Consider the following 72089-nt stretch of genomic DNA (forward strand, 5'->3'; position numbering starts at 1 on the left):
CTACAATACAATCAGTAATGTTTAATATCATCGCATAGTTGCATATTCATCATTTCTTAGAACATTTGCATCGATTTAGAAAAATAAAAAGACAACAGAAAAAGAAATAAAATGATAATAGAGAAAAAAAAATTATACATACCATACCCCTTACCCCTCACTTTCATTTACCACTAGCATTTCAAACTGAATTTATTTAAACATTTGTTCCCCCTATTATTTATTTTTATTCCATATGTTCTACTCTTCTGTTGATATAGTAGATAAAAGGAGCATCAGAAACAAGGTTTTCACATTCACAGAGTCTCGTGAAAGCTATATTATTGTTCAATCATCATCAAGAAACATGGCTACTGGAACACAGTTCTACATTTTCAGGCAGTTCCCTCCAGCCTCTCCGCTACATCTTGAACAACAAGGTGATATCTACTTAATGCATAAGAATAACCTCCAGGATAACCTCTCGGCTCTGTTTGGAATCTCTCAGCCATTGACACTTAGTCTCATTTCACTCTTCCCCCTTTGGTCGAGAAGGTTCTCTCAATCCCTTGATGTTAATTCTCAGCTCATTCTATGGTTTTTCTCAGTCCCTTGATGCTGAGTCTCAGCTCATTCCAGGATCTCTGTCCCACGTTGCCAGGAAGGTCCACACCCCTGGGAGTCATGTCCCATGCAGAGAAGGGGAGGGTGGTGAGACTGCTCATCATGTTGGCTGGAGAGAGAGGCCACATCTGAGCAACAAAAGAGGCTCTCTTGGGGGAGGGTGTTCTTCTTTTTCTGGTGACTTTGTGGAGTATTTTCTATAAGTTTGCCATCTATTTCATGGTTCTTGTTTCACCTTTGGTTCTCATCCTCTTAATCAGAGCTATGGTTAGAACTTCCATTATCAATTGTTGAAGCCACCAGACCTGACAGATGTGAATGTAATTCCTCTCCCTAGAAAACATTTAAAATTTTAATAAACGCAAGTATTATCATAAATCACTGTATTGGTTTCTATTGAATTGTCTTGCATTATACTTTCAAAACAAGGAAGAGTAAATATGCTTTTGTTTTTTTGGGGGGGGCTGCAGGTTTAATAAACCTTGCTTTCTGAAGAAAATGCTTGCCTGATCCTTATTTGGAATGTCTTGATTTAAAATATATAAGCAAAGTTAGAGAATTTTTTTGAGAATCATCTTTAAGACATTTAAGATAGATGAAATGGAAAGGAACAGTTTTTAAAAAACAGCGTATAGAATATGATACAAATATATAAAATAATATATGAGCTCAGGTTCTGGGCGAGTCATTCTGAATTTGAACCCCAGTTTTGGCACTTCCAAGCCATGGGGCTTGGACAAATTCTCTCATCTCTCTAAACTCCAGATACACGTTTGCAAACTGATGGTAATATCTCCTACTTAATTGTGTTAATAAAAGTATTAGACAAAATAACATAGCTAAAGTGCTAAACACAATGCTGGGACTTTCTTCACTGATTTAGAGCAGGGGTCAGCAAACTTTGCTGTAAAGGGCCAGATAACAAAGATTTCAGGCTTTACAGGCCATATGTACAGTCTCTGTCACAACTACTTACTTCTGTTGTTGCAGTGCCGAAGTAGCCATGGACAGTACATACATGAAGGAGGAAGGCTATGTTCCAATAAAACTTTATTTACAAAAAAGGCAGGCAGCATACTAGTTTGGTCCATGAGCTACCGTTTGCTGACCTCTGATGTAGGTGAGAGAGGAATTGGCAAACTGTGATACATGGGCCTAATCTGGCTTGCTGTCTGTTTTTGTAGCCTGTGAGCTAAAAATAGCTTTTGCATTTTTCAAATATAAAAACAAAAGAACATCATTTTGTGACACATGAAAATTATATGAACTCCTAATATCAGTGTCCTTTTATCAGAACATGGTCATTTGTTTATGTTTCAGCTATGGCGGCTCATGCTACAAAGGCAAAGTTCAGGAATTACAACAGAGACTGTGTGTGGCCCTCTCACTGATCTGCCCAGCATTTCTGCCCAGTGGTGCACTACAAATCACAGTGACACAGTTAAAATGCCACAGCATTTTAAGTGTCAACCATAATGTCATACATGACATGATAGAGAGATAGAAAATATAAAAATATGTGCATATGCAGACCCAGCAAGTCAAAGCAAAACAAGAAGAGAAAAGCAGACTTTGAATGTGACGTTTTTAAAGCACAATGAAGTGTGAACAGTTTGTTATTGAATCCAATGGCAAAGCATGCAATGGCATTATAGCTTTGCTAAAAGAATACAATATGCATTGACATTATTAGACTAAGCACTCACTACGATATTCCCAATTTACAGGAAAGCACCAGTCAGAAAAATAGGAAAATTTAAAATAACATATTTCGTCACAGTGGAATTTCTTCACAAAAGTAAAAAATGAAAATGAGCTTTGACCAAAGTTTCTGAGTGGCTCATTTGTTAGCTGAGCAAGGAAAGCCATTTATCAATGGTAAGTTAAATTAAATCAGTTTGATTACAGCAGCCAAAAAAATGTCTCCAGAGAAAATAAACTATTTAAGAGGATTAGATTTTCTGAGAGGAGAGTCACTTGAAAAATTGAGAACATTGGGACCAACATCAACATTCAATTGAAAAACAAAGCCGGGGGCTGGAGTGCAAGGGTGGTTCAGTGGTAGAATTCTCACCTGCCATGCGGGAGACATGAGACATGAGTTTGATTTCTGGTTTGTGCACTCCTCCCAACCAAAAAAAAAAAAAAAAAAAACCAAGCTAAACAAAGAAAGAAAAATTCAACAAATGGTGCTGCAATAACGGGATACTCACATGGAAAAATAATGAAATGTGGCCCTGCCATACAGCATACAAAAAAGCACGCACACACAAAGCAAATGTTTTGAATGGTTTATCTGGCTCCTGATGAGTTGACAGAATAGTCATATTCTTCAATTGTTGTTATTTATTTGAAGAGTCAATGCCATGTTTGAAGAGACTGACGAATTAGCCTGTATGAACAGTCAGTACGGACCAACTGGAGACAAGAATATTTTCAAAGAAGTTGAGAAAACACTAATTCAGTCAAACTGAAGTGGAATCTGCTAAGATGTGTTACAACGGATGGTAGCAAATACATGTGTGAAGCAGAAAAAGAAAGGATTAGCTGGACAAATTTACAAAGCATGTGAGAACGTAGGGTGTTAAAAGCCTACGGTTAGGGTGTGTGGATGGTTCAGTGGTAGAATGCTCACCTGCCAAGTGGGAGACCCCAGTTCAATTCCTGGCCCATGCACACCCCGCCCCCACCCCCCAAAAAAGCCTATGGTTATTCATTGCATTATTCATCAGCAGTTACTCTGCAGAAAGTATTTGAATGTATAATGTGATATTGAACCAGCAGTGTCAATGGTAAAATTAATTTGATTTATGGATTTCACATAAATTACAGTCATGTGAATATCTGTCAGAAATAGGAGCCAAATATCCTGACTTTCTCTACCACAGAGTAGTTTGGTGGCCTACTAGAGGTAAAATTTTATTGCAAGTTTTAAACTTGAACCTGAGATTGAATTTTTCTGAAAGAGAACAATTGCCCTTAGCTATTATTATTGAACACTGAATGACTTTGAAAACTAGCTTTCACTGCAGACTTGATAATGCTTCTTAACGTATTCAATCTAACATTAAAAGGCATTAAAATAATGCTTTTTTTGCAAAACTTTCACTGCAGTGAAGTCGTATAATGATAACTAACGTTGTCTGAATCAAAAGTAATGTTAAATTCTTGTGTCTGATGCTCCTTTTATCTACCTTGTCAACAGATGAGTAGAACATATGAAATAAAAATAGGGGGAACAAATGTTAAAATAAATTTAGTTTGAAATGCTAGTGATCAATGAAAGGGAGGGGTAAGGGGTATGGGATGTATCATTTTTTTTTTCTGTTTTCGTTTTATTTTTCTGCTGTCTTTTTATTTCTTTTTCTGAATTGATGCAAATGTTCTAAGAAATGATCATGATGATCAATATGCAACTATGTGATGATATTGTGAATTACTGATTATATATGTAGAATGGAATGAGCATATGTTAAGAATGTTTGTGTTTCTTTCTTGTAATATTTTTTTGAAAAATTAAAAAAAAACATGAAAAAAAAAGTAATGTTAAGTTGCTTTATACTTACTGTGCTTTCAAGAGTTTAAACAAGCCATGAGATCATTCCCACACAAATTTGCAGTGGGCATATTAGCTCAAACAAACTACAGTTCATGCGTTTTTTGGACCTTGATGCAAGTGTAAAGGAACTTCAAAGTCTACATTACACTTGATGCAAAGTGTAAAGGATATTTCAAAATCCTTCCAATTGAGGAATTTCTACCTGATCTTCACTTGGAAGTGATTAATATACAGTACAGTGGCATACTAAAAGGCAAATATCAAGAGAAGAATCTAATTTTTTTTGTCAACCTACAACTTTTCTAATAAAAAAATTGTCTAAAAAAAAAAAAGAGAAGAATCTAATAGAATTCTATAAAAGCCTTCTAAGCAATGACTGTTCTCAAAGTAAAATGCTCGTGGATCAATATGATTATTTGGTATGCCTATCTGTGTGAAAATACCATTTCAAAGAAGAATACACAGTATCTATTACAGATCATTATTAACATTTGTGAACATTTGCAATCGATTTATTTGTTTATTTATTTATTTTATCCCTAAGTATCACAGTTTATTTTATTTGCCATGACATACTCTCTTGGTGAGTTGAAAGTAATTTCTACTGAAGACACAGGACACTTGTTTTAGTCATCTTGGAAAGAGTGGGAGATAGGTCCTTTTTGCCTATCAGGTGCCTCAATTCTTATATAGATATGATAAATGAATAAAATAATTTACTTTTCAGAGGGACATGGGGATTATTTGGAAAAGAGATGCACTAGAAAAATCACTATTTTCTGTAGTGAATTTTCTGGCTCCAAAACCTCTCCAATCTTGGATGGACTGGTGGTGCAGGAAGAAATCCAAGGTAAGGCATTATGAGTCTCACAGAGAAAAGGGATCTTTTTCTTTTTTTTAAAATTTATGTATTAATTAAAAAAATAAAGAAACAAAATAAAACAACACACATAATCAGTAATTCACAATATCATCACTTAGTTGCATATTCATCATTTCTTAGAACATTTGCATTAATTCAGAAAAAGAAATAAAAAGACAATAGAAAAAGAAATAAAACGAACACAGGAAAGAAAATAAAAAAGATTATACCTACCATACCCCTTACCCCTTGCTTTCATTGATCACTAGCATTTAAACTAAATTTATTTCAGCATTTGTTCCCCCTATTATTTATTTTTATTCCATATGTTCTGCTCGTCTGTTGACAAGGTAGATAAAAGGAGCATCAGACACAAGGTTTTCACAATCACACAGTCACATTGTGACAGCTGTATCATTATTCAATCATCCTCAAGAAACATGGCTACTGGAACACAGCTCTACATTTTCAGGCAGGTCCCTCCAGCCTCTCCATTACATCTTGAATAACAAGATGATATCTACTTGATGCATAAGAATAACCTCCAGGATAACCTCTCCACTCTGTTTGGAATCTCTCAGCCATTGACACTTTGTCTCATTTCCCTCTTCCCCCTTTTGGTCAAGAAGGTTTTCTCAATCCCTTGATGCTAAGTCTCAGCTCATTCTAGGGTTAGAAAAGGGATCTTTACTGGCAGAGCACACTCCATTTTATAAGATGCGCCATGTTACTTATCTACTCACATTTAATAAGAAATTTTATTATTCAAATTTTCTACCTGCCTCTTATAGATAAGTTTCATTTTAATCTGTGATATGTCGAAAAAAATCAAGAGTTGTATCTCGCATTTATGATTAAGAGCTTATATTTAAAACTCAAGACTTGGGTTTATATAACTATGATGATAAGGGAAATTAGAAACCAAACAGATGGGTATTTATAAAAACAGATATTTCAGGAAAGTAATTGAAGTTAAGGAGCCCTTTCCAATTCCTTTGTAAACTGAGACATATTATTATTTTAAGAAGAATTAAGTTTTTGTACTCTAGAATATGTCAAAGGGAAAACTTCTAGTAATCTCAACACTTTTACTTCATCAGATTTTGATGGGTGGCTTTTTAGAAAGATTGTTCTAATCGGCATTATATGATATTCTCTATTGATAACAGGCCAAATGGTTCATCTCAAGAGTCAAATTCATTTTTATGATTAACATAGATGGTATTTCAGTATTTACCATACTAGGCAGGAAGGAATGATTAATTTTTATCATCCATGTACTGTACAGATATGAAGTTAGACTATAATTTTCATTGATGGTCAATATTGTAGATTCCATGTTATGATTAATTCCAAGAACAAAATCTCTGCATCTTCAGTACAGTACTTTTGAGATTTAATAATATCTTCAAAGAATTTTTGTTTTGTCTTTATCTTGCTCTTTTAAGTACATGCAGTCAATTTGATGATAAGAAAATACTAAGTTTGCATCCCAATCAAGCCAAAATGGTATCCCCCACCTCAAAAAAAAAATCTTCCATTCTTCTCATTAGTAGACGTATAGTACAAAAAATTGCACTCAATTATTATTATGTTTTGAATTTTGTCAATATATAATTTGCGGAAATTTGTTTCCTCTCATGAAAACAAATACTTACATCTCATTAAATACTTACATCACACCTTCAATTTTACCTTCTGGCCTACAAAGCCTGCAATATTTACTATCTGTTCCTTAACGGAAAAAGCTTGCTGCCCTCTGGTCTGGAGGATGTATGCTAAAGTGTTAACAGTGGCTATCTCCAGGTATCTAGATTATGGCTATTTAAATTTAATTTTTATTCTTGCTATTTTCATTTTCCCATTTATCTACAATAAACATGTGTTAACCGTGTAATACAAGAAAATAAGCTATTTATAAAATCAGATCTGTAATGAGAAATCATTCCTTCAACCAGGTGAATAAATACATCGCTAGTAGAAGTTCTCTGTTCTGTTCTTGCCAGGTAATTAGACTCACTGTTATGGAATCCAGCGGCTTACTCATCAGGAATAGAAAATTGCGTTAGAACTGAAAACTTCCTATGATTAAAAACCCTTGTGCTTTTCTTAGAACTACATCACAACAGAGAACTTACCAGGAGGACACTTTCATCTGCCATAGGGTCAGTTGAACCAGACTTTTAAGAAGCCCATTCAGCCTTATGAGGAGGCAGGATGTGTGCCTGCCATAGGACAGTGCCCCACAGGAGACTGTACATTTGATTGGGGATAACATCCAAGTTCAGAGGTCAGAGGTTAGGGAGGCAACTGAAAGGGCATGAGAACCAGTACAAAGGCGCGCTGTCAGTTTTGTCCAGTAACAATCCTGAACCATTAGGTGATGGTCTCGTCTGGCGATTTGCAAACCTTTGACCTGTTTTACCTGCTTATAGACATAAATATAGATATAGATATAAGATATAGGTATATGTATGCATGTACAAACATATGAATTTATTTTATAATTTCAAATGGCAATGTTTACTGCTTACAGTAAACGAGGGGAACAAGGTTGTTCAGACAAAAATAAATTTTTGAAGTTCAATTTAGATCAACTTCAGCATCAGGTTTTTCCTGCTGTGCTACATTTCTGTTGCATGGAATCATTAAAATGCTGATTTCCACATATATGTGATAGCAAGTGGTAACAGCTTTTAACAGCTAGCTTTGCAACCTTTGGATACCCTTAATTGAACTGATCTAAAAGCTGGAAAGAAGTGTAGTAGAAAATTTTTGTTTCAAAAATGGAATCACTAGCAACTCTCTTACAGCTGGCAACATTTCTTATCATGAATACAAAAGTCAATCAAATGGCAACCAAACGTATAAGAAACATTAAAATGATTAATAACACAGTAATTTAACCACTCGAAGTGCTTGCTTTCCATTGACCTGTTATTGCAAAACTTACTATTACTCTTGGTTTGGTTTTAAGACATGCACAGACCTAACATTTTTTAGGAGACAAGGGCAGACCTATTACCTTCCTCATCAGTATATTTACAAGAAGGTCATACAAGCTGGTGGCAGATCCTCAATAAAGACTGTTAATTGAGGGAATGAGTAAATGAGGATTTCTCTCCAAAAGGGTTAATCCGGCAGCACAAATTTGTTAAAATCTGATATGTTACATCTGAGTTTGTTTGTGGTATGTGTGTTTATTATAGTTCTTAAGAGACAAATCCCAACTCTGTCATTTACTAGTTTGTGAATTTGGGCAAAATGCTTAACTTCGCTGTGCCTTAGTTTCCTCATCTGTAAACTGAAGATAACAATAGTATTCACTCCACAGGGTAGCTGTGAGAATTAAAAGGAGCTATTCATGTAAAGAACTTGGTAAAGATTTTCTATTTAAAGCTGATAAGATAATTAATATATACAAAGGAAATGTAAATTGAAAGTAAATGTTTACCAAATTCTCTTAGGAATCTTAAGATTGGAGGGAACATACTTTGGAAAACAGTGGTTTTGGAGAAAATGATCGGGTGTGAGTGTTTGTGGGTCTCAAGGCAAAACAAACTCCTTCTTTGGTTTGATTGCTATTTGTCCCAGAGGAACAGTTCTTAGGTCTGACCTAATTTCCAAATTTTCATTTCTACCCTAAGAAGAACCAAGTTTTCTCTGTGAGAAGGGGAATGATGAGGACTGTCCAGGCTTTGAGTGAGAAGCAACCCAGGTGTCCCCAAGGGACCGAGTGGGCCTCTGGCCACAGAAGGGTTTGCCTCCACTTGTTGGGTCTCTGTGCTTAGCTGGGAAAGTTGGGTCTGTGGTACTGTATTAGGCACATTGCAAACATCACCCTGTAAATGCACACTATCCCCTTGTGATGCGAGTGTTACTGTGACCACTGCACAGATGAGGAAACAGGTCCAGTGAGATCGGTAGAGGAAGATGTGATCAGTTTGGGATTCTAGTGTATGGTCTATTGGAGAAAGTAGAGTTTTTTGTTTTGCCCAAAACTGTGACACTTCCCTTCCCACTTAATTCCTGGCCTTTGGTTGGGGTTAGAATCTAGTCAGGATTATGGTGACAGTCACTGCTCTCTCGGTGGCTTTAGACATGACCCCCCAAGTCACATCCTTTACCCTGATTTAACCTTAAGTATCAAACGAAAGCAGAAGTGAAATATTTTGCCCGAAAGGGTCACAACTGACAGAGTTTGATGAGCAGGTATTGAACGGAAACACTGCTTTCCCAGACCGACATTCGCTGAGAGGTGTTTTACCCTGGGAAGCCAGGCCACCAAGCTATGTGTCACAGACAATAAGAATTCTCGAGGGCAAGTCCACACACAGTCATTGATTTTCTCATTTGATCCTCAGAAGAGGACCAATGAGGCTGGTGTTTTATCCCCGTGATCCAGATGAATACACTGATGCCCATGGTCCAGTTCCATCTCTTGTAGGTGGAGATGGGATTTGTCTGATTTGAGAATCCATGCTCTGAATCATGGATTGCCTCCCAGGTAAAAACAAAACAAAATATGACCCAACAGCAACCAGCAAACACTAGAGTCCAAGTATAGAGGAATGAAAACAGCAGCAACAACAAAAACCCTTGACCTTAAGATTATTCGAGCTCTGCTCCCCAGAGCCAGGCAGTGCCCACCTGGTACTACAGGAATGAATGGCTCATCTGCTCAGGGGCCCTACCCCCTGGGGACCAGGTGGCTATTTTGTATTGAATGTGAAAATAGAGACTGAGGTTTCTCTTTGTGCTGCATTTCCTTTCTCTCCCTGTTCCCCCACTCCTACCCCTCCTTGTACTTATTAACAGCTCAAGCTTACCCAGCATCTTTTATTTTCAGGATCTCAAAATTTCCGAACTGGACATTTTTCTTATTCTCATGTGCTTGTGACTGGGAAAATGGGAATCACAAAGACTATTATGATCATAATGACGTTGATGGCTATGCAGCAATTCAAACTAAAAGCCTCAGAGGAGAGGGCTTGCCTGGCCATGGGGCGGGTGGGGGAGGGATCTGTCTCAGAACCAGGAGCAGAATGCAGTTACACCTCTACTACCCCTACCCGCCAACCTGTCCCTATCCCTGGGACTCGCAGAATTGCTGATCTGAGTGAAAATGTTTCCTTCTCTTCCCTGGCACCCCCTGCCTCCGTGCGAGGCGCAGCGTCGTCGCTGACAGGCAGGGGCCCGACAGCTGGGCTGCCTCAAAGTGACTCTCACCCACGTTAGCCATTTTAACAATGATTTAAAATTCATTTCAAATCCTAGGAATAGCAGTTTGTCACTTTCTCTCTTCTTGTTGTTTTTTTTTTTCCACAGACATATTAATATGGATGTGGCTAGCAGGTTCCAAGCTTTGAATTGTGCTCATTAAGTCACAGCTGGCTGGGAATACGTGTCAGTCTTATTCCTTTATTTCTCAAGCCGCTTTTATAATAAAATTAAAATGGACTCCACCAGACACCTCCTTCCCTGGAAGCAAAGCAGCTTTGCCCTCTGGGGAGTGGATACTGCGTTCTGATGATGCTCTCTTCTCAGAGAAATGCATATGTCATTTCGGTAATTAAAACATTTAATTTGTTGATTATCCCACAAAAAAAGAACCATTCGGTTTAACCCTGGAGGGGAACGTGCATCCAGCTGTTTCAGAGGGGGCTTTCTGGCCCTCTCCCTCCCTTCTTTCCTCTGAAGCCAAAGCCCACCTGCTTGGGCTGTTCCCTTGACATCCACCACACATGTTTTCCAAGCGGAAGTGTGGCTTACCAGGTGGTCTCCAGCGATACTTTCATCTGTTGAATTGCAGGGTTTGATTTCTGAAACTCAGTGTTTATTTAAAAAAAAAAAGTTAATGAAAAAGCTGATTCATTGTTATTTCAGGGGAATTCCTTAAGGGAAGATAATACCCTTAAGACCAGCTATTTCATGGAAAACTTTCTGGCATAAGTAAAACTTGCTATGTCAAATAAATTCACCTGGGGTGCTTGTTATAAAAAGGGGTTCCAGGACAGACGCTAACCCAGATCTCCTGAAACAGGATCCTGGGTCAGCAGGACCCAGGAATTTGACTTTTAATAAGCTCCCCAGGTGATTCATTTCCATCCTAAAGTTTGGGAGCCACTGATATAGAGACACCCACTCTACCAGCACAGGCAGGGGTGTAACTCAGGGATTTGATGATCCATGCCTGCCCTTTGATTGGGTGCAGCTGACTGAGCTCACCTGGGCAGGGTCTGTGCTTCATTTGGAAGTGACAAATTAGAAGATGATGTATAATCAAGTTTTTCTTGAGGCAGTTAACTCGCTCACCCCCTCTCGGACCTCATTCTGCTGTGTCCTTGGTAATCAGCAAAGTCACTGACATCCTGCGGGCTGAAGAATGACAGAGCAGAAGCTCTCGAGGTGGCCTGTCACCCCAGGGGTGGAGGAGACTGGCGTGTGTCCTACAGCCTCACCCGGGCTGACTTCGAATTCTCAGAAACCGCCTAGGAGGGAAGAACCCACCACATTCGCTGACGTTTTCATTGAGGTTTCCAAATGGCAGCTCAACGCAGGGCCCGCACTAGGGATCCCCAGAGCCACCGGAGTGGAGGGTTGGGGAGGTGGGAGGGGCGGGGAGGGGCTTAGCAAAAATAAAGATTCCTGAGTTCCAACCCAGAGCCACTGATTGAGTGGCTTGGTGGCGGGGCCCCGACATCTGTATTTGTAATCGTCCCCCCCCCCCCGGAATTTGGGGACCGCTGTGAATGACAGCACTGCTTGTCGGATCATGAGGTCATTAGAAATAAACCCACAGAGAAGTCGATGTAAAGGAAAAGAAATGAGATATGAGATGGCGGGGGTGGGGGTGGCGGTGTGCTATGCGTAATCCTGCAGCTTGTGGAGTGTAGCAAATATTCTAATAAGGGGCAGCAATCGACGAGGACTGGGCGCAAAGACAAGCCTCCAAAAGAGGTCCTGTAGTGCACATTTGTTTTACTCTCATTTAGCACCGGGAGCTTCCAGAACGGTTGGGAGGGTGGGTTAGAGAAGATTCAAAATGCAGAAGCTGCTATCTCCCGAGAGGGATATTTTTAAGGAAGATTTCCAGCGTGTGCTTTAAATGGGTGCTCTGAAAAAGAAAAAGGGGAAAGGACGAAAGAAAAGCCCCACTTTGTAGCGTTTGCTGATTTCCGCTGGGGTAAATATCCTCCATGGCCGATTTCAAGCTACCAACGTGAGAACGCGAAGAGAGGCGCACAACCGGCCCCTTTTGGCCGGCAGGAGCCTGCTCCAGCCCACTACTGGATATTTTCCACATTGAAAGAAGACTCTCCTGAAAGAATCCAGCAATATCTGCCGAAGCATCACCAAAATATGGCAATCCTGGCGTCCCGGCGAAACCCGGGCTGGGCAGAGCGGCCGCGCGCAGGGCACCCCGACGGCGCCGGCTCCCGGGGGCGCGCGGTGCCCCCGCTGCGCTGCCTGCTGTCCACGCTCCTCCTTGCTCGAGCCCTAGGTTCACGCTCCCTGAACAAAAAGCCAGCAGCCTGGATAGGGCAGAGCCTGGTTTCCTGAGGAATTGGGGACGTGCAGAGGAAAGGGTAACTAAGAATTTCAGCTGGGGGGTGGGGGTTCTTTTTGAATTCTGCTAGTGATCATCCAAAGACAAAGAGTTCACAATGAAAGAAATGGAGCTGCTTGTTGCCTGCAGCCCTGGTGTCCAGAGGAGCAGATTCTTCAGAATCAGCTGCAGCCGGAGGCAGAGGGGGGAGAGCTCAGTCTGACACATTCCGCACAAACCTGAATTGGAGTGGAATGGAAAGTATCCAATTGATCATTCAAATTTATGTCTAAGGAACCAAGATGCTCAGCTATGAATTTCAAGTACTTGAAAAAGCTGCTCTGGGGGGAGAAGTGAAACCTTTGATGGATATAAAATTAGCACATATTTTCCCAAGCAGGTTAAAATGTGTTAAGCAAATAATGGGAAAGAGAGAAGGTGTTTCTGGGAATTACCTTGTTTGCATGAGCGCATGAGTAAAGAAGCAGTGGGGGTAACCCCAAAAAATGCAGATGGGAGATTTGATGAGAAATATCATCCTCACTCTTGGGCCTCACTGAAAGCTGGTTGGCTCTGAAACAAAGGCCAGCTGCTGTATACCACTCTGCTTTGTCCTGGCGTTCCATGGATGTGTCAAATGGGTTGAGAGGTGAAGAGCAGGGAGTAGAGGGATGGCAGGAGACAGGAACTGCCATGTTTTCAAATCACTTCCTCTTTTAGGGACACTGGACCGCGTGTGGTGTGTGCGCGTGTGTGTTTGGAATGGAAATGGAGGCAAGCTAAGAAAACAGCATCATATTAAAATATAAGCAGATGAGAACCTGCCATACAAGGCACTGCTCTACATATTTTCTCATGGGACTGGCTGGCTAGCAGTGGTGTGCAGGAGCTGACACACACTGGCTCCCAAAAGGCCAAGTTGCACATCTCCTCCCAATTTCTTCATTCTGTGATATCACACTGTTAGGTTGAAATCAGCCATGATGGGAATGTGGCAATTGGCATGGTAATTGGTAAGTGCCATTGGTATTTGGCAACTGCCACAAATTAGGGTTTCGTTTTTCTTCTTTTCTCCAGGACAGCCAGTGTTAAAGATCTACTAGCCCAGGGCAGTTGGCAAGCTATCCTATTGAGAAGTTGGATCGTAACCATGTAATTGGCACTTGGGGAGGATGCATTTCGTTTGCATGGCAGTGTAGGTGTAGTGGCATTTCAGCTCACAGTGGTAGAATTTCAAGCCTTGGATGGGTGACATCATTTGCTAACTTTGTGAAATAGGAGAAGGGTAGCTGCCATCACCTTGTTCTCAAATAGGTTAGGGGAAATGATCAATTCAAGAATTTACACAGAACTTGAATGAACATAGTTTGGGACTAGAACTTTGAGAAATATCAGGAAAACAGCACTTTAGCTTTATTTATATGAGATAACATTTGTTTGAAAAACTAAGAATAAATGAGAAAAACAAAAACATAAGCATGTATAGTATTCTGTCCCCTGGGTTTCCTTGCCGCAAGAGGCACCTCTGGTGGGGTAACTTCAACAGTAATAAACCACACACTTCAGAGGTGTCTCCCAGCCATATTTGAGTACCCCAGTCTTCTGCTAGGTCTCACTCACTTATTTGTGGGCAGTCTATGGGAGTGTCCCTGCAGAGGCTCACACTCAGGCCTTTTCGGCCCCCTTGGAGTTCACCACTTTGCTCATCTCCGGCTGCTGCTCATTTTAGGGAGTTGCCTAGCCCTCTGGCCTAGATGTCACCTGAATATTTCTCTCACTTTCTCCAGGATGGTTCTACCTTGAGAACTCTACTATCTTTCCTAGGGTGGATCTCCTGGGAGCTCTGGCACTACATCTGCCTCTAGCAGCTCCCCTAAGCAGCAGTGCCCTGGATATATCTGCCTGTACCTCTGGGATCTTCCTTCAGGTCACCTAGGGACACCTCTGTGACCCCTGCTGATGCACTAAAGGGTGGAAGGTACCAGAGCTTTGCTATCTTCTTTAAAGCCCTCAACACATCATATTTCATGTCAATGTGGGGAGACTCTTCTCCATCTTTTCTGGTATGTGATCACAAAGGCAACTGGAGTCCCTATGGCCCTGATGATTTAGGGGCTGGAGCCCTCTATGCAAGCCCAAGGTGCTGTGTGAGATCCCTGGGAAGTGCCGAAGGAGGCAGCATTCCACAGTCACCTCTGAGCCCAAGCTGCTGGTGTCACAGGTGGTTCAGCCTGTGGGTTCCTCACCAGCTCACATGTGGCATTTCCTGTTCCATCCCAGCTTGGCTCTGCCATAAATCTCAGCTCATTTGATTTTTCTACAAAGAAAAAAACCCAAACCTCCATTCATATAACTGATATGAGAGGTATAACTGAATATTACTGGACATTTAGGAGGGGAAAGAAATTTATATCATAGCAGCACAGACTCAGAACACGATCGGATCTTCCTTAGTCTTAAAGATAACCCACTACAGATTGAATCTTGGGACACACTTTGCAAACCTGTTTAACAGTATCTGGTAGGGTTGAGCAAATGCATATCCTCTGACCCAACAATTCTATTTCACAAAAATGCCTATGAATGTTCACCAAGACATAAATAAATAAAGCATAACTACAAGCAACAACTTAGGTGAATCCCACACCCATAATTTTGAGTGAAAGAACTGTGGGACATTTGATGAGGCAAAATAAGTCAAACAAAATAAAAGAGCAAATATTAAGTATTTAATACTTAAATTTAATACTTAAAAGAGAAAAATAAGTATTAGAAAATTTATAAGAAAACTGGGGCCTAGATTATAAGCTCTTATAGCAGTCACAGTAAGTCTGGAGTGGAAATTGTTATTTCTGGATTTTTTTTTTTTTTTTTTTTTTTTTTGGCATAGACAGGCACCAGGAATCGAACCTGGGTCTCCAGCATGGCAGGCAAGAACTCTGCCTGCTGACCCACCATAGCCTGCCCTATTTCTGAGTTTTGAGGGTCTGTCTTATATATGTATACCTGGTATTTAGAGATAAGAGTGAAGCCAATTAGGTTGGGATTAAGGTAATTCAGAATACAAGCGTAAGGAAGACAGTGCCTGTATTTTAGAACTTCACCTGCTCTTTGAGACCAGAAGAAGAAAGGTTTATTACATCCAGAACCTAAATTTTGGGTAGCACATAATCTAACTCAGCCTATCTGGATGGATCATTTAAATAATCCAAACACAGGGAGGCCAGAATAAGAATGAGGGCCTTTAATCCTCTATATCTCTATATCTAATCCTCTGTATCTTTAATCCTCTATATCTTACTGTAATACCTGAATACATCCCAGAGTATATTAAGCAGACAATCAAAAAAGTATTGGCAGAGTCCCTTGAGGGATGGGAGAAAAATTATGAAACTACTAAACTTTACCACCAGGGAAACCCTGGTTACTGTGTCAAACATTAGGGACACCCAAATCAATAGGCCAAGCCCTTGATCTTGAGGCTTACTCTTGTGAAGATGACGTATGTAGCAGAGAAGCTTAGTCTACCTATAGGTATGCCTCAGAGTCACCCCCAGAGGACCTCTTTTGTTGCTCAGATGTGGCCTTTCTCTCTCTAAGCCCAACTCTGCAAGTGAAATCATTGTCCTCTCCCCTATCTGGAACATGATATCTAGGGATGCCTTCACCGTGAAAAAGATTCTGCTTTGATGTCAATTATGTGCTCCTTCGGAATCTTTTTCATGGTGAAGGCATGTTAATTTCTTACTGATATAAGATATATTTGAGGTTAAAAATCTGATAATATTTGTTGCTCAGATGTGGCCTTTCCCTCTCTAAGCCCAACTCTGCAAGTGAAATCATTGCCCACACTCCTACATGGCACATGACATCGAGGGGTGAAAGTCTCCCTGGCGGCGTGGGAGATGACTCCCAGGGATGAGCCTGGCCCTGGCACTGTGGTATCAACAATGCTGTCCTATCTAAAAAGGGGGAAGAAATGTAACAAATAAGGTGTCAGTGGCTGAGAGAGTTCAGAGAGCCGAGAGGCTACTCTGGAGGTCACTCTTAGGCATGTTTCAGTTAGACATGGCTACCTACCACAACTTTCCAACCCCCAACCAAAACTATTCCTGTCAGTCCTAAAGAATGCCTAGGGCATTATATAAGATTCTACAAAGTTTCCATGCACTAGGGTAACACTCCAAAACCTACAACCTCCAGATGGGTCCCTGGACCAGATAAGTCCTAAAATGCAATGGGGCCAGCCCTTTCAGAACATCAGCTAGTTTCATCCCCCTATTCCATACAGTCACTTCCAACATGAAAAAATTAGAGTGGAAATAGCCCAAATATCCCTAAAAAGTGGTAGAAAGAGGAAAGGTGATGGTGGAGTTACATAGAGAAGGTAAGATTTAACAAATGAGTATGAGTGCTGAATCATTATAGTGATATTTCTTTTAGCCTTCAATATCTTAGAAACAGCTAGAAATAACAACCTAAAATTGTGGACTTGGAACCCATGCCAAACTCTGAAATCTGTTCTACAACTCATTGTTGTGATGTACTTTGAAACGTATCGCTTTTATGTATATATGTTATTTAAAGAGAAGGGGGAGTATAACAGCGAAGATAGGATTTAACAAATGAGTGAGAGTGCCGAATCATGATATTTCTTTTGGTCTCCAGTGTCTTGGAGCAGCTAGAAGAAAAAACGAAAATTTGTGAAACTGTAACCCATACCACACTTTAAAATCTGTTCTATAACCACTTGTTAAAATGTACTTGGAAAAACGAATGTACTTGGAAATTTATTGCTTTTTTTGTATGTATGTTTCACAATAAAAAAAGTTAAAAATTTTTGAGTGAAAAAAGCAAGACACAAAAGAGTATATTTTTGTATATTTTCTTTTACATAATGTTCCAAAATAGGCAAACTAATTTGGGGCATTATAAAATAGGATAGTCTACCACCGGGAGGAAGTTAAGCCCTGGACGGGGCCATGAGCAGGGGCGTCCGGGATGTTGACAATGCTACTGGAGCTGGTGACCTGTAGGTTCACTTATTGAAAGGTCACCACGCTCTACACTAATGATTTGCACACTTACAGTAAATAAAGAAAGCACTCCTGCCACTGCAGGATTTTCCAATGGCCAAGCCAGCCCCCACCTGACTCCTCCTTCCCCTCTCCTGTCCACTCCCCTCCGTGCTTGTTTTGATGGCCCAGGAGGTCAGCTGTCTGTTTTCCTGCCCTGGCTGCTGTCCCCTGAGGGCTCGCTGTCCAGGCCCTTCTCTCCACCTCCCCACCTGGAAGATACACAGTTCCCTCTCTCAGAGACATTCCCGCACCAGGTTTGAGAAATAAAAGCTCCACCCCCACTGGATGTGTTGAGCACGGTGAGGGAGGAGGGGAGCAAAGCAGCCTGGGCAGCAGCATCTTCTGCCTCTGGACTTGCCAGCTGGCCGCTGCGGGAAAGTTGCCTACCTTCTCTGTGCTCCAGCTTCCTCACCTGCGAAAGAGCAACAAGCCTGGCACTTATGGGGCATGGCTGGCAATGAGGATCAGATGCGTCAACACGGAAACAGCACCTTGAATAATGTCTGACATCGGTTATCATTGCTGCTTTAAACGCCTCAAGTTTTAAATAATTTTTAGTGAAAAATCTTTTTGTTTTGTTTTTGCTTTCATATGCTCTCCCCAGCTTTCTGTACTCAAGACTCAAACTTGAATTTAGGGGGCTGAGGGAGTAAGCACCGTACAGGACTGTACCCAGAATCCAGGCTTCCCCCCAGGACTCAGCTCTCTACTAGATTGACTGGTCAATCCCCTCTTCCTTTAGTGAGGTGAGGAAGCAAATGGGCTTTTAGGACCCTACACTCTGGTCCACAATGTGGGTCAGACCTAACCACATCCCTGGCGGGGCCACAACTTGGCTGGAGCTGGGACTTGGCTACGTACTATAAAAATTTCACTCACAACTAAAGAACGTCTCTCTTCCTTTCTTTCACTCACACACACATACATTCACAGCTCAGGAAGGATTTGAAGCAGGATCCCAAAGCCATGAGAAAACAGAGACTTTACTACCGAAAAGATTGCCCCATAATGGCAGCTTTGTCTTCTAATTCACGCTCCCTCCATCCTTATCACCCAGTGCCAGCTTCCTAGAGGACAGAGGCTGGCTGACCCAGGTATTGGTGGGGTTTTTTAGGGGTGCAGAAACCTGTACCCAAAATGGGGGACAGGTCATCCTTGGAAGGATTCCTGCTAGAGTCCCACCGACCCCAGTCCTGAGGTAGGGGGAAGAGAGGAGAAGGGGATCAATGGGTAGTTGGATTCCCTAAAAAGCTCTATGACAAAGTCTTGCATCATGAGGCTGAATTAAATGTTTTAGGAAATGCTTAGTTATCGTGGTTTCAAGGTACAGTGGTGCTGTGAAACCTCTAGAACTATAAATTAGGGCAACAATTCTCAATGTGTGAGCCTCAAGACCCTTTCAGGGGTCTGAAAGTTTCTCCCTTTTCTTAACTACACATCTGTGTAAGGCTGGATTTTCTTCTATGCTTAAACCAAAATACCGTATTGTAACAAATGGAAGGCAGAAGGAAATAGTGCAGCCATCCTCTATGACGCCAGATACTAGGAAGATTTGTAAAAATGGAAACCAATGTGCTCGTCTCAAATTCTTTTTGTTTTGAAAAACTGAGTTTGCGTAAAAAATGCCCTATATGTTAAAGGGATTCAGGTCTTGGCTTCTATCGGGCTTCTGGAGTCCCCGTTTGCTCTCTTTCTGGGGGAAGTTGGGAAAGCAGGCTGACCCGGAGCAGCCGGTCAGGGCCTGAATGTACTCAGGGCCTGGGAGCTTTTCTTGGAAAGCTGAGTCAGACAGAATAGTAGGTGAAAAGAGGGTTTTCTACTTCGTGTTCTCTGGTTAAATGCAAGCGGAGCCTGAAGGACAATATTCAGGCAGAAAATCCATTCCCTAGGCAGCGAGCCCGGGCAGAAAGATGTGGCACTTCCCTCCGGGGGGATGTTCTCTTCTGGATGCGTCTCCTTCGGTGTCAACTGACAACGACTATTCAAGTTCGTCCACAAAGTGAGCAATCTGTGTCACGGGAGGGAAAGGATTCTGGGTAAGGAATGCTTCTTAAGGAGAGAGGAAATCTTCCACTGTCAGAGAGAGAGAGAGAGAGAGAGAGAGAGAGAGAGAGAGAGGGTTTCCATCTCCCATGAAACACAGGAATCAGCACCACCCATCGCAAGGTAACAGCCTGTAGGGGTTGAGGCGAAATAGAAAAGATATTTATTCCATCTAAATAACAAAATGTACAGTAAATGAACATTTTGTGTGTGTGTGTGTGGGGGGTAATGATAGAAGCAATGCACGTGGATGTCCTAACATTCAAATCTAACTCCTCTTTCATTTTTAAAGTGCAAGTCAAGAGACATTTTTTTTCTCAAGCATCATTAGTCATTCAAAGACCGCAGGGACTCGAGCCTGAGTGCAGGGGCAGCACCTTTGGGGCTGCCATTAGCTCTATGGCCTGGCACAAGTTCCACGAGCTCTTTGTGCCTCCGTCTCCTCCACTGTAAAATGGGGATAATTCAGTCCATATTTCCTAAGGCCATGGTGAGGATTAACCTGGTGCAGAATCGAGCACGCATTAAATGTGAGCTATCAGCATTATTCGAGTAACCACCTGCTAAGAGGCAGTGAGGTTAACACGTAGGAGTATAAAAATTCTCAGCCCCTTTCAAAATTACTTTTGAAAGTAATGGGACCACTGCGTCTGTGGCAGAAGCAGACCCTTCTGTTCCTGAGCTTACAGGGAAATGTGCTCTCATGTTTGAATGATTCCAGTGCAAAGTTCAAGGAAGTTCTTTGGTCTCTGTTCTCATTGAAACAGTCCAGACTGCTGCTAACAACTTTTTTTCTGGGGGATTTATGAGGCTGGAGGGGAAAGGGGAGAGACGGAGGGAGAGAGGGGGTGAGAGGACATGAGGAGTGGAAGGAAGAGGAGTTATAGACTATAGTTGTCATGAAGAACTCAGAGCTTGTAACAAGGCTCCTTACGACCTTTAAAGAGAGAGGGTGGAACACAGGTTTGCGCCCTGCTGAGGCTAGATCTGTGGTTGAAATGGGGCACACTGTGGATGAACCACCAGACACTTTATATTCTCACTTTTTCCTGTCCTGGTTTTAGCACTGAAAGTCTCACATCCCAGGAAACCATCCAGTCCCAGGTAAACCAGGATGGTTGGTTACCCTAACACCCCCATGTGCCTCTCAAATCTTGATGAGGATATTCACTCATTTTTTTATTTATCTAGAATGTAAAATTCCTATAATTCCTTCCCAATAAGGCCGGAGTGATCTTATTTGCAGAAAGAAAAAGGAAAACATCTCCCAAGTTGTTCGTCAGCTTTCAGATCCTGCTGTGCAAGGATACCTTCCCTGCTGCGGTATCTTGTACCCCTGAGTTGTTGGGTGCAGCTGCAAGAACAAGTTACCAACATCCTCCACTTCTTTCTCCTCATCCCTTACCTTATTAAGCTGAAAGATATTGGTTAAAGACCTTGTGGGGCTGGGAGTAGGGAGAGATTGAATTACACAAGCCAAAACCTTTGGCCATAAGTGTATTGGGATCATACAAAAGTAGTAAGTGGGCACCCCTGACAATTCACCAGTCTCCAGTTCTTCCAGGCGTACCTGTCCAGGCGCTCTGGCAGACAGTCCTTTGCTAAGTAGGAAGCTGGTCTCAATGACTTGTAAGGGGTTTTCTAAAGCTAAAGACCTGAGGTTCTGATCCCAGTGAAATCTTTTTTTGCCCCAGGGCACAGTGTCCCTGGATGGACCTTCCTGGGTGTTTTCAGACATTTCCCCTGTCTGAGTCACCACCATTATCCTGTACCTGCGAGGACTTCAGGAATGGCGACAGTCCTGCTGTAGCAAGTTCTGGCTTAAGAGGGAGGAACTGGGCAAGCGTGGGATAATGGTCACTAGAACAACAGCTGTGCTACAAGTTCAGCTTGGATTGGTCCTCCTTGGATGGGCCCAGGGGGACAGGCTGTGATAGCAGTTGGATTCCTTAATTACAAGGATCAGAAAAGAGCTGAGTAATTTAAGAAAAACAGGAATTTATTGGAAGGATCTGGAGGAGCTTACAGAACCAAAGGAAGGCAAACCAACCAGAGAACAAGCGAATCAGGGCAGTAACCAACCTATAGTCCCTTCAGGCACCACAGTCAGAATGAATCAGCTCCACTCACCTTCAGGCTGTATATTTCTCTGCTCAAGATAAAATTCCCAGAAGAGAGTTAGACTGGTCATCTTTGGTTATGTGCCTGCCCCTTGGCCAGAAGAGGGCTAGGCACTCTGTTGGTAGTACTTAATGGTGGAGGGTAGAAGTAGGGGCTACAGAGGTAGTTATTTTACCAAAAGAAGTTAACAGTGGATGATGGGCTGGCCAAATATCTGGCCAAGCATCAGATTTCCCAAGTAGCAAATCTGCCTTGAGGGATGGCCAGGAAGCTTGCCTGACTTTTAGAAGCAGGGACCAGAGCAATTCACTGCAAAGCTGACAGTGTGGATGGAAAGCAAAGCCTTTTAAAAAGGTTTCATTATAAAATAAGTGACATGCTTAGAAGTCTAGAAATCACTGAAAAGTCTAGAAAAGGGAATTTTAAAATCAGGCATAATTCTACTACTCAGAGATAACCACAGTTAATTTTCAGGGTATTTTCTTCCTTTTAGGGACTCTTTTGAACACAGTTAAGATGATGCCACATGTAAAATTTTGTATTTGATGTTCAAGCACTGCGTATGGATCCAACAACGGCCAGAGAAGTTGATCGGCTCACGAATTAACTTGGCCTGTCGCTGTCCTAGCTGGTGCAAGAGAAAAAGAAGCCATTAGTCCCATAGTTCTACCAACACTGGAGACTAAGCATCGACTTTGCCCAGACTGGGAAGCCTCCAGGCCCTGCTCTCCATCCCAGAGGAGGTTCCATCCAGACACTGGCCAAGGTGGAGGACACTTCTGCAGACACAGTCCTGTGAAAGGAAGAGTCCCACCTCCACATTTGGGCTCCGGGACAAAGCCTGTGTTATGCTTCAGGCAACTCTGATCACAGATCTTTATTTTGGGTTTCAGCAGATTCTGTTGATTTCAACATTGTCCTTCTAACATTCACAGATCACATTTCCATCTGATCTTTAAAGGAAACACTGCCTTGATTTAGTCACTCGAAATAATGTCAAGAATAAGCTTCGTGATGACAAGTGAAATCACTAAAAGGGTTGGACAGTGGGAGAACCCCAGTTGAAATATAGTTCTAACCATCTTAATAATGTACCATGCACACACAGATGTGTGTATTCAAATTTCCGAACCTGTGTATTTAACAATCTGAAATGGAGAGCTTGTCTGTTTTAACCTTTGCTGACATTTGCTAAGGGATAGAAGTCAAGGTGACATAAGAGTTCAGAACTCTATTTCTTGGAGCTAGAGAAATCTGTACAGTTCTAGCAATTAACTCTCAGCAAAGAGAGGTCATTTTCCTAGTAACAAAGCCCAACCCTTCAGAATTGGGTGAAATTACTCTTGAAAACCTTCAGTGTTTGTCCATAGGGGAGGATTACTCAACTTTGCATTTTGACTCATTCCATGAGTCCAGAGGCCAGCCTTCCATTACAAAACCTCCAGGGAAACTTGTTTTCCTTGCCGAGACACTTCGTCTGCACAGAAAGGGGCCTCCTAGTTCAAGGCTGGGAAACACTGAGCCACTGGGGACCCTTTTGCTTGGTCTAGGGGTGCTCAGGCGCTTGGGCTTAGGGGGCTCTGTCCTCTCTGATTACTCCTATGAGTCTCTCATGAGCAGCTTTATTTCCCCCATTCCTTATCGTGTCTTGGGACTCTGCCTCTGCCCTCTACTGTTCTCAATCTATTCCTTCTCTTGAATGATCTTGTCCATGTTCAGGGTTCCAACTGCCTATGAAATCGTAACTTTCTCTCTCTAGCTCAGCTTTCTCTCAAGTTACAGACCCACCTACCCACAGGCTGCTCCACATCTCTACCTTATTGTTGTCGACAGCATCTCATGGTCAGCATATCCCCTGAACTATTTTTTTTTTGTTTCCTATCTCCATCAACAACAACACCATTTTTCCCGGCTAGAAACCTGGGAGTCATTTCTTATTCCTCCCTCATTCATCTTCATTTTGTCCACTAGGTTTTGTTTAATTCACTCCATCAGTAGATAACTTTTAGCTCCTATTATATGCTGGGTGTTGCGTTAGGCATTTAATAGTGGGCAAAAGTAGACAAGGTCTCGCCCTCAGAGGCTTACAGGCTAGGAGGGGAAATAGTCAAATAATGTTATAAAAAAACAACAACTGTGCACGGAGTTATGCGAGTGTTTAGTCTGAGGGACAGGGGAGGCTTCTGGGAGGAAAGGCCATTTGAAGAGGAGAGCTGAAGGACAAGTCAGGCGTTAACTAGGCCAAGCGTGTGTGGTGGGGAGTTGGATTTCTAAGTAGATAGAACAACTTGTGTGTAAGTCCTGAATGAAGTGAAAGGCGTGAAGGAAGGGCCACTTAAGAAAGGCCCTTGTGGCTGGAGTGTAATGAATTACCATAATTATCATGGAAGAGGAGACTGGAGAGGTGGGCAGGGCCCTTATTTCAATACCTTTTCAGAATTCTGACCCTTCTAAGAGAGTATAGGAGACTTAGAAGGGTTTTAAAGGGAGGATAATGAAGGATGATAAATCTAGATCTAAATATCCCTCTGGCTGCAATGTGAAGAATGGATTGGATGAGACCACAGTGGATACGGGGAGAAGGCAATCCCAAACGTTTTCTTCTTGCCATCTCTACAACACAATTCCCAGTTCAGACTTTCCAGCAGAAGATACCTCTACTGTCAGTATAGCTGCCTGACTTATTTTTCAACTTCCCTTGATAGAAGAAAACTGGTGATCCTTCACTGTGCTCAAAATTAAGTTCAAAGCCTTAGTCTGGTCTACAAGCCCCTTCACGATTTGATCTTTATCATCTTATTCAACCACTTCTTCTCAAGTACCCCATAGCTTAGTTCAGATAAAGGGGATCTGATACCTAGATGGCAGTTTGAGGGGAAAGGACCAGAGGAATAAAAGTACCATGAGCCAAAGCTGAAATTGAGTCCAGGTTCAGGAGGTTAATCCAACTGGGGACACAGAAAACCGGGAGAAGTTGGGGTTTCAGGCAGTTGGCTTCAAGCAACTTCAGACAGTTGGCTATAAGAATATCAAGAACCAATCAACTGGGGGGTCAGGAATGAAGCATCTGGAGGCTTGGACATAGAGCCTAGGTGAAGTTGCTCAGAGGTAGTAATGGAGGACAGAAGCATGACCACCAAGTGATGGGAGCTTAGGATAAGATCCCTAGCCACTGGATATTCCAGGATAGCAGGGCCCCAGCTAGTAAAGAGTGAGCAGGACTCCAGAGACTCGGAGCCTATCAGGCCAAGGGCAAAGACTTGGTATGAGAATAATTTGGTAAGGAGAACCATGGGAAAGCTCTCTTTATTCCAGTGCCTTGAGCCAGACTGAATTGTAAAGTCTAAGGGACAAAGAAAGCTAAGCCTCAAGCCAGGAATAGAGTCAGAAGGGCATAGAGAAAGGAACCAGGCAGGTTCTTCCATTGCCCATGTCAAGATAACACAAGATCAAGACAAACAACTACAGCTATGGGTAATCCTTGAAGAACACACAAGCCAGACATTAAAGGTTAGCCCCACAACCCCCCCAAATCTGTGCTTGCTCGGGGAATCTGTTCAATTTCAAAATGAATGAAATCTCAACATTAGTCTGGTTCTGTGAGTAGTTTTATAACTCTAGGAGGGTCTCTGGAGACTGTGACTGTTTACAGTTCACATGGTAACCAAAAGACTATGACATACTTAGAGGGCAGTGAGGTCACAGAACACAAGCTTTAAAGTAAGTGAATCATGCAGGCTTCATTTAATTTTAAAAGAAACTTCTGAGAAGAGCTTAGAACAATTTTTTTCCCCGGAGTGCCGATTCTCAAAGGTACTCACAGAACAATAAGGTGTGACTGTAATGGCTGCACTGAATTGTCTTTTGGACAGCGTTAGAAGAGACATAAGGAAGGTGGACAGAGAACTGAGGCAATTGAGATGCATCGACGAATTTAGCACACGGTGCCTGTGCGACTTATACATGCACCCATATTGCTGTTGTGACTTGCACCCGTACCCATACTGCCTGTGCTACTCAAAGCGCTCGCGCTCCTGTGGACTGTGTGATCTCTACCCGTGCTGCCTGTGTGATGTCAAGCTCTACTGTCTTCGACCATCCTTCAGAAGTTTGGAGAGGAAGGCCATTAGAGCCATAGAGGATGAAAAACGAGAGCTTGCCAAGTAAAGGAACTTGTTTTCAGACTTTTATAGTTGGTAGATTAGCCTTTTAAGTTGGGATAAGAGGGAAGATAATGACAATCAGTACCTGGGCAAAATGAGAAAGGCTCATGTCAATGAAGCTGGTGACTTCGCAAAGATTTAAGGAAAGAGGGGTAAATAGGTCCATGGTGAGAATTGTAGGATTGTCAAATGACATCACAATGACGTCGATAGGCAAGGGTGCTGGAAGTCTAGAGCAGGAGTGCCAACGTGATAAACAATGTGGTTTTAATGAGGCAAAGAAATGGGGTATCATTAAAAAGCTATTGGCAGCAGCAAGCTGAACATTTTTTCTGGTTGTGAGGAAAGTGAATTGAGTATATTTGGACTTCCAGAAAAGACTACAGGAGAAGTAATAGTAAGTGATCAAATCCTTAATGTTTGCCAGAGGCTTTAAGAGCAGGGGAGAAATTGAACAATAGAAGCATTTCCTAGGTTTTATAGGAAAACCTTTCTCCCCTTCCCCAACTCCAGGCAAAGACTTGAAATTCATCTGGAGTCCTATTATGTTGGCCTCTTATCCAGGGCTAGAAAAGACTGTACAAACAAACTGCAGAATGGAGCGTTACAGCGCTCAGAATAGATTTGCAAAGGTTTTAATTGAATCGGGTAATTTAAAAACTGCTTTAATTTTTTTTTGTTTTGGTTACTTTTTCCTAATTGCCTGGAGAAAGCCTTCCTTTTCTAATGTTCTACATATCCCATTTAGGCTGTTACTATTGATGAAAAAGATTGAAAACACCGTTCCCGTGGTTAAAAAATTATGGTATACCCATACATTTGAATAATATAGAGATGGGACATTTGATGAAGCATTTTACCTATCGATGTGTGGTTAAGTGAAAAAAGTCAGGTGTAAAATATGTATTTAATATGCTAACATTTACTTTAAGAAGGAGCACAAATTGATGATAGTAGATACATGATGATCGATTATAGATGTATAGAGAAAGAAAGGAAGGAAGGGAGGGAGGGAGGGAGGGAGGAAGAGACAGAGAGAAAGGAAGAAAGAAAGAAAAAGACAAAGAAAGAGAGAGAGTCCCTTGACAACAGTGACAGTGATGTCTTATTGGAAAGGACAGTTACTGCCCAGGTCATTAGCCACCAATGGTCAGGAGTGACCCTCAATAGTCTGGGATGGGTTGTCGCCCCTTATGTTTATCTACATTCTCTTTGAACCAATTTTTATTTCAATTCCTTAAGGTATTAGGTTACATAAATTGTTCATACTGTGAAGCAGGGATTCTTTTTAAGATATTGATCCAAATCCAGGGTCTCTCGTGAGCAGCTCTGTGCCCACTCTCCCTGTGCCCGTGAATATGTTGATGCTGTTGACCCAAGCCCTTTGAGCCCTGTTCTCCCGGCCGCATGGCCACCCCAGACCCTCTGGGTGAGCATGGCGCTGTGCTTAGCCCTGGGCCCTCTCCGCCTTCTCCAGGAGGCCCACTTTCCCCGAGGGCCATATGTACAACAGAAAGAGTAACTGTAATTTGAACAAGAGCAAATGCTTTCTTTGGTTTGTGATACTTTTCCGCCAGTGCCTGGGTTTTTTGCTGATTATTTTTTTTCTGGGCCTGCAGCAGTATACGAAGCAACATCTCTTAACTGATAAGTCCAAGTCCATTTTAGAAATGAACTCAGGCTTCCCCTCGTGTATCTCCTCGGAGCCACTTTTTTTTCCATTTATGCTGCCTTGTGAAACCTTCCAAGGGTCTATTTCAGACAGCTTGACATTTCACTCCCCGGAAAGGCCTAGTGTCACCTGCTAACCTAAGTGTCCAATTTTACTGAATATGGATGAAAATGTTAAACTCTGATGCCTGCTCCAGTCCCAGAGGATTCCTGCCGTTAGTATTTTTTCTTCCCGTGAAATGCCACTTTTTTCTTATATAAGCCAGTTTCCGATCCATAACTAAATAGATCCTGAAATATCATGTTGATTTAATTTTTTTTAAACAATCTTTGGTGTCAAACCTTGCCCGAGGCTTTCTGAGCTTAAATATCATATTCGTGTGGCCTTTTACCCCTTGAAAGAATGCTAATGGGTTTGTCAGGCAGAATGTATCCTTTTAGATGCCAGCTGTGTTGTTCAGAGTTTCTTTACCGAGTGGGAAAGTAAGGGTCCCTGGTCTGCAGTTGCCACAGCCCCTCTGGAGGTGTGTTTCTGCCATGCTCTGTCTCTGGGCGTTTCTTTAATAACTGGTAAGAAGCTTTGGCTGATAATTTCTCAATTCTCCCTATAAGTTTTTGGCATTCTTGAGTGTTATATGCTATGTGTGTGTGTGTGTGTGGGGGGGGGGCGTTGCATGGAAGGTCAGTCCATTTCCATTGTTTACTGAACACCTATTTCAAAAGACACTTGGCAGAGGGGACTCTTTCATCCTCCAGAGTAGAGACCCAACCAAGCACTCCCCAGGCTCTAGGTCTTCAGAGAACATTTTCATTCCCTCCACTCTTTCACTGTTTGACCCAGAGGTCACCGCTCAAGTTAAGCTGTGGGAAGCCAGAAGAGAAGAATACTTTCAGGAGTTTACACCTGTGAAAGGCTGGTTTTCCGTTGAGAGGAGAGCTCCCTTACTTCCCTTGGATCTCTGTCCCTGCAGAGATGGTATTACGTTTGTTCCCTTGGTCCTCTCTCATCCTACTCTCTTCATGCTCACAGATCTCCGAGCTGGGTCCCCCTGTGGCTGCAGGGAAAAGAGCTACTACTCTTCCCCTGGTTTGACTTGTCCAATGATACAGGACTTGGGCTGAGGTCTCCTAAAGCCTCAGATTTAGGAAAAGTCTGTGTAAGGCAGAGCCTGGAATAGCCAACAAGAAAACTGCTGGTATAGGAGACTTTCCCTTCACTGACTGAAAAACTATGTGCCTACCACTTAATATTCTTTTAGTTCTTGTAACATCCCTGTTGGGCAATATTATTTTGGTCATCTTATAGATGATGAAACTGAGATTCATGAGCAACATTCTCAACCACTAGAAGGGGATAGAGCTGAGACTCAAAGTCAGATTTGCCTGAGTCTGGAATCCATGTGCTTAACACCAGGTCAGTGATTCTCAAAGTGTGATCCCTGGAACAGCAGCAGCAGCAGTGCCTGGGAACTTGCTCAAAATGCACATTCTTGGGCTCCACCCCAGACCTATTGAACCAGAAATTCTGGGGGTGGGAGCCAGCCATCTGTGCTTTAACAAGCTCTCCTTGGGATTCAGATATACCTGTCTATGCTACCCTGCTCCCTGCCTAGTGACATTTGTTCTTTGCTATCAATCCAAAGATCTGTCTGCTTGATCATCCATATAGAATTGGCGGAAGAGAGGGATGACAAGAAAAGAAGGGAAAAGGTAGAAGAAAGAAGAGAATGGGAAAGATGGGCTGGAAAGCAGGAATGGAGTTTAAGTGGATCTTTGCAATCGGTCTAAGACTCAGAAGAAAATGCAAAGTACTCCATGAATAATTAGAGGATGATCTGCCTCCCTTTGCTCCAGTGTATAGCTAGACATTTTGGACATCTTCTTTACTTTGTTCAACACCAGGCTGAATTTGACTGCTATCTTTGTGAAGATGGCCGAATAGATAGCTCAGCAATGCTGGGGACAGTTTGTTTCACCTGAATGTGAAACAGTGAGCAGCAGGGCCCCACCTGTCCTCTAGCTTGTTCCCCCCTTTCCGAAGAGGCTTTTGCAAAGAATCAAAGGAGCACATTTCCCTAGGTTTACTAAACTTCAACCTCATGGTAACAGAAGTGTAGGAGGCAATCTTCTGTGCCAAGAACCCCACAGAGCTGTGGAAAATCCCTTGTGGGGTGATGGGTACATCAGCAGGTGCAATATGAGTTGCAAGTCTGGAGCTGTCTGATGAGTAAAATGTGGCTCCCACAATTTCCCCTAAATCCACACAACCCTACTGATGACCCCAGACCTAGAAGCAAGAGGAAGAAGAGACCTGACCTGGCCAAGATTTTGCAGGCAATTTCCTGAAGACCCATATTTGTGGGGAACCCCTGTGCAGCTGCTGCAGGGACAAAGAAGCCAAAGAGACTCAAGAATAGAGGAAAAAGGGGTACCCAACGCAATAAAATACATGACATTGGGCCCTGGCACTCAGGGTTGCTAAGAGGACCTGTATGCTCTTGAGGTCATGACTTCGGGAGCCCACTTGAGCTTACAGATCTGGCCCCCAGATGCATCTCCAGAGGGCAGGGGGAATTTTTCTGGCAGAATCAAACATGGCAGTAGCTGGGCCCCTAAGCAATCCTGCTTGGTGTCTTTGGGCTCTTCTTTGGGAGGTCCAGCCCATTTTTGGAGCAGGCTCCCACATTTTTAATTTTATATGGGAAGATCCGAATTGAATGGAAGAACTTTGATTCTCAGCCCATGCACACACCAAGGGAGATTCTTGGGAGAGTCACCAGGGGGCGCCTGTTCTGCTCTGAGCTTCACTCCTGGCATTGGCTCTTCCTGCGTTAGGCTGGTTCTCCATTCCCAGAGGTCGGTGTTTGGAGTGGGGCTGGTTCCCTGCCACACTGGTGAGCACTTCCCTGCTCACCCAGGGAGTACAAGTGCTCGTTCTCCTGCTCACCTCAAGAGATAAAGATTCTAAAGACAGACCAATTCACATCCTTTCCCCTTAGTATGGCCTACAGATGCCCTGCCACCTCCAGGTTCTTTGGGGCCAGGACTGGAAATGGAGCTAATACCCATCTAATCCTCTGAAAGCATTGCACAATTTCTTTGTTCCCATTTGCCTCTGGGTCTTCTAGAACTGAATTCTAATTGAACATTTTTTGTAGCTAGCCCCAAGTGTTTTGGTTTGTGGTCCTAAGTAAAAGTTCTCATATGTTGTTAAATCATGTTCGGGTTTATTGAGTGCAAAATATCGATTAAGAGCATATACAGCATGATTTCATAAAAACACACATAAAACGCTCCCTCTTATCACACACACACATACATACATGCTCACACACGCGCAGAGGAGAGTCTAACACCAAAATGTTAAGGATTATTTGGGATTATGGGTATTTTTTAGGATCCTATTTTTTGTGTGTTTCTTTGTATTTTCTGAGTTTTCTACATTGAACTTTTATAACTTATGTAACAAAAAGAAATGTAGAAGTAAAACAGTAAAAAAAGAACTGATGTACCTCAAATCAGTCCCCCAAGCATAGAGTTCAGACTCCTCAAACTAGAAGAGATTTTGGAAATCCCAGTCTAAAACCTTCCTCTGGAGGCTTAGAGATGCAGGACGATTTGCCGGGAGTGTCTTTTAGAACCCAGCTACCTTTTTCTTTTCTTTTTTTTTTTTTTAGGGGATAAAAATATCATTTTAGAACATTAAGATGTCTTTGGAAGGACTAGGCAATTAGAAAGAAAATGGATCCTGAATAAGGCCGGAGCATGCAGCGCTAGTGCCCGCTGCCTGCCTGAATGTAGGGTCTTCATTCCAACAGCTCAGTCGACCAGAGTGTTAAAATCGTAACCTTCACATTGAACGTGCCTGACTTTGAATCTAGGCCTTGCCATTCGCCACAGTCACCATTTTTCTCTTCTGTTAAATGGTGATAATTACATTCCCTTCACAGGGTTAATGTGAAGATTAAATGAAATACTGTCTTTTACATGCTTAGCACTTTCCATGATGCATTGCAAGAAAAAAGAAAAAAAAAGACAAAGCCCTGATATCTGTTGAATCCTAACCATGTGCCAAGCACTATTCTAAATACTTTCTTTCAAATATAGCTTAATCCTCAAAACATGAGGATGGGTTACTATTATTATCCCAATGTTGTAGATGTGGAACCCGAAGCACAAAGAAGGTAAGTAACTCATCCCAAGTCACATAGCTAATAAATGGCTGAGCCAACACTTGAACCTAAATACTCCTGCTCTAGTGTCTGTGCTCCTGGGCACTCCCTTTTACTACCATATATCACAAGTGGTCAGTTAGTGAACCTGCTATTATTATTTTCCCGTACTGAGGATTTCCCAGTGCAGTGGGACTGCTAAGTGACAGCAAGGCAGCTCTGTAGGAACCATGATGTGGGGAATCCACATTTACTGCTCCACGGTGTCAGAGCTCCCTGTTGGGGCAATGGATGAGTGGGTCACAGGTATCTAACAATCGATTGAGGTGTGGGGGGAGAACAATTCTAATTTGTGGCGTTTTCCAATGTTCATGGTGTAAATGCCTCCACGATGGTCGATTTCTAGCTATCAACCTGAAGTCACCAAATGAAGAGTTGGAAAGAGATGCCACAGTCAGCTCCTGCAAGATGGAAGGGGCCTGACCCAGCACACCGGTGGCAGGCCATTGCACACCTGATCCACAGAGGCTCTCTAAACTCACTGGATCCCTGGCCGTCCACAGTCTGGGCCTGCCTTGCTGTAGCGGGAAGAGTGAGGCAGTTGGCTTGCCGGCAGCTGGCACCAGTAGGGAATCAGGCTGGGGCACTCCTGTTATGTAAATTATTGATGGAGCTTCAGGCTGAGTCTCTGTGTGATTGCCTCGGTGGCAGTACCAGTCTTGGGGACCAGCAGGGCTGGGTTCTTAACGCTGACATCTATCTTTGAAATCTATTTTTGAAGGGTGTTTATTAGTTAGATCCCACATTTTTAAATAAAGAAGCTTTAGGTGTCAGCATATGATATGGTAGTGGTAATAGCAATAACAGTGATGATAATAATTAAACAGAACTTAGAATGTTGAGTATTAAGTAAAATACATAATCTTATCTAATCCTCCGGAAAGCCCTGTGACATAAGTACTATTGCTCCACTGAACTGATAAGGAAACTGAGGCACAGAGAGATTAAGGAAACTGCTGGAGATTCCACAGCAAGTAAGAAGAGATGAGACTTAAATACAAGAGAAAAAATGATCATGATGATGAATATGCAACTATGGGATGATATTGTGAATTACTGATTATATATGTAGAATGGATCAAAAGTTAAGAATGTTTGCATTTGTTTGGTGTTTTTTGGTATTAAAAATTTTTTTTTTATTAATAAAAAAAAATAAATACAACAGAAAATTCTGGAAGGCCACACACCCATCAGTTGTTAACAGAGGCTTGCCTCAAAAGAGCGGGATTTACAGGGGAGGGCTCTTTCTTTTTACTTTATATCCTTCTGTAAAGTGTAGACGTATCACCATGAGTAGTATTTGCTTTTGTTATTTAAAAGAGCTGAAAATATTGCTTCTCAAATTGTGTGATATTTAAGGCTGAGCTTCTCCCTCTCACCCTTTAAATTTTCTAAATTCCAGACTGAGAAGAACGACAAATAGAATTCTGGCCTCCTCTTGCTGTAGCAGTAACATTTTAGGGTCAGTGAACGTGTGCGGCTTCGAGCCTGATCAAGTAAAAGTCCGGGTGAAGGATGGGAAGGTGTGTGTGTCAGCCGAGCGAGAGAACAGGTACGACTGCCTCGGATCCAAGAAGTACAGCTACATGAACATCTGCAAAGAGTTCAGCCTGCCCCCCTGTGTGGACGAGAAAGACGTCACGTACTCCTACGGGCTCGGCAGTTGCGTCAAGATCGAGTCTCCCTGCTACCCTTGTGCATCACCCTGCCTCCCTTGCAACCCCTGCAGTCCCTGCAACCCCTGTAACCCCTGTAACCCCTGCAACCCCTGCAACCCCTGCAGCCCGTGCGATCCCTGCAGCCCATGCTACCCCTGTGGCAGCCGATTTTCTTGTAGGAAGATGATTTTGTAAAGTGTGCGAACCCATCATGACTGAGTAGAACTCAGTGGTGTCCTAGCCAGGCAGCTCTTCCAGTGTTTCTCTTCCCCCCTCCCGTGTTCCACGTTGTTCAAGTACATAGGAAACTGAATACATAACTGCAGTTCAGTTGGTGTTGTGTGATGTGAGTCTTTTGGTTCAAACCACTACGGGAGAGCCCTGTGTGGTTAATGGGCTTGTGAAGATTTCACAGGTGGGAACAGGAGATGAGACAGTGAGATCTGCCCTCCCCACGTCCTCCTCAATACCCAACAACCTCCAAATTTTAGATGGTTTTCCATGGTACACTCCAGGGAAATGGTCTAGCCCAGAAACCAAACTGTGAAAGCAGAAATGGAGACAAAGGTAGCATTGAAGGCCAGCACTTTTTTCAAAACTACTGCATTAGGAAACACGGGAGAGAGAGTGATGCCCCAAGCAAAGTGTAGTTGGGGTTTTAATGGGCAGTAATGATTAGGTACAAAAGTACTGGGTAAACAAGTTCACTGAAGGAGGGTGGGATGGTCAGAGAACTTATCTTTCAACATTCCTGCGATTTTTGTGCCTGGCTAGCTCTGATTCGGGACCATCTGCAACCTTTTCTTCCACAGAATTTATTGCAATCATCTGCTTTTCTCAATTCTTAAAACTGCTCTTAGGTATAGATTTTCAGGTCAAGGTTCATGAGCGGAGCCGTACAGCTCTCATGAGACAACAGTACAGTTCTACCTGAACTAGCGTACATCCCTGTGGTGAGGACCTGGAGCCATTTTCGATGGCCAAGACAGAAATAAGTGTAAAGGGAGAACAGAGAAATTGCCCTCAGGGAACAACTGCTTTTGAACCAGCAGTGCTTCTTTACAGTCTGAGGATGTACAGCAAGTATTAGTTATTAAATAAAATAAAAATCCATCCATTACTTGGACCTCTGGGCCCTCATGAAGGTATACAACTTGAGAGTCAGACTTGAGATCTCCTCTCCCTAATTTACCCCAAGCCCTGGTTCCAGTCTTAGTCCCACAGAGGTCAGCAACCTGGAGGATGTGTCACGCCTTGAATTCTGATCAACCTGGCCTTAGACGGGCTAGGAAGCCCGTGATTGCAGGGCGCTGGGCGTGCTGCAGAGAAGGCTCAGGAAGAGGAGGAGGCCTGGAGCCAGGATGCCACATGTGGTGTTCGAAATCCAGAATTCCCTGTTCCTGAAGCAACTGTTCCACCACTCAGAATTCCTTCCAGATCTTTTTTTCTCCTTGCATAGTAGAGTGCACCCCATAAGAATTACCCTGTGGTGAGGATTACTTAGGTACTTAGTGGAATGGGGACCCTTAGAATATGAGGAATTGCTAGTATAGAAGGTTCTGAGGTAAGATGCCCCTTCTCTTCAACTCAGACTTCAGAGATAGCTGTATTTTCATATATCAAACTAAGGGAAATAGTCTGAAATCAGCTTTATTCTGATTTGTGCTTTTATTGTTTTTGAGGGTGGGGGGACACAAAATAGCCATTTTATTATGGGGACATAATGCAGACACATGGATTCTGTGGTAGGAAATTCAGACAGGGCATGGCGAGGACACTCCATCTCCTCTCCATGAGGTCTGGAGCCTCTGCTGGGAAGACCTAAGTGGCTGGAGTCACCCGGGGCCTTTCTTATTTGCTGCCTTACTGGGAACACTTGCAAGGTGGGTTTAGCCAAGACTGTCATCTGGTTTGTGATTTTGGATGAAAAGTCTTACAATTGTTAGAAAATATCAGACTTTATTCTACACATTAAGAACTGCTTTTATTGACAATACAATAACATAAATTCAGCAGTAAAAACGTGTTTCTACTAATGGAACACGTGAAATTAATACTGCTTTAGGAAATTCAGGAATGTGGTCACCCTGACTGTGGAAACAGCTATAGCCAAACACACTTAAACACCCTGTGGGTTGCTTTTCTCCATTATGTTTGTGGTCATTAAAACCATTTTAACTGCAATGTATAAAGGCTTAGTATTGGGTCCATAAATATAATGAACATATAGCCCCGATTTCATGTGCCTGAATTCTGATTTAGGGATGGGAGAATGTGGTCCTTGCCTGCTTCCTGCAGATGAAAAGGACCTGTTAAGGAGCTAACACAAATCACTCAGATAACACCTGAGACAGCAACAAAAAAAGATAGGATGACAAAAGAAGTGTTTGAGATGAGCTGTCAGTCCTTGGAGAACTGTATAAAGGCTGCAGGATAGCATGAGGTCAGTTGCTTTGTTTGAGCAAAGCAACTGAATAGATTAAGCAACTAAGAGGAAGTTGGTTTTCTTGAGTCAGCAGTTTAGTCACTTTTCAGCATCATCAGTGCCAAATATATTTTAGCTCTCAGGCCCCTTCTACCCTAGGAAGGGGGTGGCTCCCAGAAAGGTAGGCTCAAAGGGTTCATTGGCGGGAGAAACCTTCATTCATTCTTCTTGTGAACCCACAGAAAGACGTACCCTGTGCTAAGCAGCCTGCAGGAAGCTGGCCACCATGCATGAATGGCCAAGACAAACCCTTCGCATTTAATGAATGCACAATCCAGTGCGTGAGACAGACCTAGAAACTCAGTTATAATTCCACCCTGTCAAGGATGCCAGTGGAGATAGAATCAAGTACGGAAGGCACACAGAGGACAGAGCCACTAGCCACAGCAGCTGGGGGAAGTCTCAGAGCAGGCCACACTGTGGCTGGATCTCACAAAGTGCTCTCTGAGCCCCCTTTCCCTCAAGGAAATGAGCGAGGAGAATAATCAGCAAAAAACCTACTACCCAGTTCTTTGATGACTTTAATTTCTCCTCCTGGGTTTGTAGGTTTGTATAAGCTGTTCTGAGAAGGCCTTTCATCCTTCTAAACACCCTTTGCTTTTTAAATTTTTTCCCTGTGGACATTAGGTTTAGGTGTCAACATGGCCTGATGATGATGCTCTATTGTTCTGTTGGTGTGGACTTAAATCATCAGCATGTGAAATTCATCTATGGCTGATCACATTTGCAGTTGGCTAAGGGGAGTGCCTTGTGCAATGAGTGAGGTTTAATTTAATTAGTTGGAGGCTTAAAAGAGAAAGGTCAGAAGAGAGCTCAGCAGCTCAGCATACCTCATCTCACCCCTTGCAACTCAGCCCAGATGTCTGGAGATGCAGAATCACCATGGGGAAAGTGGTTGGAACCAAGAAGCCAGGAAAGAAGGCCAGCAGACGTCACCGTGTGCCTTCCCCTTGACAGAGAAATTGGAAGAAAGCTAGCTGCCTTTCCTCTGGAGAACTATAAATTTTTAACTAAATAAATCCCCTTATTAAAAGTAATCTATCTATGGTGTGTTGCATTCTGGCAGTTTTAGCAAACTAAAACATTCCCCTTCAGGGTTCCATCAGGAGCCAGATAGGAAACAGACTGCATGCTCAGCTCGGATTTTTGAATTTTTCTAATGAGGTGACTATTTAGAGAGGTCTCTGCTTTACATGGACAACTAGGGATGTTGAGGCACACACAGCACTACCACAGCTGCTGTCACACTGGGCCTGCAGAGGCAGGGGAAGAAATGATGGTATGGGAGCTCTTTGAAATCTGGAGCTCTGGATGAGGGGCTGTTGACAGGACCTGTGGTGGAAGCAGGATGCAGCTGCTGTCAGATGGACTACCTGGCAAGTAGGAAATGAGAAGAACAAACACTCTCACCTTTCTTTCCCCTCACCTCCATCCCAGTTCCCCAACAGTACATCTCATTGGCCATTTCTAGTGAGAAACTAGAGGGTTTCTCCAGGGCGCCCTAGTGATATGGGTCAGTGAAGTTAGTCACCTAGAGTGCAGAGCAGGCAGAGAAGAACTTAGAATGGAGTTTCCTTCCTCCCTTCTTTCCTCCTTCCTTCCTTTTAACCTGCTTTCCTACTTGCCCATAGGATACCAAGCCAGGTATTGAGCAAATAGGGCTCAACAAGTCACAACTGGTCCCCGACTTTATGGAATTTATGGTCCACGAGGGAAAAAATGTGGCATGTACACATAAAGGGAAACAGACCTTGATAAGCACAGGGAAACAACCCCGGGGTTTGTTTTTCCTTCCCCAAAGTCAGGCCACAGAGCCCCCTGTTCCTACAGCTACAGAATCCAGAGGCAAGGTGCTGCACAGCCCCAAGTCACTATCCCCACCAGGCTCTGCTGATTCTTCAGCTTTTCTATCCCTTTTGCTTAAATCCATGCATCCTGCCGTATTATATAACAGGGAAAAATTCAGGACAACACTTTTTAACCTTAGGGTGGAAGAAAACAATCTAAGCAAGACAGGAAACCCAGAAGCCATAACAGAAAGGCTAGATTATATTCAATCACATTTCAAAAAAAAACAACAAAAACCTATAAGGCAAAAATCATAAAGTCAAAGGAGAAATACTGGGCTAGGAAGAAAATAGTGATTACTTGACAAAGTTTATATCCTTAATTGACAATTTGAAAAGGCAAGAAAAATGTTCACAGCAGCTTTACTCATAAATATCCAAAACCTGGAAGCAACCAAGATGTTGGTTCAATAGATGAATGGATAAACTGTGGTGCATCCCCGCAATGGAATATTATTCAGTGATAAAAAGGAGCTATAGTCATGAAAGCATATGGATGAACATTCAATGCATATTGTTAAGTGAAAGAAGCTAATCTAAAAGGCTGCACATTGTGTGGCTTCAATTTTACGACATTCTGGAAAAGAAAAAGCTATAAAAACAATAAAAATATGAGTGATTGCCAGGGGTTTGTTGGAATGGCTGCATAGGTGAAGCACAGGAGCTTTTATAGGGCACTGAAACTATGCTGTATGATATTATAATTGTGGATATATGACAGTATGCATTTGTCAAAACCTAAGGAGCTTTAAGGCACAATGAAAGAACCTTTAGTATACACATTTTTAAAACATTCGTCTAGAAGGTTGAGGGATCCTAGGACAAAACGCATACTACGAAAAGATAATCTAACTTCTATAAATGTATTATACCACCTCACCAAGGGAGATGGGTGAGAAAACTGCTGACCTAAGTAACTTTGGAGATGTCTGGATTCTATAACATCAAAGGCAAAAGAAACTGTTGATTAGCACTGTGCTCTAGTTGATAAAGTTGTTTCCCCCAAGTTACGGACTAACAATTCTGATACTGCTCTACATGTACACTGAAATTGAACAAGTAAGTGTGTGGCAGATGGCTGGAGCCAGGTTTCTCATTGTTGGGGTGGGAGTTTACAGATAAGCAAGGGGAGGAGGCTAGAATCATCTATGTGGTAATAGAGTTGGAGACATCAGGATGAACTGGTATTTAGTTTAATACTGATATAGAAACATTGATAGATAAATGTGTGTACATGCATGGGTTAGTATACACACATACATTTCCTTGTTCTGACAGCTGAGAGGGCCTGGAAACAATGATACCCCAGTAGCAGTAAACATATCTAGTACTCAGATCTTGGTTTCTAATATTCTCCAATAGAAGGAACCAGGGCCCCGTGGAGAAAGGACTAGAACAGGAAATATTCACGATGACCATGGACCATCTTGTTATACCAGAAGGAAAGGAAGTGCTAAAAGAGCCTTAAACCAAATCAACCTGGGTATGCCAAAGGAACACAGGCGCCAACTGAAAGAGCTCCCAATCACTAAAGCTGGAACAATTTAAGCAACAAAATGAATAAAGTATTGGAATTGGAAACAAAAGTAAAAAATAAATATCCATGAGTCCATACTAATACAAATGAATGACTGAATAATTAAAGTAATATAGGGAAAAAGTCAAATCTCCCATACAGAAGAATTCCAAATAACTTTGTAGATATTCTGCCCTCAAGAAGGTGGGAGATAACTCCCTACTCCTTAAGTGTTGCCTGCATCTAGTAACTTCCTTCTAAAGAGAACAGTGTGGAAAGCAGGGAGGGAGCAGGGAGAACGACATCACAGTAGAGAAAGCTGACAAACACTGTCGCAGTCAGATGGCCACGGTCAACACCAACAGTGATAAGTCATGCTTCTTGCATGTTCCCGAACACCAGTCTAACCTGAGAAAAATATCAGAGTAATCCCAGTACAGGCACATTCTACAAAATACCTGACTGGTACTCCTCAACGCTATTAAGGTATCACAAACAAGGAAAGGAGCTGGCCACGGTGGCTCAGTGGTAGAGTTCTTGCCTGCCATGCTGGAGACCTGGGTTTGATTCCCAGTGCCTGCCCATGTAAAAAAAAGAAAACAAGGAAAGTCTATGAAAATGTCAGAGAAGAGCCTAAAGTGACATGATGACTAAATATAACGTGGTATCCTGGATCCGAAAGACATTTTAAATGAAGGGAACCTGCATAAAGAATGGACTTTAGTTAATAATAATGTGTCAGCACCACTCTATTAATTGTAACAAATGTACCCTAGGAATTTTAGATATTAATAAGAGGGAAAACTGCCCCGGGGATATATGGGAACTCTCTGTATTATCTTCATAATTTTTCTATAAATTTATAGCTTATCTAAGGATAAAGTTATTTAAAAACTTTAAAATGAAAAAAAAAAATGACCAAGGCAAACAAACAATTAGTAGAAGAGGAAATGCAAGTGGTCAATAGCCACAGGGTAAGATAATGGGTAATTGGAGCTGAAGGGATACAGACTGTGCAACAGGACTAGATACAAAAACTCAAAAATGGACAGCACAATAATACCTAAGTGTAATGTAACTAGGTTGGAACACTGAATGAAGCTGCACCTGAAATATGGTTTTTTGTTTGTTTGTTTGTGTGTTTATATCTTTTGTTTTTGTTTTTTTCTTTTTCCTTTATATATATATATATTATTAGTATTATTATTTTAATTCTCTTCTCTATATTAACATTCTATATCTTTTCTGCTGTTTTGCTAGTTCTTTTCCTAAATCGATGCAAATGTACTAAGAAATGATGATCATACATCTATGTGATGATACTAAGAATTACTGAGTGCATTTGTAGAATGGAATGATTTCTAAATGTTGTGTTAATTTCTTTTCTTTTTTTTTGATTAATAAAAAAATTTAAAAAAAATAAATAAATAACTGGCTATTTGATTTGTTTATTGTTCTAAATAACAGAAACAATTCAAATATTCCCCTTTATAAAAAAGGAAAAAAGGTTTGGGGGATCTAGAAAGAAAAAATTTTAGGAGAAATGTATTTCTTCTTTCAAAAGTTTCTCCATCTGGCGGTAATGTGGAGCACCAGGAACTCTCCTCCATTACTGGTGGAAACTCAAAGTAGCGCAGTCACTGGGGAAGAGAGCCTGGCAGGTTCTTGCAAAGCTCAAGACAGGCTTGCCATACAATCCAGCAATCTTGCTTCTAGGTATTTACCCAAATGAGCTGAAAATTTATGTCTACACAAAAACCTGCATGTGAATGTTTATAAGAGCTTTGCGCATAATTGTCAAAAATTGGTCCATCCATAAAACAGAATAGCATTCAGTGATGAAATGAGCTATCAAGCTACCAAAAGACACGGAGGAAACTTAAATGCATATTACTAAGTCAAAGAAGCCAGTCTGAAAAGGCTACGTCCTGCATGATTCCACCTATATGACATTCTGGACAAGACAAATCTATACAGATAATAAAAAGATAGCAGATACCAGGAGGATGATGAGAAGGAGAAGGGGATGAGTAGATGGAACATGGGGCATTTTTAGGGCAGTGTAACTATTCTGTATGGTGCAGTAATGTGGGTACATGGCATTACGCATTTCTTAAAACTCAATGAACTGTACAACACAAAGGGAGAACCCCAATGTAAACTATGGACTTTAATTAAAGATAATGTATCAACATTGGTTCATCAATTGTAACAAATGCACCACACTTATGCAAGATGTTAATAATAGGGAAAGCTATGATGTCTGGGATAAATGGGAACTCTCCATTTTCTGTCCAATTTTTCTGTAAAGCTAAAACTGGTCTAATAATAAAGTCTATTTAAAAAAAAAAATCTGAACCCCTGTGGCCTTCAGGGAAATGTGAATTAAAACAATAGCATAATCTTTTTTACCCATCAAATTAGCATAAATTATAAAGAGCAATAATATTTGACTCTAGCTGGGAGGAGGTTTTGCAGTAAAGAGAGGTACTCATTTGCTAGTGAGAGCGCAAACTGCTAAAATTTTTGGAAAATAACCTAGCATCATCTACTAAAAATGCACATAGGTTTTTAACCTTGCATCCCACTCAGGGAACCTTTCAGAAATAAAAGACTTGGTGCATACAAACAAAATCTTGAAACATTATTTAAAGTGGTGAAAATTAGAAATGCATCTGAGTATCTCTCAATAAGGGAATAGCTGAATCAATTACATTTACCCACCCTGTGGAATATATAAACTAATATATAAACTGTGAAACTAATAAAACTAAATGGGTGAGACCTCTATGGATTGATCTGAAGGGATTCCATAGTACATTAAGAGAAAAAAGTTCCAGATTAATGTGTCTGATCCTGGTTCTGTAAAACAACCCACAGCCACATAAAAATGTCCAGATTTGTTTATGTGAGGATGGGCATAATTGAAAGATCTGAGTCAGTCTCTTCATGTTTACTCAGTGGGGGGTATTGGAAGAGAGTAGGCTGAGCCGGCACCTTCTTCTTTATACATCTCTGTATTATTTGTAACACAAAGCAAGCACGTGCTACTTTTTTTCTTTTACGTGGGTAGACTCCGGGAATGGAACCCAGGTCTCCAGCATGGCAGGTGAGAACTCTGCCACTGAGCCACCAGTGTACCGCCCAATGTGCTACTTTTTTTTTTAATTAATTTTTTATTTTTTAAATACCAAAAAACACCAAACAAATGCAAACATTCGTAACTTTTGATCATTCCCTTCTACATATATAATTATTAATTCACAATATCATCACATAGTTGCATATTCATCATCATGCTCATTTCTCGGAACACTTGCATCTATTCAGAAAAAGAAACAAAAAGAAAACAGAAAAAAATACATATATACCATACCCCCCACACCGATCACCAGCATTTCACTCTAAATTTATTTTAACATTTGTCCCCATTATTCATCTTTATTCCATATGTTTTACGCATCTGTTGATAAGGTGGGTAAACGGAGCATCAGACACAAGATTTTCACAATCACACAGTCACACTGTAAAAGCTATATCATTATACAATCCAATGTGCTACTTTTAAATTTTAACAAATCAGATAAAATGTAAAAGAAAAAATGCAATGGTCCTGTAGTATGCAGAATAACGTCCCCTGAATATGTCCACATTCTAATGCCCAAAACCTGTGACTATATGAGGGACTTCGGTAAAAAGGACTTTATAGAAATGTTTAAAATAAGGATTTTGAGACTGGGGATTGCCTGGATTAGCTGGGCGGCTCCGATGTTAGCACAAGAGTCCTTAGGAGAGGAGGCAGAAGGGTCAGATCCAGAGGAGATGTGAGCGGAGCAGAGGCGGGGGAGATGAGAGGAAGGTGAGCCACGTGACATGGGAAGCCGGTAGAAGGTGGAAGAGGCAAGGAAATGGACTCTCCCCTGGAGCCTCGGGAGGAAGGCAGTGCTGGCTGAGCATTGGTTTTAGGGCTCTGACCACCAGAACCATAAGATAATAAATGAGGGTTGTCACTATGTTCATGGTAACCTTTTACAGCAGCCCCAGGAGACTAGACCAGGTCACATTTGAGGTGTGATGCCTCGCTTCTACATTGGTATGTCTAAATCCTGAAGGAAGATTTTTTTGTGGGGTAAAAGCAGCAGCCTGAGTGTCTCAAGTTTCAGGTGAGGAGGGGTCAGTTCATAAGTCAGAGTGTGAAGAAAACCTTACAAGTTTGTAAGCACTTGTTGGGGATGGTGGTGGTCCCCAACCTTGGCTCCAACTCAGCCTTGGCTCCAATTCACCAGAGAAATGCTCACTCAGGCCCCAAGGGGATGCCCTTGAGGATGTCCCCTGCGGAGGGGTCTGGGCCACAGGAGAGCCGAGGGCAGCACGGGTGTCCATCACCAGGCAGGGAGATGGAGGGTGTGGGGGCTGCTGTGCAGAAATGAGACGGCATCAGCCGCAGGCTCGTGTGACAAAGACAGAGCTCCAAAGCTGAAGGACAAAAGGTAAGAAGCAATGAAATGTAAAGACTACATGTTTAAAACACCAACACCCAAACAGCACAGCATATTTTTAAGGATAGATGCACATCGAAGAACTTGGGGTGGCCACAGTGGGAGGAGAATAGGAGTGAGAATCAGGGCTGAAGAAGTCAAACATAATAAATAAAATAAAAAGGGAGAGACTTCGAATGGAGCAGTAATGACAAACAGCTACATATCAAGGAATCTGATCCATTCAATTCTGCACCTGGACTCCAAGAAAAAGCAGCAGCAAAGATTCAGACTAAAGAGACCCAGCACTGGATGGGCTTCCGTCATCTTTAAAAGCCCCAGAGACCACTGTGATGTGCCACGAGCGCTGAGATCGATGGCTCCTGTACTGGGACGATGGGCAGTGAAAGCTCTCCCTGTAGCTTCTAATTTAGTTTTATAAAGTATGCCATCTTTATATTCTCTATGGCTACTGACTTTTTGTTTTTAAGTAGTTCAGAGTTTCTAGGGAGACTGAAAAGTCATGAGGGATCTCAACAGCCACTTGAGGGCTTAAAGCTCAGCCTGAATAGTAGCGGTTGTCAAATAAGGCAAAAATACATGTCAAACTGCAGTTGAAAGAAGAGTTAACACCTTAAGGTAAGAAGAAGCCCTGATGTGTATCTAGAGCCTTTGTCCTTAATGTGCCATTCACAATTTCAATGCAGAAAGTGAATTCAAACTAATATTTACTATCTAAATAATTGATATGCTTATGACAAGAAAACTGACCATATTGAAGGGGGAGGGCAGGTGAGCCTAAGTCCTCTGAGAGACAGATGCATGACATTTATTAGGGGAAATACCAGTGAGGGAAAATTGGGAGGGAGCCCAAGGAGGCTGGGACAGCCTGGCTTCCAACCAGTCCACCTGTGAATTGCAGCTGAGAAGGCAGGCAGCCAGGCTGGATGGAAATGTCTAAGAGGGAGTGCTGTCTGAGGAAGGGTTGGCAAGGCTGTGAGGAGGTGTCTCCAGCCAAAATGACCCGTCCGAGGGGTCCATGTCTCCTGTGCACGCTCAGTCACTGGCTGCGAGCAGCCTGTGGGGGGTGTGGCCTTGGAGTGAACTTGGTGATGGCTTTCAGAGCAGGCAGTTGGGGCTGCTGGTTCCCTGAAGATGGAGAGTTGAGTGGTGATTCTCAGGGCCACCCCAGAGACCCCTCCCTTTATGCCAAGTGTTTGCAAACTAAGCCTCATGTCTATGCTTGGACTGCAGCAACTGACACATTCCTCCTCCCGTGGTCACACTTCTCATTTGGTGAAGACAGTTACTAACCAGAAAGAATTCAAGTGTCTCTAGCATTTGCCTGAAACTCTCACTCCTTTTCTCCTGATTGTAAGACTAAACAACACAGAAGATGGGAGGCAAATTTTATCTACCCGGAAAGGTTTCCTAAACATAGTAGTGCGTGAGAATTTACTCTGGACCAGGCCCTGTGCTGGGCAGCTTTACCTGCTTTCTCTTCTCTCATCCTCACCACAGCCCTAAGAGGCAGATGCTGCTAACCAGGTAAGTGCTTGAGATTATCCATTGGTACTGGGTTCTCCCTGAACTTCACACCCCTCACCCTGTGCCTCAAGGGAGGTTCATGAAGCTAGTTCAGAAAGCAGAAGGCTCCCACATATAATCTGGCTTTCGTTTTTCAGAGGTATGAGCTTCTCAGGAGGGAAAGAGGTGGGGAGAGAGACTGGCCTCTTGGTGGTGGAAGGAGGTGGGGGAGATTCCTGAGGTTGGTGAGTGCCTTGGGCAATTAGGGCCCCAGGTCCTGTTCTTAGTATTGTCCAGGGAAGATGGCGGATTGAAGAGCCAAGTGGCTGAGAGCCACCAGCAAAGCTGGACCCAGGGGATCCCTACTGGGAAAAGGACCTTTTAAGGATATTAGCAGTGACCATTATGGATCAAAGATGATAGATTTTCATAAAGCAAACTTTAACTTTGCTTTGCTTTGCATAGTTAATATTAGTTTCATCTAACCCACATTTACTAGTATTTTTGTCTATCAATCTTTTCTGCCTCTTCTATCTCCAGCAAGGGTAATTTTCTTTCCATTTGAAGTACATCAATTGGATTTCTTATACAGGCATACCTTGTTTTATTACATTTCACTTTATTATTTTTCATGGATACTGTTTTTTTCACAAATTGAATGTTTGTGGCAACCTTGCGTTGAGCAAGTCTTTCGGTGCCTGTGTCATTTTATGTTTCTGTGTCACATTTTGGTAATTTTTACAATATTTCAAACTCCCCCATTATTCTGTCTGTTATAGTGATCTGTGATCAGTGATCTTTGTTGTTATTACTGTATTTATTTGGGGGCGCCACAGACTGTGCCTGTTTAAGACAACTAACTTAATGCATAAACGTTGTGTGTGTTCTGACTTCTCCACTGATGGGGTGTTCCCCCATGTCCCTCTCTCTCCTCAGGCCTTCCTATTCCTGAGACTGAAATTAGGCCAGTTAATAATTATTTTGGTGTGCTAAAGCTGCTGGAATGCAATATACCAGAAATGGGTAGCTTTTACAAGGGGATTTTTTAATTTAAAATTTTCAGTTCTAAAGCCATGAAAATGTCTGAATTAAGGCATCAACAACATGATACCTGGACTCTGAAGAAAGGCTGCTGGCATCTGGAACACCTCTGTGAGCTAGGGAGGCACGTGGCTGGTGTCTGCTTGTCTCTACTCCTAGTTTGTTACTTTCAGCTTCTGATCCCAGTGGCTTTCTCTCTGTGACCTACGGGTCTTCTCTGCGTCTCCTGGGCATTTCTCTCTGTAAGCAACTGTGAGTCCTCTTTTAGCTTCTCTGGGGCAAACTGTGGATTTCATCTCTTAGCTTAGCATCTTCCAGGGCATTTTCTGTCTCCAAGCATCTGTGCTTTTTCTAAAATTTCTCCCTCTTAAAGGACTCCAGTTAATGGCTAAAACCCACCTTAAATGGGCAGGGTCACATCTCCATGGAAACATCCTTAATCCAAAGGTTTGTTGGATCTGCCCCTACAAGATGGATTAAATGAACATGGCTTTTCTGTGGATACATAACAATTTCAAACCAGAACAGTAATCCTACAATGGCCTTGAAGTGTTTAAAGGAAAGGAAGAATAGCATATCTCTCACTTTAAATCAAAAGTTAGAAAAGACTAAGCTTAATGAGAAAGGCATGTTGAAAGATGAGATATGCCAAAAGTAGGCCTCTTGCATGAAATAGTCAGCCAAGTTGTGAACGCAAAAGGAAAATTTATGAAGGAAATCAGAAGTGCTACTCCGTGAACACATGAATGATAAAAAAATGAAATTGCCTTATTATTGATATGGAGAAAGTTTCAGCGGTCTGAATAAAAGATCAAACCAGCCTTTAAGACAAAGCCTAATCCAGAGTAAGTCCCTAACTCTCTTCAACTCTGTGAAAGCTGAGAGAGGTGAGGACGTGGTAGAAGAAAAGTATGAAGCTAGAAGAGGATGGTTCACAAGGTTTGAGGAAAGAAGCCATCTCTATCACATGAAAGTCCAAGCAAAGCAGCAGGTGCTGATGTGGAAGATGCAGGAAGTTCTCCAAAAGACCTAGCTGAGATAACTGATGAAGGTGGCTATACTAAACAGCAGATTTTCAATGTGGATGAAACAGCCCTGGATGACCTTGGATGACAGTTCAAGATGCCATCTAGCACTTTCATAGCTGAAAGAAGTCAAGGCCTGGCTTCAAAGCTTGAAAGACAGGCTGACTTTGTTAGGGCTAATGCGGCTGGTGACTTTAAGTTGAAGCCAATGCTTACTTGTCATTCTGAAAATCCCAGAGCCCTTAAGAATTAAGCTAAATCTACTCTGTCTGTGCTCTATGAATGGAGCAACAGAGCCTGGATGGCAGCACATCTGCTTATAATATAGTTTACTGACTATTTTAAGCCCACTGTTGAGAACTACTGCTCAGGAACAAAAGATCCCTCTTATAATATTCCTGCTGATTGACAATGCGCCTGGCCACCCAAGAGCCCTGACTGGGACGTACACTGAGAATAATGTTGTTTTCATGCCTGCTACAAAACACCCATTCTGTAGTCCAAAGATCAAGCAGTAATTTTAGCTTTCAATTCTCATTATTTAAGAAATACATTTCATAAGGCTATAGTTGTCACAGATAGTGATTGCTCTGATGGCTCTGGATAAAGTAAACTGAAAATCTTCCGGGAAGAAGTCACCATTCTAGACGCCATTAGAACATCTGTGATTCACAGGAGGAGATCAAAATATCGACATGAACAGGAATTTGGAAGAAGTTGATTCCAAACCTCATGGATGACTTTGAGGGGTTCAAGACTTCAGTGGAAGAAATTAACTGAAGATATGCTGGAAATAGCAAAAGAACCAGAATTAGAAGTAGAGCCTGAAGATGTGACTAAATTGTTGCAATGTCACGATAAAACTTTAATGGATGAGGAGCTGTCTCTTATGGGGGAGCTAAGAAAGCGGTCTTGAGATGGAATCTACTCCTAGTGAAGATTCTGTGAACATTGTTGAAATAACATCAAAGGACTCAGAATATTACATCAACTTCTGTTGCTAAAGCAGCGGCAGCGTTTGAAAGGATTGACTAATTTTGAATGAAATTCTACTGTCAAACAGCGTTGAATGTCACAGAGAAATCTTTCATGAAAGGAAAGGGTTGTCTTATTTTAAGGAATTGCCACAGCCAACTCAGCCTTTAGCAACCACCACCCTGAGCAGTCAGCAGCCCTTGACACAGAGACAAGAGGATCATGACTCACCAAAGACTCAAATGATAGTTGTTAACATTAAAAAAAAAATGTTTTTTAAAATAGTTTTTAAATTAAGGTATGTGCTTTTTTCAGACAATGCTATTGCATACTTAATAGACTACAATATAATGTAAACATAACTTTTATTTGCAGTGGGAAACCAAAAAAAAAATTGAGTGCCTCAGTTAATTGCAATATTTGCTTTATTGTGCTGATCTGGAACTGTACCTGCCATACCTCTGAGGTATGACTATAAGGAGAATTTATTGGTGATAAACTTTTTCTATTATGTTTGTCTGAAAATATCTTTATTTTCCATAATTATTGAAAGATAGTTTTTCCAGTTATACGTTCTAATTATTTTTCTTTGGAACACTGAATATAAAATTCTACTGTCTCCTGACTTCTGAGAAGTCTTTAGTCTAATTGCCATTCTTCTGTAGGCTATCTGTCTATTTTGTGGTCTTCTCTTTCTTTTTAGTGCTTCAGAATTTCAATACAACATGTCTATGGATTTATTTTTATTTTCCCTTCTTATATTGCTAGGCTGTTGTTCAATAATTTGGGGGAATTCTCATCCATTATGTCTTTAGCCATTGTCTCATTGTGCTGGTTTGAATCTGTGGTGGACCCCAGAAAAGCCATGTCCTTTAATCCTCATTTATTATTGCTGGGTGGGAGTATTTTGATTGTTTCTGTGGAGACGTGAACTACCAAATTGTGGATGGTAACTTTTGATTAGATGATGTCCATGGAGGTGTGTCTCCACCCATTGAGGGTGGAGTTGCTTACTGGAATCCTTTAAAAGAGGAAACATTTTGGAGCGAGTCCCTTTTGGTTCGCCGCGTGCCCTTGCAGCTGAGAGAGAAATGTTGTACATCATCAGTCTTCTTGAACCAAGGTATCTTTCCCCAGATGCCTTAAATTGGACATTTCTATAGACTTGTTTTAACTGGGACATTTTCTTGGCGTTAGAGCTGTAAACTTGCAACTTATTAAACTCCCCTTTTTAAAAGCCATTCTGTTTCTGGTATATTGCATTCTGGCAGTTAGCACACTAGAACACTCATTTAGCCATTCTCTCTACCAACTCTTCTGCAACTCCAATTCTATCTCCCATATCTCTTTATCTGTTTGGTTGTTGTCCTTAGCTTTGTTTTCTCAGGGCTGTAATCTTTTTCAGATAATTCTGCTCAATCTTCAGTTCATTAATTCTCTCATCAGCTTTGACTAAACTAATTTGGTGTTTACTTCATTTGTTTAGTTTTAAATTTTATGTTTTTTATTTTTAGATGTTCTTCTTGGTTCTTTTTCCATTCTGCTTCCCCTTTTTAATCTCTTATTTCTTGCCTATATTTCCAAGCCTTGAAATTTTTTTTAAGCTTTTTTTTCAAAAATATTTTTTTAAATACCAAAAAACACCAAACAAATGCAAACATTCTTAACCTTTGATCGTTCTGTTCTACATATATAATCAGTAATTCACAATATCATCACATGGTTGAATATTCATCATCATGATCATTTCTTGGAACATTTGCATCTATTCAGAAAAAGAAATAAAAAGAAAACAGAAAAAAATTCATACATACCATACCCCCCACCCCTCCCTCTCATTGATCACTAGCATTTCAATCCAAATTTATTTTAACATTCGTTCCCCCTAATATTTATTTTTATTCCACATAATTTACTCATCTGTTGATAAGGTAGATAAAAGGAGCATCAGACACAAGGTTTTCACAATCACACAATCACACAGTCACACTGTGAAAGCTATATCATTATACAAGCATCTTCAAGGAACATGGCTACTGGAACACAGCTCTACATTTTCAGGCTGTTCCCTCCAGCCTCTCCATTACATCTTGACTAACAAGGTGATATCTACTTAATGTGTAAGAATAACCTCCAGGATAACCTCTCGACTCTGTTTGGAATCTCTCGGTCATTGACAGTTTATTTTGTCTCATTTCACTCTTCCCCCCCTTTTGGTCGAGGTTTTCTCAATCCTTTGATGCTGAGTCTCAGCTCATTCCAGGATTTCTGTCCCATGTTGCCAGGAAGGTCCACGCCCCTAGGAGTCATATCCCATGTAGACAGGGGGAGGTTGGTGAGTTTACTTGTTGTTTTGGCTGGAGAGAGAGGCCACATCTGAGCAACAAAAGAGGTTCTCTTGGGGGTGACTCTTAGGCCTAATTTTAAGTAGGTTTGACCTATCCTTTGTGGGGTTAAGTTTGAAATATTTTTTAAATTAAAATATGTATTGTATATTCTTTGTCTGATAATTACATTATTAGAAGTCCTTGGAAACCTATGAATCTGTATTGTTTTATTTTCCTGCTGGCTCTTACTCATAGTGCCCTGTTTCTCTGAGTTATAAGTGTTATGATTTTTGACTGGAGTTCATGTGCCTTGGATTTTATCTATGTGTGCATGTAGCATATGTGTGTATAAGACCTGGATTACCTAGATTAACTAGATTGAGGTAAACTGGATTCCTGCATCCAGAATTTTCATCTTCCATTGCTTTTTTTTTAACCACACAAATGGAATACATCTGTGAATAAATCTGTGTAAGTGCGGGCTTGTGATTACAAGTACCCACAGATTTTTTTTTCTCTCCACCCAGCACCAAGGTCAAAACAGCAAAGTTTCCTTGCTGTCTTCTTTTATCCAATGGATTTATTTCTGCTTTCTTGTTGCATTGAGGCCCCAGCACAAAGTAGGAAACTCCTATTATGCTCCCCATCTTTTTTTTTGGAGGGGGGGACGGTTAACAGTTTATTATGATTTATAAGTATCATTTTAAAAACATCAGTCCATTAAACCATGTAGAAATAAGTATGCAAAAAGTCTGCAAAACAAAACATACTTTTAACATGTTTAAGTACATAGATCATCTGAAATTCCAGACTATTCAGTCACTTCATTATTATGCTATGGCAGCCAAGTAATCCTTGACTTCGGTTGGTGTACGCCTCCTAAATCCAGCTTCATTGCAGATTACAACTTCCATGTCATTTACCATTCAAAGCTTTCCTTTAGCATTATGATGGCTGTATGAATGGCATCTTAAGTTCCAGATCTTCATTATATCTTTTTTCCAGTAAAGTTCCCATTCACATATTTCTTTCCCACTGCTGTGGCTTTCCAGGCAAAGTAAGCATCAGCTGGACCTGACATTGAAATAAATATGGCCGTCCTTCATTCCAACTACAAGTAAGTAAAGAAACTCCAAATGGACAAACGCAATCTGGCTGGGTGTATTCTTGCATCACAAAAGCTATTCTCTGTACCAGCTGAGCTGTGGGAGTGGGTTCTTGGTAAACAAGATAACATTGCTGAGCTTGTTTCCGAGCTCCATGCACAAGGACTCTGTGATCTGGGCCCATTATGCTCCTCATCTTGGCTGGGCCAGAGACTTTATCTCTTCCTTCCCAAACCCCATGCAGCTGTCAGTACAGAAGCTCATGGTTACCAGGATGTGTCAGATACTTTTAACAGAGAAAGGTGGCTCAGTTGCCCCCTTTCCTTCCAGGATTCTTGCTTCCAGATTGTTTTGGTTTCTACAGATTCCTTATTTTCTTAGACAGTTCAATAATTTTTAAAAATATGTTTTTAATAAATTATCCAGCTTTTAAAACTGTTTTTCATGAAGAGAACTCTCCCAGTTACCTTGATTTGTTGGCTGCTGAAAATGGAAGCCCCCCAATAACATCCCTCTTAGGTCTGGCTCCCCATTCCCCTGCCCCCATTACATGCCACCCAATGAAATGTTTTTTGCCTTTTCACCAATTCAATCACGTGAAATTCCACAGTAATGCTCAGCAATAATCAACACAGATATGAAAACTTGCTTCTCTTCACGTTTGTGCCATTACACTTCTACTTTGCTGGCAGGTCCTATTCAGGATCCCCTGCTGGCTCCTTCCCCTCTACTAGCTCTCTCAAATGTTGAAATGCTCCCACCTCCAGGTCATTTCTCTATCTAGATCAGAACCATCTAATAGAAGTATAATGCCAGCTGCACATGTAACTTTGCATTTTCTAGCAGATATGTTATTAAATGTAAAAAGAAACAGGTGAAATTAATTTTAACAATAGATTTTTTTAAGCCAATATATCCAAAATATTATCATTCCCACATGTAACTGAAATTTTAAAAACTTATTCATGTGATATTTTCTTCTTCTTTTTTTGGTCAGTTTTCAAAATCAAGTGCATATTTTGAAAACTGCATATATAATCCTATGGCTTTAAATAGCATCTTTCTGCCCTTTACTCCCAAATTTGTATCATCAGTCCTGACCCATTCTCTGACTGAAGAGCAGTTCATGCAAAGAAACTACGCAAAGCTCACGTCATTTCTACCTCTGAGTCTTTCCACTTACTGTTTCCTGTTTCCGTAAGGCAGGCTTTGTTGTAAGTACCTGGAGATTTCTTTTTCTCTCTACTTATTACCCAGGTTAACAAAAGTTTCCTTGCTGTCCTCTTCTGCCTAATGGATTTATATCTGGTCCCTGTTTGCATTGAGCCTATGGTCCTCTGAGGCCCCAGCTGTGGGAAACTCCTATTATGCTCCCCATATACTTCTCCGCTCACCTCTTTACCTCCTCCTCTGGCTCTTGTGTATAGTCTACTTCTCAGTTCAAATACATCAGTGGGGCTGACCCCTCTATCTAATGTAGGCCCTTACCTTTCTTCTTTATTACCATCTGAATTTGGCTTGCATATTCCTTTCCCCACAGGAATGTAAGCTCTATGAAGGTAGGAGTCCTGTCTGACCAGTTCAATAATCTAAATCCAATGTTGGAACACTACTTGGCATATAGCAGCCACTCAATACAGGTTTTTCAATTGTTGCAACTTAGCCACGGAGTCATTTGCTGGGTTCTCAAAGCCTTGGTGCTGAAGGCTCAGCCCACCTAGCACCAATGCAGTCTCGCCCATCCTACATCCCCCACCACTGAGGTGCTCAGAGCCAGGGCTGCTGCTACAATGGGGCAGGCTCTATATTGCCACCATTCCACAGGGTCACTTTTATAGCCGTTATAGCTTTGCATATTAATTACTTTTTCCTGCAGGTGCAGGAAGTGGCAGCTTTTTCTGATTTGCACATGTCTCATTTGGGCCAGCAGTGGGGCTGCTGAAAACTGCCATTTGAGGAAATCTTGTTTTCAGAAATCCAAAACTACTCTCCAATCAGCAAAGTCAGAGGCCTCAACCCTAAACATGGAGGAAGATGGTTTACACAGTCTTTGGCAATCAGTTCCCCATGAATTATATGGGCACAGATCATGTTGCATTCCTCTACCTCACCAGTATCTACAGATAAACATGTTAAATGGAATATATCCTCAAAATCCTTTAAACTTATAGGCCTGAGAAAATAGGAAGTGTTAAAATCTTTCCTTCCCAAATTGCTGTGAAGCCAGGTTCATTTTATTGAGAAGATTTCAAATAACCCATGTCCACTAACACAAGAAGGAAAGAGATTTGTTTGGTTAGGGAAAACCAGCTGTGGTTTAATGTTTTCAGAAGGGAAATTTGCTGAAACAGACTCCCTGTACCCATCCCCTTTCACCCCCTTCAAGGGCTCATTTACCCCTGGTCTGTGGTCAGCCAGCTTTCTTCAAGCAGGCAATTGGGTCAGTTGTGCTTTTGTTCCTCAAGCAGAAGTGGTCTCTTGTTAGCATCTAGTGCAGGCCACTCACAAGGGAGAGTTGCCACCAGGATGGCTGTTTTTACAGGACCCAGGGTTAGCTCGGAAACCATGGTCAACTGCAGATGCACGTGAAGGAGCAAATTCTACTCTTCCCACTTTTGCTAAGACTGGTTGATATTCTGATAAAGTATCACTGGCCTATTAACTATCGCTCTCCCTTGAAGGGCTGACACCTTAGGAGACTGGTGATGAGCAGTGAACACCCCCTAGTGGAGTGAGGTAGCTTCTGTTTTCCTCTGCCCAGCAAGCCTGCTGTTCCCCTCATCAAATAAGAAATAAATCCAGACTTGGTAAGGGGAGATTTTATTCAAAAGGATTATTACAAAGGGGACAAAGGAGCTCTTGCAGTAGAGGGAGGGGACTAATACAGCCGGGAGGACACTTTGACCATAAGGCCTGCAAGCATCTCAGGAGTTAGACAAAAAAGGTTGTTCTTTTATAGAGAGGAAAGAATTAAATATAGGGAAATGTGAGGGAAGGGTTAGTGGATCATGCCAATGATCAGACAGTAGATCTGAGAATACTTTATGTTAAAGCTGCCTATTTTCTGGGAGGTGTCCTGAAAGATCAGGAGTCTGGAGTTTGGTTATCAAGCATTTAGTTTCCAATGATCAGAGAGGATAAGCTGTTCAGCTAATGATTTATGATGCAAAGTATGGAAATTTGGAGGGTCTATGTTTTACTTTCCTAGGCTGTTTAAGCAATACCAGGAAGTGGAGTGGGTTAAGCAATGGGAATTTATTTATTTGCTCATGGTTTGAAGCTGGAAAAAAGTCAAAATCAAGGTGTTGTCAGGACGATGCTTTCTTCCTGAAGACTCTGGTGTTCTGGGTCTGGCTGCTGGTGATCCTTGGAACTTAGGTCTCCCTGTAGCAAAGCACACAGCAGCATCTCCTAGTTTCTCCCTTCTCTTCCAGTTCCACTGAGCTCAGTTTCTTGCTTCTTGTGGCTGCTTCTGTCTCTCTGTCTGAATTTTACTCTGCTCATAAAGGACTCCAGTGTAATGGGATAAAGACCTATCCTGACTGAGGTGGATCAACTTAACTGAAGCAGTCTCATCAAGAGGTCCTACCTACCATGGGTTCACACCCACAGGAATGGATTAAATTGAAGAACATGGTTTTCTGGGGCACAAACAGCTTCAAACCACCACAGTCTGTCTGGCCCTGCCATAGATAGACAAGGGGGTAATCATGAGACTTATCCAAGTTATAAGGGGAAGAGTAGCTTTTTGCAGTAAGCTGTTTTCCAGAAAACAAAGCAGGGAAGGATTTCTTAAATGTTGTTCTCCAGAACTCAGGGCTTGGATGAAGTTAAGCATTGTCACTTTACTCTGGGAATAAACCCAGTTCCCAAGGCAATGGTAAAATAGATGGACATATGACCTAGATATGCCAGTTAAGATGCCCCATCCCCTAAAAAGGGAGAATAGATCAAAGGATGGGTACAGGACTTAGGACCAATTGGAGACTTTCCTTAAGACTGCTACATAAAAGGGAAGAGAAAGAAATTATTTTATTCCCAGGAGGTTACTGAGCTGATATTGGAGAAGTCATGATCCCTGCCATAAGCAGTGATCAATCTACAGTTAGAGAGAGAGAGGGCAACACGCAGACAGAAGCAGACACAAGTAGAAAAGAGACGTGGGTGAAGAGAGTTCTGATGCACTTGAGACTCTAGTTTAGATTCTATGAGCTGCTCAGGGTATTTTTTATAGCTATATGAGCCAATAATGAAACAAGTTTGGCCTTGAGTTAATAATTGCTGAAGCTGGATGATGGGCATATAGGGGATTGTTACAATGGCACGATCTATTTTGTTTGAAATTTTCCTATGAAAACCTCTTTGTATTTCTATTTCAGCTCTAATATGCAAAAAAAAAAAAAAATTGGAAGTTGTTATTCCCATCTCTGCAACAAGAAAAAGTTGGACGAACTGAAAATCACTAACTTTTCTTGGGACCCATCAGGGAACAGTTGTGGTAAGCCAAACCACAATCCTGAAATCTGGAGAAACAGGTTCATCCAGAAAGACATAGCTATGATTTGTTTGCCTGGAGCAGAAGCTGCTAGAACCATAACTGATAGGAACACCTAAATGGTGCTTTCAATGAATTACTGGAGGCTGAGTGTACACTAGTGTGAGAAAGAGAAACTTCTGGGGACTGTTTTCTGGGTGTCCTCCTGTCCCCCCTTTCTCATTTTATGGGTTTTACTGTCAGGAACCCCACCCACATTTGTTCTCAAGGGGAAGATGCAAGAAAAATCACCTCATGGCTACCCCAAGGGGGAAAGGAGAAGAGTAAGTTCTACTCCATAACAAAGGTCTACTCTCTAGGGGAAAATACTTCACTGAGCCCTAGTAAATAGATTGGGTAATTGTTACTGAAGGGATACAGATTGTGCAACAGAATTGATTGTAAAAATTCAGAAATGGGTAGCACAATACTACCTGATTGTAGCACAATAATGTAAGTACATTGAATGAAGCTGAATGTGAGAATGATAGAGGGAGAAGGGCAGGGGGCACATATGAAACCAGAAGGAAAGATAGATGATAAAGACTGAGATGGTATAATTTAGGAATGCCTACAGTGTACAATGATAGTGATTAAAGGTACAAATTAAAAAACATTTTTGCCTGAAGAAGAAAAAGGAATCTCAGTATTGCAGGGTATTAAAAATACATGTTCATCCATATTTTAAAAATTCTATGTGAAACTAAAGGGAGAAATGTTTATTTGCTGCAAAATTTGTATTTTGACTAGTGCATTTCATAATTTAACTTGTATGGTTAGTTTAATTGACCACAATAAGTACATGGAACCTTGAATAGGGCATGAGATTTTGTTGGTTTGTCCAGGTTAGAGTGATGCCCCAATAAATCCCAGAGTGATTTGAACAGTGAATAAAGAAGTATTTGCAAAGTCCCCTTGGGGGAAGGGGGAGAAAGAGGGAAATATTCAACTTCCCCATTTAGAGAATTCCTGATATTCTCACAAGCAGTGGGGATAATCAAATCAATAGGCTGAGCCCTCGATCTTGGGGTTCACTCCTATGAAACTTATTCCTGCAAAGGATGGGTTAAGCCTACTTAAAATTAAGCCTAAGAGCACCCCTCCCCGCCCCGCAAGAACCTCTTTTGTTGCTCAAAGGTGGCCTCTCTCTAAGCTGACATGGCAAGTGAACTCACTCTCTTCCCCCTCTACGTGGGACATGACTCCCAGGGGTGTAAATCTCCCCTGGTAACATGGCACAGAAGTCCTAGGATGAGCTGGGTCTCAGCATCAAGGGATTGAGAAAACCTTCTCAACCGAAAGGGGAAAGAGAGAAATGAGACAAAATAAAGTGTCAGTGGCTGAGAGATTTCAGTCAAGAGGTTATCCTGGAGGTTATGCTTATGCATTATATAAATATTCCTTTTTAGTTTATAGTATATTAGAGTGACTGGAGGGAAGTACCTAAAACTGTAGAGCTGTGTTCCATTAGCTATGTTTCTTGAAGATGATTCTATAATGATACAGCTTTTGCAATGTGACTGTGTGATTGTGAAAACCTTGTGTCTGGTGCTCCTTTTATCTACGGTATGGACAGATGAGTAAAAAATATGGATAAAAATAAACAAATAATAGGGGTAGAAAAGGTTAAAATAAATTGAAAAGATTGAAATACTAGGGGTCAATGAGAGGGAGGAGTAAAGGGTATGGCCTGTATGAGTTTTTTCTTTTGCTTAGAGTGATGCAAATATTCAGAAAAGTGATCATAGCTATGAATACACAACTATATGATGATACTGTGAGCATTGATTGTACACCATGTATAGAACGTTTGTATGTCAAGAATGTTTGTATGTTTGTTAAAGTTTACAATAAAAATAAAAAAATACAAGCTGGGGGAGGGCATTCACCCAACACCAGCTCCCTCTAGTCTTCCTGGCTCACTTAAAGCGTGGGGTGGGAGAATAGTCAAAGGTGTCAGAGTCAGGGAACGGAGGAGGCAGTGGTGTTAAAAGCTATACTGTGGGAGAAATATTTGTGAGGGCCCCAACCCCTTCAGTGAGTCCGTTTAGTAAGTGACCCACCCACTAAAACACTGAGATTTAATCAGATTATAGCACTGTTTCCCTCTCCTGCCAGTGAAGTTCCAGGTAATAGCAGCGGATGACAGCAGGAAGAGCTAGAAGACACAGACTATCTCTGAGGAGTATTTAAGTTATGAAAGCCCAAGGTAAAAAGAGGAGACAGGGCCACTAAAGGAATTTTAAGCCTCTGGCACCTCCAGCTACAGCAAGCATCACATCCCTTCCTACTATTAAGATAAATGCTCATGCCATAGGCCTATTTACCTCAGTTCCTGTTATCCCATACAACATATCCAACTTTCAAGAAAAAATTACCAGCCATGTCAAAGGGCAAGAAGAAACAGTCAGAAGAGACAAAGCCATCATAAGAACCAGACTCAAATGAGACATAGACGTTGGAAATCTGGGAGTTTAAAATAGCTATGATTAATATACTAAAGGCTCTAATGGAAAAAGTAGACAACAAGCAAGAAGAGAAGGATAATGAGGCAGGCTAGAGCAGGGACCTGAGAGCGGAAAGAAGATACTATGAAGGAGCCCTTGAGCAAGGAAGGTTAATCAAGGTCAGGAGGGTCCGTCCTGCACAGACAACCTGCCTGGGGCTACCTACCTAAGCAAAACAGCCAGGGGCAGCTGACCACCCAAATACCCTATCTACCACCAGGCAACACCCTGGAGAGAAGGGAGGGTAGGAGGAAGAGCCCAGAACAAGGGGGGGGGGGGGCGGAGTAAGTAAAGCTAAGCAATAAAAGCAGATTGTCCCACAGTGCTGGGGCCTCTTGCCTCTCACCTCTTTCCTTGCCGGGTACCCACGTGCCTTCTTGTATATGTACTTATTAAATTTTCTATCTACTTGGCTATCTGTGCCGTGCCCTTAAATTCTTTCTCAGGGCAGGGTCAAGAACCTAGGAATTTAATTCCAGCAGAAATAATATTAGCAGAGACGGAAACTCTAAGAAAGAATCAAAAGGAAATTCTAGCTACAAAAACACTGTTACAGGGTGGTGCGATGGTGGCTCAGTGGCAGAGTTCTCACCTGTCATGCCGGAGACCCAGGTTCGATTCCTGGTGCCTGCCCCTGCAAAAACGAAAAAGAAAAGAACACGGAAGTGAAGATTCTGCCTTCAATGGACTTATCAGTAGACTCAATAAGGCTGAAAAAGAATCAGTGAGTTTGAAGATAGGTCAATAGATACTTCCCAAGCTGCAATGGAAAAGAAAAAGATGGGGGCATGAGGGGGAGGTGGGGACAAAAAAGAACATCCAAGCACTGTGGGACAGTTTCAAAAGGTATAACAAACACATTATTGTAATAACAGAAGGAAAAGATAGAGAAAATGGAGAATTATTTGAATTAATAATAGCTGAAAACTTCTGAAAATTAATCACAGAGACAAATTATAGATTCAGGAAGCTACGAGGACAAATACCAAGCAAAACAAAAAGCAAAACAATCACCACCACCAGCAGCAGCAGCAGCACCACACCTGGGCATATCATATTCAAACTGCAGAAAATCAAAGACAAAGAGAAAATCTTTACAAAAGACAGAAGGGGGGAATCCTGTTTACCCACAGAGGAACAAGCATAAGAATTACAGTGGACTTCTCATCAGAAACCATGCAAGCAAGAGCAGAGTGAAGTGAAATATATGAAGTGTTGAAAGAAAAGAAAAACAGAAAACACCAACCTTCAAAAGCAAAGGGAAAACATGCTTATAAGAAAACAGGGGCCTAAATTGTAAGCTCTTATAGCAGACACATTGAGTCTGGAGTGGTAATTATTATTTCTGGATCTTGAGAGGCTGTTTTGTATATGTATAACCTGGTAGTTAGAGATAAGAATGAAGCCAATCAGTTTGGGAACAAGTTAATTCAGAACACAAGGGTAAAGAAGACATTGTCTATATTTTAGAACTGCACTTACTCTTTGAGACCAAAGGAAGAGGGTTTCTTTTGTCTGGAACCTACAATTTCTGTAGCACATAATCTAACTCAACCTATTTGGATAGCTCATCTGAACAACCGAAACACAGCGAGCCCAGAATAAGAATGAGGGCATTTAATCCTGTGTAGTTTAATGTAATGCCCGGATACATCCTGGAATATATTAAGCAGCTAATTTAAAAATATTGGCAAAGTCCCTTGAGGGATGGGAGAAAAAATATGGGACTATTAAACTTTATCATCAAGGAATCCCCTGATATTGTGTCAAACATTAAGGATACCCAAATCAATAGGCCAAGCTCTTGACTTTGAGGCTTACTCTTGTGAAGCTTATGTAGGTAGTGGAGAAGTTTCGACTATCTATAGATATGCCTAAAAGAATTACTTCTGGAGGACCTCTTTTGTTGCTCAGATGTGGCCTCGCTCTCTCTAAGCCGAACTCTGCAAGTGAAATCATTGCCCTCCCCACTACACGGGACATGACATCCAGGGTGAAAGTTTCCCTGATGACGTGGGAGATGACTCCCAGGGATGAGTCTGGCCCTGGCACTGTGGAATCAACAATTCAATCCTGACCAATGGGGGAAAAGAAGTGTAACTAATAAAAGATCAGTGGCAGAGAGAATTCAAATAGAGTCAAAAGGCTACTCAGGAGGTTGCTCTTACACAAGCTTCAGTTAGACCTTGCTACCTATCATAACCTGCCAACCCTCAACCAAAACCATTCCAGCCAATCCTAAAGAACACCTAGGGCAATATATAAGATTCTACAAAGGTTCCATGCACTAGGGTAACTTTCCAGAAACCTACAACCTCCAGATGGGTCCCTGGACCAGATAAATCCTGAAATCTAGAGGGCCCAGCCTCTCCAGAACATCAGCTAGCTCCATCTCCCTATCTCATATTATTATTATTATTATTATTTTATTTTTTTGCATGGTCAGACACTGGGAATTGAACCCGGGTCTCCAGCATGGCCAGTGAGAACTCTGCCACTGAGCCGCTGTGGCCTGCCCTCCCTACCCCATGTTATTGACAGTTCCTTCCAACATGAAAAAATTAGAATGGCCATAGTCCAAATACCCCTAAAGAGTGGGATATAGGATCAAAGGTGATGGTGGGGTTATATAGAGAAGGTAGGGTTTATCAAATGAATATGATTCTTGAACCATTAAATGGATATTTTTTTAGTCTCCAGTATCTTAGAGCAGCTAGAAGTAAAAACCTAAAATTGTGAAATTTAACCTATACCAAACTCTGAAATCTGTTCTACAACTAATAGGTGTGCTGTGCTTTGAAATTTATTGCTTTTTTTGTATGTATGTTATTTTTCACAAAAAAGAAAAAAAAGCCAATGATGATGATAAAAAAATATTTATTCCTTCTAGCTTCCTATGTTCTGGAACAGACAGAGGGAAAAATCTAAGAGGATGATAAAGTAGCCCATGACAAACTCTGGAATTTGTCCTTTACTTGTCAAAGAGTACTCTGAAAATCATTGTTTTTCTTTCTTTGCTTTGCATATATGCTATATTATACAATGTAAAAAGTTAAAAAAATTTGGATGAAATAAAGATTGTTGGGTATAGAAAAAAAAGTGAAGAAGAAATAAAGACCCTCTTGGCAAACAAAAACTGAAGAATGAAACTACTATTTCATTACCAGTAGACTTGCCCTGCAATAAATGTTAAAAGAAGTCCTTCAGGTAGAATGAAAATGATACAAATCAAACTTGGATCTATATCAGGAAAGGAAGAGCTTCCAAGAAAATATAAATGAAGATAAAATAAGGTATTAAAATTTTCTTATTCTTAATTTAGCTGAGAGAACTACTTGTTTAAAGTAATAATAGGATTGACATAATGGGTGATTATGGCATGATGTTAAGTAAAATGAATGACAGCAATGTCACAAGAGATGGGAGGAAATGACCGGCAATACTCTGTCATAAGGTACCTGTACTACCTTGAAAAATATACTGTTCTTTGAAGGTGGACTTAGATTAGTTAAAAATGTATACTGTAAACTCTAGAGCAACCACTAAGATTTTTTAAAAGAAGTTTATTTGATAAACTAAAAGAAGAGACAAAATGGAACATACAAGATGCTCAGTTAAAACCAAAGAAGGCAGAAAAGGAGAAAAAGAAAAAGAAAATAATTAAATGAATAGAAAGCAGTTATAATCATGGTAAATATTAATTCAACTATATCAATAATCACTGAAGTATGAATGGTCTAAATTTATCAATTAAAAGAGACTGGCAGAGTGGATTAAAAAGCAGGTCCAATTATGTGTTGCCTATGAGAAACCCAATTAAACATTAAGAGTCAGATAGGTTAAAAGTTAAAGGATATATCTTATGTAACAGTAATCATTATGCATCAACTTGGCTAGATTATCGTACCTAGTTATTTAATCAAACATTAATCTAGATGTTGCTGTGAAAGAGTTTTATAGATGTGGTTAACAACTGCAATCATATGACTCTATGTAAAGGAGAATGCCTCCAATCAGTTGAAGCCTTTATTGCCCATGGTTCCAGCTGCTGGCTGGCTCTACGAGTTCAGACTTGTCAGCCCTCTCAACCACAATCACAGGAGCCAATTCCTTAAAATTTTTCTCTCTCTCTCTCCACATACACACATGTATACATACATATATGTGTACATATGTGTATATACATATATGTGTACATATATGCATATCTATATATCTTATTGGTTCTGGAGAACCTTGATTGATGCACCATGTTAGTATGAATCAAAAGAAAACTAGAGTGGTAGAGCAGAGCAGACTTCAGAATGAGGAAGATTATCAGAGATAAAGAAGAACAATACACAATGATAAAGGGGTCAGCTGTCCAAGAAGAGCACCAAAATACATCAGGTAAAAACCGATAGAAATGAAAAGAGCAGGAGACAAATTCACTATTAAAGTTGCATACTTCGATATCCCTCTGTCAGTAACTGATAAATCAAGCAAGTAGAAAATCAGTAAGACATAGATGACCTCCTGTGTTCAATTATGTACACCAGAAAAACATGTTTTTATCTTAATTCATTCCTATGGGTGAGAACCCATTCTAACCAGGACCTTTTGAAAAGGTTATTTTCAGCTAAGAGGTGGTCAGCTGCATCCGATTTGGCTTTAATCAGATTGCTGAAGTCCCTTATATAAATAGGATGAATTCATACACAAAGGGAGAAAGCCACATTGAGGTGAAGCAGCTGGAAATCAATGGAACCTGGAAGAAGACAACGACTCCACTATATGCACTGCCATGTGCAAAGCCATGGATCACCAGCAGCCAGCCAGAGAACTGCACAGTCTTTGGGAAGAAAGCATCACCTTGCTGATGCCTCAATTTGGACTTCTAACTTAAAAACCATGAACCAATAAATTTCTATGGTTTAAGCCAACCCATTGTATTTTATTTGTTTTAGCAGCTGGGAAACTAATACAAGTACTATCAATCAACTTGACCTAATTGACACTTATATAATACTCTATCCAACCAAAGTTGAACTCACTTTCTTCTCAGACTCACATGGAACTCTCACCAAGATAGGCTACATGCATTCAGGGGCATAAAATACATTTTAATAGGGCAGGTCATTGGTGGCTCACTGGTAGAGTTCTTCCCTGCCATGCCAGAGACCCAGGTTCGATCCCCAGTGCCTACTCATGTAAAATTAAAAAATAAATACATTTTAACAAATTAAAAATGACAGAAATCATACAAAGTATATTCTCAGATCACAATGGAACTAAATTAGAAATCAATAACACAAAGATAGGTGGAATATCTCCAACCATCTCAAAATTAACGTACTTCTAAATAACCTATGGGCCAAAATAAAAGCCTCAAGAGAAGTAAAAAAGACTATATACAATGAATGGAATCAAAGTGAAAATACAACTATCAAATATTTCGGGATGCAGCAAAAGCAATGCTTAGAGGATAATATAGAGCATTGAATGCAGATATTAGAAAAAAAAAGATCTACAATTAGTGACTTAAGCGTCTACCCTAAGAAACTAAAGAAAGAAGAGCAATATAGGCCTAAGGCAAGTAGAATAAAAGCAAAAAATAAAAATTTGAACTGAAGTCAATGAAACAGGAAAGTAGAAAAACCATAGAGAAAATCAATGAAACCAAAAGCGGGTTCTTTAAAAAGATAAAATTAATAAACCTCTAGCCAGGCCAGCCAAGAGAACAAGAGAAAAGACACACATTACCAATATCACAAATGAAAGGAGGGTCATTACTACTAATTCTGTGTACATTAGAAAACATAAAAAGGGGGCAGGCAATGGTGGTACAGTGGCAGAGTTCTCGCCTGCCATGCCGGAGACCCGGGTTTGATTTCCGGTGCCTGCCCATGAAAAAAAACAAACAAAAACAAAAACATAAAAAGGAATGAAATTGTGAGGCGTGCAATGTTGTGAATGAACCTGTGAGACATTTAATGAGGCAAAATAAGCCAAAAACAAAAGAGCAGGTATTGTATAGTCTCATGAAGAAAATACTTACGAGAAAACAGGGGCCTAGATTGTAAGCTCTTATAGCGTCACATTTAGTCTGGAGTTGTAATGGTTACTTCTGGATTTTGAGAGGCTGTTTTATATATGTATAATCTGGTATTTAGAGATAAGAATGAAGTCAATCAGGTCAAGACTAAGGTAATTCAAAATACAGGGGTAAGGAAGACATTGTCTGTATTTTAGAACCTCATCCCCTCTTTGAGGCCAAAGGAAGAAAGGTTTATTTTGTCCAGAACCTACAATTTCTGTAGCACATAATCTAACTCAACCTGTCTGGATAGATCATTTAAAGAATCCAAATACAGGAAGATCAGAATAAGAATGAGGGCCTTTAATCTTGTATAGCTTAATGTAATGCCTGGATACATCCTAGAATATATTAAGCAGATAATCAAGAAGTATTGGCAAAGTTCCTTGAGGGATGGGAGAAAATATATGGAACTATTAAACTTTACCACTGGGGAAACCCCTGATACTATGTCAAACATTAGGGACACCAAAATCAATAGGCCAAGTCCTTGATCTTGAGGCTTACTCTTGTGAAGCTTATGTATGTAGTGGAGAAGCTTAGACTACTGATAGATATCCCTAAAAGTTACTTCAGGAGGACCTCTTTTGTTGCTCAGATGTGGCCTCTCCCCCTCTAAGCCCAACTCTGCAAGTGAAATCATTGCCCTCCCCTCCACATAGATCATGGCATCCAGGGGTGAAATACTCCCTGGAAGTATGGGAAATGATTCCCAGAGATGAGTCTGGCCCTGGCACCATGAAATCCTGACCAAAAGGGGGAAAAGAAGTGGAACAAATAAGGTATCAGTGTCTGAAAGAGTTCAAATAGAGTCAAGAGGTTACTCTGGAGGTCACTCTTATATAAATTTCAGTTAGACACTGCTACCTATCTTAGCTTGCTAAACCCCAACCAAAACTATTCCTGTCAATCCTAAGGGACACCAAGGGCATTATATAAGATTCTATATAGGACGGGGGAAAATTCAATCTCCCCAAGTTGAATTCTTGATATTCTCACAAGCAATGTGGAAACCAAAGCTATAGGCTGAGCCCCCAGTCTTGGGGTTTGTTCATATGAAACTTAACCCCACAAAGGATAGGTCAAGTCTACTTAAAATTTAGGCCTAAGAGTCACCCCCAGGAGAGCCTCTTTTGTTGCTCAGATGTGGCCTCTCTCTCCAGCCAACACAACAAGCAAACTCACCACCCTCCCCCTGTCTACGTGGGACATGACTCCCAGGCGTGTGGACCTTCCTGACAATGTAGGACAGAAATCCAAGAATGAACTCGGACTCAGCATCAAGGGATTGAGAAAAACCCTAGAATGAGCTGAGACCCAGCATCAAGGGATTGAGAAAATCCTCTCGACCAAAAGGGGAAAGAGTGAAATGAGACAAAGTGTTAATGGCTGAGAGATTACAAACAGAGTCGAGAGGTTATCCTGGAGGTTATTCTTATGCATTAAATAGATATCACCTTGTTATTAAGAGGAAATGGAGCAGCTGGAGGGAACTGCCTGAAAATGTAGAGCTGCGTTCCAGTAGCCATGTTTCTTGATGATGATTGTATGATGGTGTAGCTTTCACAGTGTGATTGTGTGATTGTGAAAACCTTGTGTCTTATGCTCCTTTGATCTACCTTGTCAACAGATGAGTAGAATATATGGAATAAAAATAAATAATAGGGGGAACAAATGTTAAAATAAATTTAGTTTGAAATGCTAGTGATCAATGAAAGGGAGGAGTAAGGGGTATGATGTGTATGTTTTTTTTTCTGTTTTTGTTTTATTTTTCTGTTGTCTTTTTGTTTCTTTTTATGAATTGATGCAAATGTTCTAAGAAATGATCAGGATGATGAATCTGCAGCTATGTGATGATATTGTGAATTACTGATTATATATGTAGAATGGAATGATCACATATTGGGAATATTTGTGTTTCTTTCTGCAATTTTTTTTAATTAATAAAAAAATAATAAAAAAGATTCTATATAGGATATCTAGGATAACTCTCCAGAAACCTATAACCTCCAGATGGGTCCCTAGACAAGTCCTGAAATGCAGAGGGGCCAGCCTCTCCGGAGCATCAATTAATTTCATCACCCTCTCCCATATTATCAACAGACCCTTCCAACATGAAAAAGTTAGAATGGGCATAGCCCATATACCCTAAATACTGGGAGGAAGCTCATACAGAGAAGGTAAGGTTTAACAAATGAGTATGATTGTTAGAGCATTGTATTGATATTTCTTTTAGTCTCCAGTATCTTAGAGCAGTTAGAAGTAAAAACCTAAAATGGTAGAATTGTAACTCATACCAAATCTGAAATCTGTTCTATAAATAATTGTTGCAATGTGCTTTGAAATTTATCGCTTTTTTGTATATATGCTATTTTTCAAAAAAAAAGAAAAAAATCAATTGTGGTGATAATGCACACCTATGTGAACCAATGATTGTACGCACTGGATGATTACATGATATGTGAATATATAATATATATCAATAAATAATAAATTTTACAAAAACATAATAAAGGAATACTATTAGCAACTCCATGCCCACAGGTTCAATAACTTGGATAAAATGGATCAATTCCTCAAAAGAAACAAACTACCAATATTCACACAAAGATAAATAAATAACTTGTTCAGCCTTTATCTGTTGAAGATATTGAATCAGTAATTAATAATTTTCCAAAAAAGAAAGCACCAGGTCCAGGTGGTTTCACTGATGAAACAATTAAGGAACACTTATGGAAGAAATAATACAAATTCTCCAGTCTCTTTCATAAAATGTTTTTGCAGAGGCATCACTCATTTACTATTCATTGAGTTACATATTGCTTCCTCTAAAATCTTTCCATCATTGTGTTAACTACCATCTCAGTATATTTGACATTTTAATGTCATCACTCCTTCTTCTCTAAATGCTGTTCTTAAATTAACTTAATTTGTAATTGATTGTCAGATGCACAGAACTATATTAATAATAATAGCCCATTGGTATATAATAATTTTCCATTGCTGGTTGCATTTCTTTTCTTTTCTTTTTTTAATAGAGTTGGGTAAAACCCCCAAGTCAAAAGGAACAGAAAAACAGTTGCTAAATACTGTGTGTTGAGACATACTCCATTTTGGATGCCATACCACACTGTGCACCTATAACTACAAGCCTCCAAACTTACCAGGCAAACTCCACATTTAGCATCTTGTTGTTTCACAGGAAAGATCTTTCTTCTCAGTTTCCTGGGTCCAACTGTGGACAACTGGCCATCTCTGGCCATGATTCTGAATATGATGATTTTTATATATTATCTACAACTTACAGCATTTATTTATACTTATATTCACTATTAATAGGTCACTGTATATATGTTTTTAAAACAATGAACATGGGGAAATATTCAACTGTGATAATCAAAGAAATGTGAATTTTAAAACCATTTTGGCATTCAGTAATAAAGATAGAAAACATTTCCCATGTTGACAACATCATAGAAGAAAGGACATCCGTGAATAAGAGTGTAAGGTGGCGTAATGTTTTCCTGGAGCAATTTGGCTATATGCATCTGTCACGGTCAGGTTCATGCGTCAACTTGGCCAAGCGGTGGTACCTGTTTGTCTGGTTGGGCAAGTGCTGGCCTGTCTGTTGCAATGAGGACATTTCATAGAATTAAATCATGATCATGTCAACTGCATCCATAGCTGATTCCATTTGTAATCAGCCAAGGGGAATGTCTTCTGCAATGAGTGATGCTCAGTCTAATCACTGGAAGCCTTTTAAGGAGGATTCAGAAGAGACAGGCTCTCTTCCTGCTTCGGCTGGTGAGCCTCTCCTGTGGAGTTCATCCAGACCCTCCATAGGAATCATCAGCTTCACAACCTGCCCTGCGGATTTTGGACTCTACGTTCCCGCGGTCACATGAGACACTTTTATATGTTTTACATTTGCGAGTGTTCCCTGTCGAGTCTGTTTCTCTAGAGAACCCTAACTAATACAACATCTAATGCCTAAAAATTTCTTCACTTCCTAGAAATTTATACCAAGAATAAATCATGACTGAGACTAAAGATTTGCCTAATTAATATCTTTGGTGGCCCCAAGCCAGAGATAACTAAAATGTCCATATGTACTCATGAAAAATGATGATGTAAAAAGTATTTGATGACTTTAAAAGATGGTTATATATTAAATGAAAAAAACCAATTTATGGGCAATGTGAGATTAGTTCAGTAGTAAAATTCTCACCTGGCATGTGGGAGACCCAGGTTCATTCCTGGCCCACGCACTTTCCAAACAAACAAACAACATTCAACAAATGGGGCTGCAATAACAGGATACTCACATAGAAAAAGAATGAAATGTGACCCTACTATACAGCATACAAAAAAAAAACTTAAAAATCAATTTACTTGTTTGTACAGCATGGACTCTTTAAAAATATATACATATTATTATTAGGAAGAAAACTATAACTATTCTCTGGACAAAGACATTACAATCTAGAATGTCAGTAGCTTATGGCTACTTAAAATTATGCCTAAGAGTTGCCCCCATAGAACCTCTTTTGTTGCTCAGATGCGGCCTCTCTCTCCAAGCCAACTTGCAGGTGAACTCATTGCCCTTCTCCCTATGTGGGACATGACTCCCAGGGTATAAATCTCCCTGGCAACATGGGACAGAAATCCCACAATGAGCCAGGACCTGGCATCAAGGGGTTGAGAAAGCCTTCTTGACAAAAGGGGGGAGAGAGAAATGAGACTAAAATAAATTGCAGTAGCTGAGAGATCTCAAACAGAGTTGAGAGGTTATCCTGGAGGTTATTCTTATGCATTACATAGCTATCCCTTTTCAGTCTGCTGGTATATTGGAGTGGCTAGAGGGAAGTACCTGAAACTGTTGTACTGTGTTCCAGTAGCATCATTCTTGAAGACGATTGTATAATGATATAACTAAACAATTGTATAACAATACAACTTTTACAATGTGACTGTGTGATTGTGAAAAAAAAAAGTGGGCTTACAGATGATTTTTCCTTTTTTGTTTCTTTTACTGGGTCCAACTGTGGGCAGTTGGTCATTTCTGGCCATGGTTCTGAATATGCTGATTTTTATGTATTATCTACAACTTACGGCATTCATTTATACTCATATTCACTATTAATAGGTCATTGTATATGTGTTTTTAAAACAATAAATATGTATTTCTCTTGTAATAAGAATTAAAAAACAAATAAACATATTAAGGAAAACCTTTATGGAGTCTTAGATAGAGCCCAGGGTATTCTTCAAGGTTTTCATGAATACTGTTGGTTGGGGCTTGGGATGTGTGACAACTTTGCAATATCTGGCTGAATCTTGCATGACAGCAACCTCCAGAATAACCTCTCAACTCTACCCGAACCCTCTTAGCCACTGAAACTTTATTTTACTTTACTTCTTTTCCCCCCTTTTGGTCAAGAAGGCATTCTCAATACCATCATGCCACGACCAGGCTCATCTTTGGGAGTCATGCGCCACGTAGTGGCAGGGCATTGAGTTTACTTGCAGAGTTGGTTGAGAGAAAGAGGCCATATTTGAGCAACAAAAGAGGTTCTCTGGTGGTGACTTTTACGCATAATTATAAGTAAGCTTAGCTTCGCTGTTTTAAAGGACTCCAGTGAAGGATTAAAACCCACATTGAATGGGCAAGGTCACGTCTCCATGGAAACAACCTATTCAGAGTTCCCACCCACAATAGGTCTACACCTATAACACTGGATTAAAGAGCATGGCTTTCCTAGGGTACATAACAGTTTCAAACCAGTACATGCACTAAAAAAAATTACATTTAAGTTAAATAAAATCTAAAATTCAACAGAACAGATTTTAGATATGTCATGCAAGGTCCAGGGTGAATCCAGTGATCCCACCTGAGCAGAGGCTCCAGGTAGCTTGGAGTTCATCCTTAAGGGAGCTGAGGGGTGGGATGCGGGCAGGAGGTAGAATGTGATGGTATGTGATAAACTTGCATAGAGAAAGCTCTGGGGATCCTCAAGAGCCCAAAACCCCACACCCTCTTGAATTTCCTCTTCATCTTTTGAGATTTGAAATCCACACCAAAGCAGCTGACCAAGATAGCCAGTCAAACCCCTAGCTCGTTATTTTCCCGTAGTATAAAATAAAGCCTACCTGCCCTAAGCCTGCCCTTATAAGATAGACAAGCTCTCATCCAATTAATGGGAGTCAGCTAACTTTCTTTTTATGTCTATAAAAATTGTTTGCCATCCCTAGAACCCTGAAGCTACTTCTGTTCTGGCTTCCTTTGCAGCAAAACTTTGGGGTCTCATATAAAATGCTTAATCTGCAAGATTGACTCAGAATTCTCTTTCAGAGATATACAACTTTCAAATTAGAGTCCAATTCTCCTTCCAGTGCCTGGGTGTTTATTTTGCTACCAGAATGCAACACACCAGAGATAGATCGGCTTTCAATAAGGGGATTTATTTAGTTAAAAATTTATAGTTTTCAGGGGTGGGCCGCGGTGGCTCAGCGGGCAAAGTGCTTGCCTGCTATGCCGGAGGACCTCGGTTCGATTCCCGGCCCCAGCCCATGTAACAAAAACGGAGAAACAAAATACAATAAAACAAGAAAGTGTTTAAAGATGTTTCCCTTTCTTCCTTCCTTCCTTCCTTCTATCCTTCCTTCCTTCTCTCTGTCTTTCCTTTAAAAAAAAAAAAAAAAAAAAAAAAAAAAATTTATAGTTTTCAGAGGAAAGGCAGCTAGTTTTCATCTGAGTTTCTTTGTCACATGGGAAGGCACAGGTGATGTCTACTGGCCTTCTCTCCTGGCTTCTGGGTTCCAACCGCTTTCCCCGGGGTGATTCCTTTCTGTATCTCCCAATGTCTGGGTTGAGCTGTGAGTGTTGAGATGAGGTACGCTGAGCTGCTGAGGTCTCTTCTGACCTCTCTCTCTCTTTTTTTCTCCTTTCTATTTTTGGCATGTGCAGACTCCCGGAATCGAATGACCTCTCTCTTTTAAGCCTCCAGATAATTAAATTAAACCTTACTCTTTGTGGAAGGCACTCCGTTTAGCTGATTGCAGATGTAATCAGCCATAGATGGATTTCACATAGTGATATTTTAAAT

The 72089-nt window shown here is 41.1% G+C and overlaps 1 protein-coding gene and 1 pseudogene across 1 annotated transcript; one reads left to right on the forward strand and one right to left on the reverse strand.

The window, feature by feature from the left end:
- The first annotated feature begins 25496 nt into the window (after positions 1-25496).
- Positions 25497-33869, forward strand: ODF1 (outer dense fiber of sperm tails 1). Its single transcript, XM_077167400.1, has 2 exons — positions 25497-25978; positions 33284-33869. Exons 1-2 carry the CDS (start codon positions 25659-25661, stop codon positions 33732-33734), a joined length of 771 nt encoding a protein of 256 aa, XP_077023515.1. The 5' UTR covers positions 25497-25658; the 3' UTR covers positions 33735-33869.
- Positions 33870-51590: 17721 nt separating this feature from the next.
- Positions 51591-52213, reverse strand: LOC143686414 (proteasome subunit alpha type-2 pseudogene; annotated as a pseudogene).
- Between the last annotated feature and the right edge of the window lie 19876 nt (positions 52214-72089).

This window comes from Tamandua tetradactyla, chromosome 6 (genome assembly GCF_023851605.1).
Source record: "Tamandua tetradactyla isolate mTamTet1 chromosome 6, mTamTet1.pri, whole genome shotgun sequence".
In the NCBI taxonomy this organism is placed as follows: domain Eukaryota; kingdom Metazoa; phylum Chordata; class Mammalia; order Pilosa; family Myrmecophagidae; genus Tamandua; species Tamandua tetradactyla.

Coding starts and splice junctions, on each gene's coding strand:
- ODF1 (XM_077167400.1), top strand. CDS start 25,659: ATGGCTGCACTGAATTGTCTTTTGGACAGCGTTAGAAGAGACATAAGG. Junction 25,979..33,283: donor GAAAAACGAGAGCTTGCCAA/GTAAAGGAACTT, acceptor TCTAAATTCCAG/ACTGAGAAGAACGACAAATA.